This window comes from Ascaphus truei, chromosome 2, assembly GCF_040206685.1.
Source record: "Ascaphus truei isolate aAscTru1 chromosome 2, aAscTru1.hap1, whole genome shotgun sequence".
In the NCBI taxonomy this organism is placed as follows: domain Eukaryota; kingdom Metazoa; phylum Chordata; class Amphibia; order Anura; family Ascaphidae; genus Ascaphus; species Ascaphus truei.
In genome coordinates, this window is record NC_134484.1 from 478,749,963 (window position 1) to 478,821,099 (window position 71,137).

At 46.9% G+C, this 71,137-nt stretch overlaps 1 protein-coding gene across 5 annotated transcripts; it reads right to left on the reverse strand.

Annotated features, from left to right (window-relative positions):
* Nucleotides 1–1,500: 1,500 nt before the first annotated feature.
* Nucleotides 1,501–44,484, reverse strand: LOC142488387 (uncharacterized). Of its 5 annotated transcripts, XM_075588862.1 has the most exons (10): nt 44,303–44,484; nt 36,833–37,006; nt 33,192–33,436; nt 32,812–32,925; nt 31,298–31,411; nt 27,445–27,558; nt 26,955–27,068; nt 21,273–21,377; nt 12,683–12,790; nt 1,501–3,864 (listed from the first exon to the last, which is right to left on the reverse strand). In XM_075588862.1, the coding sequence occupies exons 2-10, from the start codon at nt 36,871–36,873 to the stop codon at nt 2,276–2,278; spliced, it is 2,544 nt and encodes an 847-aa protein (XP_075444977.1). In that variant the 5' UTR covers nt 36,874–37,006; nt 44,303–44,484; the 3' UTR covers nt 1,501–2,275. The 5 variants fall into 5 exon arrangements, with proteins under 5 accessions (XP_075444977.1, XP_075444978.1, XP_075444981.1 ...); XM_075588863.1 differs by lacking the exon at nt 36,833–37,006; XM_075588866.1 differs by lacking the exon at nt 27,445–27,558.
* Between the last annotated feature and the right edge of the window lie 26,653 nt (nt 44,485–71,137).

A 71,137-nucleotide genomic window follows, 5' to 3' on the forward strand; every position in this document is an offset into this window, starting at 1 on the left:
CCCCAGAGAACATTGGGTGCCAGGCACCAATCCCCCGATGGCCCTTTCCCAATGTCAAGGCCCAACCAAAATGTTAGAGATAGCGCTATCCCGTGGAGTGTTAGTGCACTTGGTTAGATACCTGCCCGGGGCTCCAGTACCCGGGTAATGCAGAATAACAAAGAGGATCCGTCTGATTCAACGTTGCCTTTCACGATGGCATCCGCCTCCGCGTTGGGTAAATTCCGGCGTGGATATTATCACTTGCCGTCTTTACATGTGTCTGGTCCCAGACCACAGGCCGCAGTCACCACGTGGCTTCTCACTGGTACTGTACCTGATATATGCAGCTACTGGGGAAAGGTCCCTGACCATGGGTTTTCCCTATAGCAGCCACAAGCTACAGTGAGTCGTGGCCTAACTGGGGCCTAAGGGGGAAGATCTGGCCTAATCCAGGGGAGCACTGCTCCCTGGACACTACCTGCTCCTCAGAGGTCCCTCGCGCGCTTCACCAAGGCATTTAAATTAATGCCGGGGGTGCTGCAGGGCCTCTGTAAACTTCTACTTACCTTGATTCAGACACTACCAGTGACGCGTGACCATGGCTACGCGGCGTGAAATGGCGCAGCGGGGTCATGTGAAGTCATGTTGCCATGACAATGTGACATCATGATGCCAGGACATCTGAATCAAGGTAAGAGGGGGGCACGAGGAGAGGGGGAAAGCCAGCAGGGGATTCAGGGGGGGGCGCAGGTGCTGTACACATTATTGGTCCAATGAAAATATCTTACTACAGTATTTTTTCAAAGGACCAATATGGCTCCAAATATAATTTTTTTTTCTACTCTGTACACACACGATGCTTCTTCCCTGTGTAAACACTCGGGTGAGGAGGTTTTCTTACTGAGAAACATTTTATACACTCTGCACGTGTGAAAGGTTTCTCCCCTGTGTAAATACTCTGGTGTCTGAGGAGTGTCCTCCTATTACAGAATTGATTACGATGTAATCCCCTTGTTTGAATTGTCTGGTGTGTGTTGAGGTGCCTCTCAGTACTAAAATGTTTACCAAAATCAGTGCAATTAAAAAGTTGCTCCCTTGTGTAAATCTGCTGGTGTAACAAGAGGTCCCACTTTGTATAAAATGGTTTACCACTCTGAACAAGCAAATTATTTCCCCTGTGTGAATCATGTGGTGTGTGAGGTCATTCATCCAAGAAACGTTTTTCCTATACTCTGTCCATGTGAAAGGCCTCTCCCTGCATGAATTTGTTGGGTCCGGAAGAGGTGACCCTAATACTGTATTGTTTCCCACACTGAACAAGCAAATGGTTTCTCCACTGTAAATACTTGGGTGTGACAGGAGGTCACACTTTGTACTGAATTGTTTCCAACACGCTGAACTAGGGTTAGACAATAACAAAAATACTTCCCACCATAAGAGTATTAAGTAATTTATTGTGATAACAATATTCATCAAGATATTATCACCCAATTGAAAACAAAAAGCAAAAGTCGTCAAAATGTTCCAGGTCATTTATTGTGAAACATATTTCTTATACAAATGCATTTCATTCTTAATAAAATGTGAAAAAGCAAATACATTTTCGAATATTTTAATTTTAAGAATGAAACATTTTTTAATAAAAATGTTACACTAAAACTACATCCACACTAAGGCTTTTTCTTCACCATTTACAACTACATCTCCACCCCCTTCTCCTGTACACATTAATAGGGCATGGGGAAGGAGGGGGTCAAGAGGCATGGGTGAGAGCTGAAAGAAGTACGGGAGAGGAAGGGGTTGAGTCATGGTGGAAGGGAACGCTTAATAAGGGAGGCGTGGGTTAATGGGCATGGGGAAGGAGGGGGTCAAGAGGCACGGGTGAGAGCCGAGAGAAATACGGGGCTTGAGTCATGGTGGAAGGGAAGGGTTAAGAGGCATGGCAGAGGGAAAAGTGGTTCATAGGGAGGGGTGAGATTACCAGCTGGAGGATTCCTTATAGCTGCAGCATGTGAAAGGCATGGAGCTTCCAGACCCGCTCCCACTACACTGTCTCCACCAGACCCATACTCAGTCCTCTCTCTGACACAGTCCCCACACCTCTCTGCCATACCCACCCCCACTCAGCAGCCGCTGAGGAATTACCAAGTAATAGTAAGTATTGCGTTACCAGCCATTTTTATTACTGCAGTATTACTATGCTACTGGTATATTGGCCAACCCTACTCTGAACAATCAAATGTTTTAACACATGTGTAAGGAGGCTGATTATCTGTGTAAAGCTTTCCCCTCACTATGTACATGTAAATGGTTTCTCCCCTGTATGAATCCTGTGGTGTGTGAGGAGGCGGCTCTTTAGAGAAAAGCTTTTCCCACACTCTGTACATGTGAATGGTTTCTCCGCTGTATGAATTATCTGGTGCATTCGGAGGCTGCTCTTAATACTGAATTGCTTCCCACACTCTGTACATGTAAATGGTTTTGCCCCTGTATGAATACTCTGGTGTTTGAGGAAGCTGCTCTTCTCACTGAATTGTTTCCCACACTCTGTACATGTGAATGGTGTGGCCTCTGCATGCATCCTCTGGTGTTTGAGGAAGCTGCTCTTCTCACTAAATTGTTTCCCACACTCTGTACATGTGAATGTATGAATCCTCTGGTGCATGAGGAGGCTGATCTCTCTACTGAATTGTTTCCCACACTCTGTACATGTGAATGGCTTCTCCCCTGTATGAATCTTCTGGTGCATGAGGAGGCTGATCTCTATTTTGAATTGTTTCCCACACTCTGTACATGTGAATGGTTTCTCCCGTGTATGAATCCTCTGGTGTGTGAGGAGCCTGCTCTTAATACTGAATTGTTCCCCACATTCTGCACATGTGCATGGGTTCTCCCCTGTATGAATCATCTGGTGTCTTAGGAGGCTGCTCTTAGTACTAAATTTTTTCCCACACTCTGAACATGTGAAAGGTTTCTCCCCTGTATGAATCCGTTCATGTTTGATGAGCTCCTTCTTCCAAGCAAAGCTTTTACTACACACTGCACATGTGAATGGTTTCTCCCCTGTATGAATCCGCTCATGTTTGATGAGATCCGTCTTCCAAGCAAAGCTTTTACTACACACTGCACATGTGAATGGTTTCTCCCCTGTGTGAATCATCTGGTGTGTGAGAAGGCTGCTCTTCCTAGTGAATTGTTTCCCACACTCTTCACATTTGCATGGTTTCTCCCCTGTATGAATAAACTCATGGTTGAGCAGCTCTGTCTTCCGAGAAAAGCTTTTACCACACTCTGTACATGTGAATGGTTTCTCCCCTGTATGAATCATGTGGTGTCTGAGGAAGTTTTTCTTAATACTGAATTGTTTCCCACACTCTGCACATGTGAATAGTTTCTCCCGTGTGTGAATCCTCTGGTGCATGATGAGGCTCCTCTTAGTACAGAATTGTTTCTCACATACTGTACAAGTAAAAGGATTCTCCCCTGTATGAATCTTTTCGTGTGAAAGAAGTTTCCCCTTCAGTGAGAAACCACTCCCACCATCTGTACATGTGAAGGTTTGCTCTCTAGTGGGGACACAAAGGTGTGTGAGCAGGTCCCTGTCCAGTGAGAAGCTTTTGCCACACTCACAACAAGCAAAAGGCTGAGCACCCCGGCTTCTTTTTAAATCTCTCTCATACAGTTTGCTGGACCCATATTTAGGGTCCGTCTCCACTGTGTGCTGTACAATGTCTGTAAATTCACCATCACGTGGCACTGGTTCCTTGTACATGTCCATAATGTGGCAGGAATCATTGTTTTTTGGCACTTCTGGGCTGCGAGGAGTCAGACAGCTTCTTGATGTATCAGAGCTCAAGTTCTGTTCCTCATTCAGTCCGTTCTCTAACAGAAATAAACAAAAAACACAGAACAAATATTTTCAATCTGTAAATCAAATTACTGAATGCAAATTGCAAATCCAAAACACTGAAGAATTTACTTTACTAATACTTAATTAACAAAATATTCTCTTCACCCAGGGTTTTAAAATTGTGGCCCATGGACATCCAGTGCCCACTAATGACTTTGGTGGTGGTCCCGAAGACCTGAAATGTATTTGTAGCAGCTCTTACAGTGAAATACATTTTGATACATATATAACTTGTATTTATTACTGAATTCATTATTTAAGGATACATGTACATCCTCCAAATGATTATTAACACTGAAAATGTCTGTCAATGAGTTATTCGTTATTTTGATCTGGTGCTTCAGGGGTAAATGTTGAATTTAAAAATACTAAATTAGAGATATTTTTTTTCTAGATTGGCTATCCCCCAAACCAGGCACAAAGTACAGTCCAGGCTGTCGAGATTGCACATTCATGCTCTAGATCTCCAGTTCCTCTCAGATTGGAGATTTAAAGAACCGGTCTCAAATAGTCCATCTAAATCTGTAATAACAGTCTGTTTCATGTTATTGTAGCCAGGTCACCTGATGGCTACTATACTGCCCTTATACTGGCAGCAAGCCCTGGTACAATCAGGTTGCCAGTAGTTGATATGGGGTTTTCCTCCTCCTTGGTGCTGCACTGAGTGATAGTGGGAGGCGGTGACATCAGGCCTGGGAATGACCAATCATGAGACAGACCTGGTGCCCTGCTCCTGGCTGTACTTAAGGGCAATGCCGTCCAAAATTCATTAGTGCCTCTACCCACTTGAGATGGGCAGGTCACACAGCCTGACTATTGGGCCTTCTCTGGTTCTCTTCCCTCCGGGGGAGAATGAGTGTGTACCATACCTGCCTCTGCTAGAGGGGCAGGGAAGAGCTGGGACTGCTGCGGGTGCCCTTAGCCTGTAGTGAAGGTCCAGGGACCATCCTTAAGTGGGTAGCTGAGAGACTGCATCGGGCAGAACCCTGCCTTGTTACTGTGCTGTACAGTGAGGACAATAAAGCGTTCCTGTTATACCTCCTGCCTGGTGTGTGACCTTACTGGGGGGAGAGGTAATAGTTCTACCGTGGGAGATCACCTTCAGTTCCCTGGAGCCTACGGCAGATGGAGGCACTACACTGCTAAAGAATATGTAGGGTATGAACCCCAGAAGCCTAGTCCTAGTCCTGTGTCCCCACAACCATCGGTGTATGGTGTATATACATATCATACATTTGCAATAAAGAACAGTTACAACCTGGTACTAGTTATCCATGCATAAATATTCTCAATGGGTGAAGACAAGACAAACAGGATAGACAGATAGACAAAACAAGAAATATTGCCGCTCTCCAAATGTGTAGACATGTATAGGTCAGGGGTGCATACGGGAACTAGGTACATATAGCAGAAAGGGAAAGGGTTAAAGAATAACCCAAAAGAGATCCTATTTGCACTCCCCGACACTAATAAATGGTTAGGAATAATTCAATCCTTGGGACAATCCCATGCACCATTTAATGAACATATACTTAAAAACACTTTAATCAATAATTATGCAAAGACCAAAATACATAATGTTTAAAAGAAACAGGGAGTAGGTACAGGAAGGTGAGTGAGTAATTGAGTAATGTATCACTCTCTATTGAGGTGTATACAACGACATATGTATAGATAGTTAATAACACGTCACAAAAGTTTTGTAAATATGTACCTCACCAGCCACTATGTATCTTGTGCTAGGTGAGGTATACAGATTTCTCAGCCATATACAGTACAAGGCTTTTAACACGCGCAATGTATGCTTGTAGGGCTATTATCACGTAATATTCCCCCTAAAAGGGTATCCCAAAACTTGTAAGCTCCTAAACATGCATATGCCACAGTCAGTAAGTACAAGACAGCATGATGTCAGCAATACAGATATAGCAGTCAAACACTCCTATCATTCTGGTTATTTGCTGCAGCCCTGTTAGGGAAGTATGTGATCAATCTATGCTTGTGAGTCAAGTACTACATAACACTTCCCCCAGAGGGTATCCCGACACATCAGTTCCTATGGTACAGTGTCAGCAGGACAGATGTAGCAGTGACGTGCTAAGCCAGCTCTGGTAAGATGCTACAGCCCTGCTGGGGAAGTATACGACCTGGCGTCCTTGGCGTGTGCAGTGCAGCTCACTCGCTATTCCATGTCCTGCACTCCCTGATGACGTCACAGAAGCGTCATAAAATCACCGACGATCGTTTCGCGCCCCCTGGCGCTTTGTCAAGGTAAAGGAGATATGAAAGAGAAACCACTTCCCTGGTGTTTTATGCAGAGTGGCCAGAGGAGTGTCTTGCAAGTGGGCCAATCAACACCAGCGGGGGTGGATGACGCAGATATAGCCTGGCTACGGTATGTGCCGTATTAACACTTTGTGTGCCAGTTGTAATCTGCATATAGAGTAAGTGTATCACACGTCCCTATTGCTATTTGCAATCAAATGGACTTTGATGAGTGTCTTAATAGCCTCATATGGTAATGGAAGTAGTATGCCATGGATCCGAAAGAGACCTAGCAAGGTGTGAACAAAGGTGGTCCCCTCTTATCAATAGTGGATGGAATATGTTTTTGTTCACCTTCCAGGTAAGTAGAATACCCTCTCACCATCAACATGGGGCAAACTGACAAGTAGATATGTGGGGAGATGGGTATATAGACATGTAGAAGTGTATGAACCTTTCATGGCCACCTCTATAAGTCAAAACGGTCCTAAGGAGTTTAAAACCCCAACTGTATACCCGGATCCCCTTATAATACTGCTTATAGTGGATATTCCTAGATCAAAAGGTCTAATACTCTCTCTTGGTAAAGCAGGGGGATGGTGGAGGGAACAGTAGTATCATAGCAATGGCACAATGATGGTCAGATGGGTGTATCACAGGAAAGGGGAATATATGTATCCCTCGTTGAGTCCTTTGGGATGAAGCGTCTGGAGCGTAAAGATCCATTTGCATTCGCGCTGCATCAGATGCTTATCCCAGTCCCCTTTACGTGGGCCCCACAGTAAGTGTTCGATCCCACAGAATGTGAGATATTGTGGATCACCATTATGTTGATCATGGATGTGGCGTGCGACTGGGGTATCCAAGTTGTTCCTTATGGATCCTAAGTGTTCGAGGACCCTCACCTTAAAAACTCGGTGTGTTTTACCCACATATCGCATGCCACATCTGCAGGTGATAAGGTAAATCACCCCTACTGTAAGACAATTAATGAAACTCTTAATGGTATGTATTGTAGTCTCCAATTGATCTGAGATATTCTTAGTGACCTTCATAAAGGGACACGCTCGGCAGCGGCCACATGGATACGACCCCATCGGTCGCCTATCACCTAACCATGTTCTTTGTGTTTGCATTGTGAAATGGCTATGGACTAACCTGTCTTTCAAATTTTTCGCCTTTCTACAGGTCATGGTGGGTCTCTCCTTTAACACCTGTCTCAGGTAGGGGTCATTCATCAAAATATGCCAGTGTTTATTAAAGATATCACATAATCCGTTCCACTGGTTATTGAAATTCCCAATAAATCTTATGGTTTTGTTTTCTTGTGACACTGCTGTGTGCGTGATGTGTCTCTTGCCCTTGAGTAGGCCTTTTGAATTGACTTTTTGGAGTAGCCACGCTCAGCAAATCTCAGGTTCATATCCACCGCCTGTTGCTTAAACTCCTGTATGGTTGAGCAGTTCCTGCGCAACCGTAGGTATTGGCCGGTGGGTATGTTTCTAATTATGTGCTGAGGGTGATGGCTATCTGCGCGTAAGAGACTGTTTGTAGCTGTGGTCTTTCTAAATATTGTTGTGGTCAGTCTCCCGTCTGCTTGTTTAGAGACGGTTAAATCCCAAAAATTCAAAGTCGTCTCATTCACTTCCATCGTGAGTTTCAGGTTGTGATCATGAGGCGGTCGGGTTCCCTCCAGATGCCTCGTCCGTATGGTTTTGTCTACCTGTATCTGCGGCTCCCTAACCTCTCCAGTCAATTCGTACAAGCGCAATGTCATCAAGGGAGAACGCACTTGCTTTTATTATTGCCATATCGTGGACCTTTCCACCCCCGGTATATCTGTCTGTGCCAACCATGGCGACCAGACTTTTAGGTAATTTGCGCCAGTGTCATTGACTAAGATTGTCAATTTCTGCATCTGGCAAACTGTCCAAATTCTATTCAGAATTTTAGCAATTAGGGGAATCTCATTCTGTTTCCAGCGTGCTGCGATCGTACCGCTGTGCGCCACTAACTTATTCTTCTTTTTGGAGAGGCCCGTGTGCGGCCTGTTGAGGAGAAACACCCATGGATCTAACGGGATGTGCGTGTCTAGGATTCTGTTTAGCCAATCTTGAATTGAATCCCAGACCGGGGCGATTTTGGGGCAAGACCACAGCATGTGCAACAGGTCTGCTTGCTATCCACATTGTCTTGGACACAATGGGGAGTAACTAGGCAGAAATTTGACCAATTTTATGGGGGTGTTGTACCACCGCATCATAACTTTATATGCGTTCTCCCTCAAGGTCATGCATATGGAGCGTTTGGAAACTGCCAAGACAATTTTTGTCCACTCCTCCAAGTCCAATTCTCCCCTAGGTCAGTCTCCCATTTAGTCATATACCCTGAATTTTCCATCACGGTTGAGCCAGAACCGGTCACCACCTTGTACATCTGCGATGTAAGTCCCTTTGTGGATGTCCCTGATCGACAGAGCTTTTCAAAGTTCGTTAATTGGGTTTGGGGCTGATATGTTTGATAAAATGCTCTGATCTGGAGGTATCTAAAGAACTCGGCATTGGGGATATTTTTGCTAGATTTAAGTAGATCAAAAGTTTGTATGCCTGTTCTGCCCTCCAGATCCACTAGTCTATTAATGTGTTTGTGTTTCCAGATAGCAAATTCCGCCCATGACAGACTTGGAGCAAATGATGGGTTTCCCCACAGTGGGGTCATACCTGATAATTTATGGGTCAATTTGCATTTGAGTCTGGTGGCCTCCCACACAGAGAGCGCATTGGTCATTGAGGATAGCGGCATTTTGGTGCCTAACCGCACCTTTTTGGGTAGCCAAATTAAATGTTCCAGCTCTACAGGGGCGCATAGTTCCCCTTCCAGAGCGACCCATCTTTTCGAGTCCGGATTAGTGTGCCATTGCACAATTTGGCATAATTGGGCCACCTTGTAATAGGACAACAAGCAAGGTACTGCTAGCCCACCTGCCCATGTCTGCCTGCGCATTACCTGTTTTCCACTCTCGCCTTCTTCCCTCCCCATGGTTGCTTTGAGCGATTAGACATTATATTTACAGACATTTTATGTACAGTTAGAGACAATAAGTGTTCTGGGCAAAAGTACTGTAACCATTACAGACAAGATCAAAATGTGAGACAGCTGGAGTCTGGGAAGAACTTAGACAGGAGGCAGCTTAGAGAGTCTCTGGTAGGTTGTTCCAGTAGTGAGGTGCACAGTAAGAGAAGGAGGAGAGGCCAGATTCATTGCTGAATCGTCGGATTGTGAGCAGTCTTTTGGAGTCAGATGATAAGTGCTGCATGTGGTGAGGGTGAGGAGCTTGTTCAGATAGCCAGTTAACTTGTACTTCAAAAGATCAGGGGAGCGTGTCTCGTAGTCATGAAAAAAAATTTCATGACTACGAGACACGCTCCCCTAATCTTTTGAAGAAATAGCTGATACAAGACAAGTGGAACAGTCTTTATTCGAGGGTTGCAGTGTGTTTTTCAGTCTCTTATTTCACAATATTTTAGTGCACTTTATTATTTAGGCACGAATATTTATGATTGTTTTCATATCACATTCACGTATTTACACATTAAGTGGTTATTTGATATTTTTGGGGTTTGTTATAGCGCTATCGAGCACCTTTTTAATTTTGAGCCAGTTAGCTTGCCCAGAAAATATTTCAAGGCAAGACAGGAAAAATGTAACTTGCACTTTGACTAAGGGAATAGCCAATCTAGTTCTTGTAGTATTTTGCAGTGATGTGTTTAGTAGTTAAATTGTTGGAGAAAACAACATATTGAGTTAGAGGGTGCCTAGTTTGCCAAGGTGAGTTTGGGGTGCTGTGCCATATACAGTACTATATCCCCATAGTCTAGAATTGGCTTTCGCACCAACTGTGCGATACGCTTTCTGACCAGCGGACTTATTGAGGATTTGTTCCTATAAAGTACATAGATAGTGGGTGAGACACGCACTCAGTCACAATGGTAATAGAGGTGGGGTACTTAGCTGCCGATGCGCTGGTCCTGGGGAGCTCCTGAAGTCCCAATATGGTACAGTATAATGAAGAAACAGGCACACAGTCTTAATCATGGAGGTTTAATATGCCATAAAGACCAACGTTTCGGCAGTCTAATACTGCCTTTCTCAAGGTGAAGGCTACCAAACACTAAGAAACAGCCAAAATATATACTACAGCCACACCTCTCCCCAGGTGTGGACATCCTGGGGAGAGGTGTGGCTGTAGTTTCCCAAGGCAGCTCTATGCTGTACTACCAGGGATACATACCAAGACGCCTGACGTCACCACGGAGCGCCACGCGGGTGCACGGACGTCATCACGTGGGCGTCAGCGACGTGGCTATGCAGCTGAACAGGGAGGGGTGAGTATTAGGGGGGTAGTATATATTGTGGCTGTTTCTTAGTGTTTGGTAGCCTTCACCTTGAGAAAGGCAGTATTAGACTGCCGAAATGTTGGTCTTTATGGCATATTAAACCTCCTCATGATTAAGACCGTGTGCTTGTTTCTTCATTATACTGTTCCTATAAAGTACACCCAGTTTGGCACAGGTTTAGGATGTCAAAATATCAAACTGTAGCCCAAATGTTAAATGAGAGTCAAGCAATATGCCCAGATAATTAAAGCTAATGACAGGAACTATAATGGCATTATAGTTGGTTCTGATCTGAAGCTCTGTTGGGAATTTCAGAAATTTAGCTTAAGTCTCAAATACCATCGTTACAGTTTTGTCAGTGTTTAAAAACACTTTGTTTTGAAAAATCCTGTAGTACAGTTACATTGTAAATGAGATTGAAAAAAAAAGACATGCGTCCATCAAGTTCAACCAATGCTAAATTTAGACAACAGATACTTTATCCTATATCTATACTTGCTTATTGATCCAGAGGAAGGGAAACAAAAAAAACCAGTGTCATATCATCCAATGATCTCTCATAAGGGGAAAAATAAATTCCTTCCTGATGCCAAGAATTGGCAATAGGATTATTCCCTGGATCAACATCCTTCCCATGTATACTTATTTGGTATATCCCTGTATACCTTTCCCTTCTAAAAAGATGTCCAACCTTTTTTTGAACAAATCTATTGTATCTGCCGTCACAGTCTCCATGGGTAATGAATTCCACATTTTAACTGCCCTTACTGTAAAGAACCCTTTCCTTTGTTGCTGGTGAAATCTCCTTTCCTCCAACTTTAAGGGATGGCCCCGAGTCCTTTGTACTGCCCGTGGGACGAATAGTTCTTTTGAAAGCTCTTTGTACTGTCCCCGAATATATTTGTGTATAGTTATCATATCCCCTCTTAGACACCTTTTTTTTCTAATGTAAATAAATCTAATTTAGCTAGCCTTTCCTCATAAGTTAGAATGTCCATCCCCTTTATTAATTTGGTGGCTCTTCTCTGCACTCTCTCTAGTTCCATAATGTATTTTCTAAGGAGTGGTGCCCAAAATTGTACTCCATATTCAAGGTGTGGTCTTACTAATGCTTTGTAAAGGGGCATAATTATGTTTACTTCCCTTCCATCCATTGTCAGTTTGATGCAAGATAAGATCTTGTTTGCCTTTGCAGCTACTGCATGACATTGGGCACTACTGCTAAGCCTGCTCTCTACAAGCACTCCTAAATCCTTCTCCATCAAAGATTCCCCCAATTTATCCCCATTTCATTTGTAATTCGCCTTTTTATTCTTGTTTCCCAAATGCATAACCTTATATTTATCTGTATTAAACCTCACCCGCCATTTACCTGACCACGTTTCCAGTCCCTCCAAGTCCTTCTGGAGAGAAATTACAGCCTGCTCTGATTCTATTACCTTACACAATTTACAGTAGTATCATCAGCAAAGATGGAGTCTTTGCTCTCGATACCAACCTCAAGGTCATTAATAAAGAAGTTAAAAAGCAGGGGTCCCAGTACCGATCCCTGAGGTACTCCACTCACGATCTTAGCCCAATCTGAAAAAGTTCAATTTATGAGAACCCTCTGTTGTCGGTCTTTCAACCAGTTTTCAATCCAGGTGCATATATTATTACTGAGTCTAATTTGCCTTATTTTGTACACCAACCGCTTGTGTGGAACTGTATCAAAAGCCTTTACAAAATCTAAGTAGGATACATCAACTGTATTACCCTGGTCTAAATTCCTTCTTACCTCCTCAAAAGAAACAAATAAGGTTAGTTTGGCATGATCTATCCTTCATAAATCCATGCTATTACTAATAATTTTGTTTTCATTAGGTATTCCTGAATATTATCCCGTATTAAACCTTCAAGTAGTTTCCCCACTATTGAAGTTAGGCTTACAGGTCTGTAATTCCCTGGTTGTGATCTAGTTCCCTTTTTAAATATAGTCACCACATCCGCTTTACACCAATCTTGTGGTACTGAGCCTGTGGAAATGGGGTCCTTGAAAATTAAATGTAATGGTTTGGCTATTACCAAACTTAACTCCTTGAGAACTCTTGAATGTATGCCATCGGGGCCAGGTGCCTTATTTACTTACTTTTTTTATCAAGCCGCCTATGAACTTCTTCATCATTTAACCAATTGTTCATTAATATGGAGGTTGTGGCTTCCTCCTGTGGCACTACTAATGAAATGTGATTCTTCCCTGGTAAACACAGAGGAAAATAATTTGTTTAATACCTCTGCTTTTTCCTTATCTCCAATAATCAAGTGTTGAAAAATAAGATTGAATTATGTGTCCAAAGTCAGAGGCGCACGGGCTGTATGTATATAAGATTCTGTCATTCGCATACATGTGCATTGAGGCTCCCTTACATACCACCTTACAAGCCATAGTAAGCTCATTTAAAAAGACTGAAAAGAGTATGTGCCCCAGAACAGAACCTTGCAGGACCCCACAGGTGACATCCAAGGGGTTAAAGTTAGATCCCGAGAGTCATATTGGGATCGACACGATAGATAGGAGTAAAACCAGTTTAAAGCATGTTCCCATATTTCAGAGCACTGAAGCTTAACATAACATGATCAACAGTATCAAAAGCCTTTGCAAAATCTAGGAATATTGTACCAGTAAATCACCCACGTTGCATTTCACACCCTCTCGTTTCAAACTTTTAAGAGAGTAGTTACTGTGGAGTGTTTTGAGTAAAAGCTGGGTTGGAGTTGGCCAAGGAAATTTGTCTGTTTAGAATAATCGTTTAATTTGAAGTAGTTACATTGTCCGAAGTCTTTGGATAGTATTGGACAGAGAGTTTGGTCTGTAGTTTGAGACAATGTTTTTGTCCTCACTTTTGAAGACTGGGACAACTCTGGCAGTTTGGGATATGGCCTGAAGACAAAATAAAGTTGATTAGGAAGACAAACGATATGGCAATGACTGGGGCACCAAGTCATAAGAACTTTTATTGCACTAGGTCAGGCCCACAATGGCTGCTTAGTTTTAATATTAGGTGTGTCTGTGTTATCTCCTCAGATACTGGGACACATTGGTAAGCGCTGTTTGGAGGGGGCAGGGCTATAGGGTGCCAACAGATTGAGCTTCATGATTGTAGTTAGAGTTGTGCCTTGATAGTAGGGAATGTAGCACAGCCCACAAAGGACTCATTCAATGCGTTTGCAATGTCAGTATGATCTGTCAGAGTAGTATCATCCTTCTTAATATTAGATGGTTGTTGATGGCTAGAAGGCTGGAATATATTGTTGATAAGCTTCCAGATGTTTGCTGGATTTTATGTTTTCTTATAGATTGTCAGAGTAATATTGGGCATTTGCTAGATTTCAGTGTGTATCTGTAGTTATTAAGATCCTTGGTAGTGTCAGTTACTTTGTATCTTTTCAACAAGTCATCCCTAAAGTGGTTGATATGCGATTTAAAAAATAATGCACTGTTGTGTGTCTTTTCCGCATCTCTAAGTGCTAAAGCGCCATAAGGTTGATTGTAACCCACGGAAGATGGGCCCCCATACTCTCTGTACATACATACGTCTCTGTACATACATTCTGTGTAGTGAAGTATGATTTTTAAGAGTTTTAAGAACTCTGTTTGTAAATAATGAAGCGCAGATTTGGGTCTGATATCAGGTAGATTCTGTAACAAGGGCACTTGGTTAGAAACACCAGAAAATGTTATGGGTTAAAGTCTCTAAATGTTCCAGTGAGTAAAACTTTGATTTGAGTACAGTAGCGACATTGTTTATTGAAGCAAAAGCAGCCGGCTCCATGCGGCTGGGAAGCGGGTAGCCGCGGCGCGTGGCGGCGCACTGTGACGTCACAGTAACATGCGCGCCCGTCTTCCCCGGCTTCCACAGGCTTCCCCGACACCCCTGGAGATCAAATGAATGTAAGCGGGGGTGCGGGGAAGCAGAGGGGCAGAGCAGGAGCCGGGTACGGGGTCGGGAAGGGAGGTAAATTGCGCGCGAAGTGGAGGGGGGGGTGCGTGGGGGAAACGCGGCGGCGCGCGGTTGTTACTGGCGGCAGCTGGGGTAGATCTCGGCGTGCCGTCGTGATTTAGTTCAATAAACAATGTCGGTGCTGTACCTTGATTTTTCTTACACGATACATTATTGCATGGTCACTGAAAATGTGAGGTTGGATATCAGAGAATTGGATTCTGTTGGGACAAGAAAATATCCAATCTAAAAAGTAATTGTTGCAAGATTTTAGGTTTGTCCATGTGGGTTGGGAAATTAGTTGGGTTAAATTAAGTGACTTGAATTGATCCATATTTTGTTATTTTTAGGGTCAAGCCAATTGAGGTTAAAATCAGCAAGAGCCACCAGCTCAAATCTTCACATTCAGAGAGGAAACTGTACCAGGAAAGTGAGTGATATCAATAAGGGATTGTAGTTGGGCTTTAGGGGGGCGGTAGATGCCATTAGTAAGAATAAGCTTAAAAAAGGGGAAGGGACATTTTTCCAACAAGGATTTCAAAAGAGGGTGGGCTTCGGGGGCAATTTAGTAGCATAAATTGTAAGGGGTCTTACAAAATAACACCCATTCCTCCTCTCTTTGACCTATCTTTCCTAAACATGGACAATTCCTGAATGGAGATAGATGCATCAAAGGTTTTAGGAGTTAGCCATGTTTCGGTAAGAACTAGGGCTTTATGATTATGCAAAAGGCACCATGCCTTAGTTCATCCAGTTTAGGCAGCAGGCAACAAATACTTTATATGGACGACAGATATCCCTTTTTGTATTTGAAAGAAGCACTTTCATGTGTATGGGACAGAGCTAAAAAGGGAGGACCTGGGTAGAGTTTAATACCCCCTGCTAAAGTGAGTAACAATATACATTTGAATAACTGTTTGCAGGCTGTAAGGTTGCAATGTTTGCCATAGGTGTTAGAATGAGTGGTGCTAGGCGTGCTGGTTTTCAGAGCTCTCCACTCACATTCAGAAAACACACAAATTGTTATTTTCTTATTATTACCCCGCTCTTTTCAACAAAATGGATAGGATGACAAAAAGTATTTTTTTTAATTGATGCCCCACTTTGACAAAAATGGGTCTGGGATGCCTGGGTTTCGAAAACCAGGATTCTGGGGGACACTGGAGAGCCACAGTGCAATTCCTGGGTTACAGTTACCGACCATTTGGTGCAGTATTGCCTGCAGCAGTAAGACGTTAAGTAGACATGCAACTTTGTGTAGCCAGAGCTTGGAAGGAAAAGCACATACAGCTTCTGATGTGTTGTCACGGGAGTGACTGTGGGACTCGAGCCCAGCAGCTAGGATAGGTTTGCAGGCAGGTAGGGGTAGTCAGTTGACAGGCAGTGGTCAGAGGCTGGCAGCAAGTAGGTAGCTGTGGTCAGTGGATATGCAGGTCCGAGGCAGGTGGTCAGTGTGATGGTAGTTTTGTAGCCAGCGTTCATAATAAAGGTTAAGCCCGACTGGTTACCCCTGAAAACCGTGGGTCCCTGACAGCTAAGTAGCACACAAGCCAGGGACAATGTAATGTATCATGCAATGTATAATAAAAACATGACCTGTGTTGGGCTTAACTTGTTCCCCTTACCCCCAAAGACATAAAACTTTGGGAGTGTAAGTTTTAGGTGGGATATTTGGGTCAAAATGCAGTTATCTTGTTTGGGGGACAAAGTTACCGGAGGTCCAGTAATTCTCCATGACGTGCAGGCATGATTTGCGGGTACATGAGGTGAATTACACCGGTGCTCTCCAGTGTCCCCCAGAATCCTGGTTTTCGAACCCAGGTATCCCAGATCCATTTCCCTCACAGGTATAGGGTCCCCCAAGTCATTTTCTTTATTAAAAACATGTTTGATAGTGTTTTGTACAAATGTCTATGCACTAAGCCCGGGCATCCACATAGGTGCCGGTATGTCTGCATAGACATCGGCGTTCAAAGGAGGATGTCTAGAGGTGACAAAACCGTTTGGTGGGTGAGGAGGGTCGATTTGCCAGCTCCGAGAACAAAGGGCACCCTGTGGGAACCCCGTTTGAGTCTGCCAGACCTGGTGGAGCCTGCGCAGCATGTGGCAATGAGTTAGCTGGGGGAAGATGGAGCTCGTAGGCGCATTTCCCATTGGCTAATCCATATTTCTCGCCCACCCGGATTTTCGAGCCGGCTTGGCATGCCTCCTCCTCTGACGTCAGCCAAGAGACAAGCCCCTGTTTCTATTGGATAGTGGGAGGGAATTCGCACGCTGAGCAGTTTCCACCGGTGGTTCCAAACTATCGCGAGAACAGGAGGCAGGTGTGATGTCATAGCATCGACCAACGCGATGGAGCACAACCGACGGAGCACAGCCCAACAGCGGGGGTGGTGAGAAATACTGTGGAGCAGTGATCCTGCGGACACATGTATGTGTGATATGCTCTGCTTTTATTGCACTATTGTAAGTGTGTTATTTATATTTTATGCGAAGTGAAGGTGAAGGAAACGGCGCTAGCTCTATTAGTGTGCACTTGTGTTATACAGTGAGTTAATAATAAAATCAAATGATTATAAAACTTTGTGACGTGATTCAATAACGTGTAAAACAATATAAATGAGTTCAAACCCCCTGCTCAAAACCCAGCTGGTGGGGACTGGTTTCACTAGTCCCACAAATCTTCACTCTCCAACTGCAATCCAGGGGGAGCATAAAGGGAAATAGAACAGAAAACAGAAAACAATCTAAGTGCAGACAGTTTATAAAAGGGTGTATATATGTGTTCTGTCTTGGCTCCTATGTGTTGCCTACTTACAAGATGTAAGTCAAAAACGAGCGGTTTTGACACACAATGGTCTCTGCTATGAGGATTTCTTAACCAGGTAGTGGGATCTCCAACTCTCAGCTCAGCAGCAGTGTATATGTAAAAGAAATGATACCATAGTGCAGACCAGTAACAATAAAAAACTCGACTTTATAGGGTTAAAATAAACACTTACAATAAAAACAAGTGGTTAAGGCATGTATCACACTGATAGTGATTTGAGGAGAGAAAATGGTTAGCTCCAGGCTCACCCGCCTCCTCCGGTGTGACTGCGTGTGGACCACCGCTCTCTGTGACCTTTCACCTCCGCTGGTGATCGCTGTCTCGCCGGTCTAGTCCCCTCGTAGATACCCTCTTGTGTGGGCTATTCGGCTCCCTTAGCTGGGTGTATACAGGTGCTGCAGAGGACTTAGACTCCAGCTCTCTCACCGGTCGATGGTCCCGCCTTGCTTGCTCCGATGCGTCACTTCCGCTCAGTCCCGATGCGTCACTTCCGGTCGCGGCTGTGTGAGTGTCAGCTCCCAGATCTCTCCTCTCTCCTCTCAGGGCGGCTACCACTCTACGCGTTTCGCCAGGTGTGTGGCTTCCTCAGGAGTGTACCGCCCCCTCCTCTCAACTATCTCTATATACCTTCCATAATTGGTTTTTAATTAATTAATCAATAAAACACTTGTAAAATCAATTGGTCTGCACTGTTTTTGTATCCATATATATAAGGGAGCTCGTTTTTAACAGGAGTGGGATCCTAAATATCTTTATGTGGTTTGGCATGGTTTAACCTGTCATACCATGTGGGGTAAAAGGAACAGATAATTCTCTATGTTTAGAGGGAATGAGTGGTCCAATTAGATAATTGGTGCTCGAATGATGTTTTATTTCTTTGCACTAAGAATTTAGGCTCATAGTAGTGTAGTTAGAATAGTTTCCAAGTGGGACAGGTTTAAGGCAGACTTAATTTCTGTAATGTGATCTATATTTTAATATAGCCCACCAGGGAAGAGTTTAAAGGGCATAAGTATGTTTTTTAGGGGGAGGAACTGTTCTGATGGACAGGGATAACTACAACAAGGAATCTTTAAGACTACTGGGGGATGAAGAAACTTACACTAAATTAAAGAAAAATCCAATAAATGATTTTACAGAGGAGCTGAGGGTCCTGTTGGAAAGGGGGAGGCTCCTGGAGGTGCTAGATGAGGGGGAGTATAAGTTTCTATACAGTGACAAGTCAAAGGTACCGGTATTTTACCAACTGCCAAAAATTCACAAAAGTGAAGTCAATCCCCCAGGCAGACCTATTGATTTTACAAGTGTTTTATTGATTAATTAATTAAAAACCAATTATGGAAGGTATATAGAGATAGTTGAGAGGAGGGGGCGGTACACTCCTGAGGAAGCCACACACCTGGCGAAACGCGTAGAGTGGTAGCCGCCCTAAGAGGAGAGAGGAGAGATCTGGGAGCTGACACTCACACAGCCGCGACCGGAAGTGACGCATCGGGACTAAGCGGAAGTGACGCATCGGAGCAAGCAAGGCGGGACCATCGACCGGTGAGAGAGCTGGAGTCTAAGTCCTCTGCAGCACCTGTATACACCCAGCTAAGGGAGCCGAATAGCCCACACAAGAGGGTATCTACGAGGGGACTAGACCGGCGAGACAGCGATCACCAGCGGAGGTGAAAGGTCACAGAGAGCGGTGGTCCACACGCAGTCACACCGGAGGAGGCGGGTGAGCCTGGAGCTAACCATTTTCTCTCCTCAAATCACTATCAGTGTGATACATGCCTTAACCACTTGTTTTTATTGTAAGTGTTTATTTTAACCCTATAAAGTCGAGTTTTTTATTGTTACTGGTCTGCACTATGGTATCATTTCTTTTACATATACACTGCTGCTGAGCTGAGAGTTGGAGATCCCACTACCTGGTTAAGAAATCCTCATAGCAGAGACCATTGTGTGTCAAAACCGCTCGTTTTTGACTTACATCTTGTAAGTAGGCAACACATAGGAGCCAAGACAGAACACATATATACACCCTTTTATTTATATTTTATACATAAACAGTTTCTTTATACAACTGATCTGTGCTATGTAGCTTTCTTATATTTTCCTATATTGGATTGGTGTGTCCCCCCCGCTCCATTTGAGGGAATCCTCGATTACCACATATTTCCAGAGAATCTCCAGCCACAGCAATATTTGTGTTTTCTGCCTTATTTCATCTAACATCTTGCGTGTAGGCTGTGTGTGTATCTAGAGCCAAGTCTACAGCACTTTTTCCAGCATTTTCAATACTTCTGCACTCACATCTTCTGCATTTGCTGTCTTTTATTCCCCTTATATGCTCCCCCTGGATTGTATGAAAAACATATTCGCACTTTGCAATCAGTGAAGACGGGTCCCACCAGAGGGTTTGAGCGGGGAGTATAGACACAGTTATTTTTACTTCACTTATTCACTTTGTGTGGTATTTATGCAGGTACACATTTGTGTTATTATATATTCACCTTAGATTTCTAGTGAGCACTTAATTTTGTTCACGCCCCTCTGTCACCTTCACTTGTGCACTTGCCTTGTAGCATGATTACCTTTTCACCTTTGTCTACACAAAGGGGTGTTATGTGAGGCTCGAACGCAGGCTCCGCCCCCATCAAGCTCCAGTAACCCGATTAGTAACCCTAGCTTCTCTCCTGCCTTCTAGGAGTATTCCTGCATGTGATTCGCCAACCCTGCTATTTAGGCTCAGCCTCTTCCACCAGGAAGTTGGCTGAGCATAATTTATTTATAAAAATGTTTTACCAGGACGTAATACATTGAGAGTTACCTCTCGTTTTCAAGTATGTACTGGGCACAGAGTTATGATGACAAATAATAGATGTTACAAATACATAGTTACATTAAGTGAGCAGGTTATACATTATATACAAGACATTGCATGCACAGTTAAAGATAATATATATTATGGGGTTATGTGACAGTTACAGACCAGTTTAAAACGTGAGACAGCCTTAGTTTTGAAAGAACTTAAACTGGTGGTGGATGTGAGTCTCCGGTAAGTTGTTCCAGTTTTGGGGTGCACGGTAAGAGAAGGAGCAGCTGGATACTTCGCTGAACCTTGGGACCATGAACAATCTTTTGGAGTCAGATCTCAGATGATAAATGATGCATGTGGTAGGGGTGAGGAGCTTGTTCAGATAGATGGGTAGCTTGCCCAGAAAGTATTTGAAGGCAAGACAGGAAAGGTGAACTTTGCGCCTAGACTCAAGTGATGACCAACCTAGTTCTTTGAGCATTTTGCAGTGATGTATGTTGTAGCTGCATTGGAAAACCTAACGGCATATTGAATTTGTAGAGGGTATCAAGTTTGCCAAGGTGGGTTTAGGGTGCCGAGCCGTATACTATGTCCCCATAGTCGATAATTGGCATTAGCATCTACTGTGCGATATGCTTTCTGACCAGCAGACTTAGGGAGGATTTGTTTCAATTAAGTACACCTAGATTGGCATAGGTTTAGGGTATCAATGTGCATCCCAAATGTTAAATGGGAGTCAAAAACATATGCCCAAGTATTTCAAACTATTAATAGGAGTTAGGGTGGTATTAACGTTGGTTCTGATCTGGACCTTGTGACGTCGTGCTGGTCACAAGCACTCTGCTTTGTCTTGCCTTGCTTTACCTTGTTCTGTTCGACTCTGCCGACTTCTCCGACTCTAGGCCCGGCTAGTGATCCCTATGCTCCGCACCTCTCCAATACCCCAACCTCGGCTAAAATGATCCCTATGATCTGTACCTCTCCAACCCGACTACTCACTACATCCGCAATCCGGACCCGGCTTCAGGTCGGTGTATCCTATCTCCATCTCGGCCTTGCGGTACCATCCTGTTTGCGGCAAGCACTCATTACAGGTACTCACCAGAGACAGGAAAGGGAACAATTTCACTCTTTATTATGATCAGATGTTCCTCACTGTCCAGCTCTTCTTTCTCCAACTTAATTTCTAAACTCCCCGGTACAACCACTGGAAAACATGGAAACAAGAAAAAGGAAAATCAAATCATGTAAAGCTGAAAATGGAGGCTCTTCATGTATATCAGAATACAAAAATATACTCTATACTGATTCCTATGGTCAGCCCCGCAAACACGGACCCGGCTGAGGTAGATCGAGGCCTGACTCTGCACGCAAGTCTGTTCCATCAACTGGAACCAGAAACGGATGGATCATCTCCGGACCATCGCACAGTCTGCTTCGGACCAGGCACAGTGTGAAGCAACACCACCTGCCTCCACAGCAGTAGTACCAGAACCGGCAGTCACCCACGACTCCTCGGAAACCATGACTTCCTACTCCTAACCACTATGGCGGGGACCCACTCGGATGTTGCGGCTTCCTGAATCAGTGCTCTATCCAATTTGAACTATCACCCTCCTGGTTTCTCTCGCAACATTGTTGTGTGGCGTATATTGTCACCCTCCTGACGGACAAGGCTTTGGCATCACCTATTTGGGAGAAGAGACAATTTCTCCCAATAACCTCTCTCTCTATTTACCCAGGAACTCTGGTAGGTTTTTGGCACACAAAGTGACGGCCTCCTCATTCCTCCTTCACATCTTCCAAGGTGCCTGGTCAGTCGCTACGGACACTTTTTGCAGAGACCGGTTGAAACAACGAGGCACTCGTCGCAATCTTCTGGCAGGGGCTTTCAGAGAACCTCAAGAACCAGCTTGCCACGTTTGAACGACCATCTGAGTTGGAGGACCTTCTGGCTCTGCACATCCGCATGGACCAACGTCTTCAGGTACAGAGAGCCGAGAGAGCCAAGCGCAGAGACGGTAGATCTTTGCAACCACGTTCTCCACCTTCTGTTTCCGACTACTTCCCCGAGCCGGAGGAACCTATGTAATTTGGTGGAAGTAAGCTATCAGCCAGCGAGAAGCGTCACAGAATGGAGTACCAGACTGTGTATGTACGGAGACCTTGCTGGACATCAGGCACTCTTTTGTCAAAACAAGTCTGTAAACACCAATTCCCAGTGAGAGTCACACTGGGAACACTGATCTTCTCCCTCGCGCCTACCTACCAAGCTCTTACTGCCTTTCACCTTAACCGGGGAATCCTTTGTCGTCAAGATGCGGGCCTTCCTAGACTCAGGGTCAGGTGACAACTTCATTGACCAGTAAAACACAATAGGTAGCACTAATAAAGAATAGGTTATGTATATATATATATAGAACAAGGAAATTACATATAATATAAGCAGCCTAGATACACCTCTGACCCCCAGTCAGATAAGAGCAATAGAACTGTAATGGTATCAATGGCGCTATCAAAAATATATAAATATAAAAGAATATACAACCAGATGGCGATTGGAAAATTCAATGATGATCTCAGCAGACGGTGATCAACCATGAAATATAAGAAAAAGAAAACATAGTATAATACTGTAACACACTCAAGACAAACACACAAACAATGACTAACATATAAGACAAATATGACAAAGTTATAGGTCCCAACAATATTGTTACAGGATATTGTTGGGACCTATAACTGTCATATTTGTCTTATATGTCTTATATGGTTTTATGATACATTCAATGTTTTTTATTAGTCATCTGTGTGATCAGCAACATTGTTAGTCATTGTTTGTGTGTTTGTCTTGAGTGTGTTACAGTATTATACTATGTTTTCTTTTTCTTATATTTCATGGTTGATCACTGTCTGCTGAGATCATCATTGAATTTTCCAATCGCCATCTGGTTGTATATTCTTTTATATTTATATATTTTTGATAGCGCCATTGATACCATTACAGTTCCAACTTCATTGACCAGACCGTAGTCCAGAATCACAGTATCCCTTTGAGCAAAAAGCAGTTTCCGATAGGCATAGAGGAGATCGATGGGCAGTCACTACAGCTGGCTTTGATCTCCTTGGAGACGGCACATATAAAATTAAAGACGAGCAAGGATCATACGGAGGACATCCGATTTGACGTGATCCACTCTGTTATCATTCTGGGGTTACCTTGGCTACATCATCATAATCCTCACATTTATTGGACAGAGTCCCAACTCATTCGCTGGAGCCATCGCTGCCTGGAGACTTGCTCTGTACTGATCCAAATTCTTTAAGGGATTACCCTACCGTACGAGGCAATGTTGCCCGACCTGACCACGATCTATGCAGTCTTCCGGGATGTGTCGGACAAGGCCAAGTCCGAGGAACTACTGCTGCATCGGTCCTTTGACGGTCCCATTAACCTGCTATCGGGTGCTAACCCTCCCCCTCCCTCCAGGGGTTGCTCCTATTCGCTGTCCCTTCCAGAGACCCACACAATGAAGGAGTACATTCAGGTGAACCTTCATCCGGACGTCGTCTTCTCCTGTTGGGGCCCTTTTTTTCTTTGTAAAGAAAAAGAACGGGTCATTAAGGCCGTGTAGACTACCGGGGTTTAAACAAGATCACGGGTTTAAAAAACAAAAACAAAACAAAAAAAAAACATGATACCTGTTACCCCTTATCTCTGAACTGTTTGATTGGTTGCACGGAGCATCCATTTTTCACAAAACTGGATTTACGAGGAGCCTACAACTTGGTTCGGATTCACCAGTGCAACAAGTGGAAAATGGCATTTAATACGCATGGACACCGAGTACCGGGTCATGCCATTCTGATTGTGTAATGCTCTGGCACTAATCAATAGCTTCGTTAATGAAATCTTCTGGACAAATAAGTTATCGTGTATCTGGATGACATCCTGATTTTCTCCAAATCAGCGCAGGAACATCCAGGTCTTATGAAGCAAGTCCTGAAACGCCTTAGGCTACACTTATAGTGCCGGTGACATTCAGGCTACGGTCACTGGAAAATCAAATAGAGGTGACTTCCAGTGATCGCGACCAATCAGTCGCTCCATCGCGCTGCGCTTAGTATAAGCACACGCGACGGCAGCAATGCATTTGTTTTGCTGTCGCCGGCACTATAAGTGCAGCCTAAGAGAGAGAATCACCTATAGGCGAAACTTGAAAAATGCCAGTTTGAGCAGTCCAGCACTTCCTTCTTGGGTTACATAATTTTGGCTACTGGTTTGGCTATGGACCCAGCTAAAGTAAAGGCCATTCTAGAGTGACCACGTCCTATCGGCCTGAAGGCTATTATGCGCTTCCTGGGTTTTGCAAACTACTATCATCAGTTCATATAGAACTTTTCCCCTGTCCTGGCTCCTATCACAGCCTTTACCGGCAATGATGTGGATGGATCCTTTGCAGTGGTCTATTGAGGCCTTAATGTCCTTCGAGAAACTAAAAGAGGTATTTGCATCAGCCCCAGTATTGCTGCACCTGGATCCCGCTCTACCCCTCACCCTAGAAATGGATGCATCTGATGTCGGGGCGGGGGATGTGCTTTCCCAACGGAAGGATGAGAAGGTGAAAGCACATCCTTGTGCGTACTTTTCAAAGAAGTTCTCATCTGCGGAACACAACTACGACGTAGGCAACCGGAAGCTCTTGGTGAAAACAAATGGTGCTACAAGACTGGAGACACCTTCTGGAGTGTACTGAAAACCTGGTTCTATTCTAACTGACCATAAGAATCTTATGTACATTGAGGGCGCACGTCGTATGGGTTCTCGGCAAGCAAGGTGGCCATTGGTTTTTTCACGTTTTAATTTCGTTGTCTCTTACATTTCCGGCTCTAAAAATACCAAAAGCAGGTGCTCTCCCGTCAATTCCTAGTGGGCAATATAGCGGAGCATCATAACGCCGATTTTGTCCACCTCACGCTTCATTTTGGTCGCCACCTTTGATGCCATGGAGGACATCGCTCAAGGACAGCCCCAGATCCCAGAGGGTCTCGACATCCCTGAGGTTCCTCTCTTTGTACCCACGTCTTTTTAACGTAAGGTCCTTGAATGGGGTCATAGCTCCAAGAGAGCCGATCATCCTAGAGGAGGACAGCAGATTTGTTGTAAAGGACATTTTGGTGGCCCGGGATCCGGAAAGACGCGAGAACGTTCGTGGCCGCTTTTCCTGTCTGCACTAAGACGAAAACGCCTAGTCACCCTACAGGCCAGTTACAGCCTCTCTCGACTCCGTACCCACACATCTAGGGTTTTCATTGTGGAGCTACCATTATCCACGATTCTAGTGGTGGTGGATAATTTCTCAAAACAGGCCCATTTCATCCCCTTTACACATCCACGTTGTAAGAGGTGTTCATCAGGGAGCTCTTCCTTACTTCACAGGGCACCGTGTCAAATCGCGGATCAGTTTATAGAGTTTCTGGCAGGCCTTTTGCCAGCAACTCCGGATTTCGTTGTATTTCTCGTCCACCTATCACCCCATTGAACAGACGAAACAATCCCTCTAACAGTATATCCGCGGTTTCGCATCAGAGACTCAGTACGACTGGGCAGAGCTATTGCCATGGACGGAATTCTCCAACAACCATTTATGGAGTGAGGCCGTTGCAGGAATCTCCGTTCTTCTCCAACAATGAGTTTCACCCCTCAGCACTTCCTTCTGCCGAGGTTGCATCCGGGGTTCCAGCAGCAGATAATAGTATCAAGCAGCTACAGGGGTTATGGGGGGGGGGGAAATCTTCAGAAGGCTGTGACCACCCAGAAAAGGCAAGCAAATATGCATTGTCATACTGCCCTGGTATACAACCCAGGAGACATGGTGTGGCTCAATAAAAATCATCAAGTTGAAGGCTCACACAGTGAAACTGTCTCCAAGTTTCAGCTGCCCTTTTACGATCATCGAAAGGGTCAACCTGGTGGCTTCCCAGCTTTGCCTACTACCCACCATGAAAATTCCGGCAGTCTTTCATGTCTCCCTGCTTAAGCCATTTGTATAGAATCAGTCTGGATCTGCTCCCGTGGCTCCTCCCCTGCCTCGCCTAGTAAATGGACAAGAGGCATGCGAGGTCCAGTCTATCCGAGTCCAGTACATCCCGAGGGGGTATTCAGTATCTCGTACATTGGAAGGGATTCGGTCCAGAGGAACGGTCCTGGATTCACTGGGATTAACTCCATGCTCCGTCTGGTCCGGGCCTTCCACCAGAAATATCAGGCCAAACCATCCCGGGAGTGCCCGGAGGTCGCACCAGAAGTGGGGGGGGAGGGGTACTGTGAGGATTGGACGCAGGCTCCACTCCAGTCAAGCTTCAGTAGCCCGATTGGTTATAGCTTCTCTCCTGCCTGCTAGAGTATTCATGCGTCTGAGTCGCTGACCCTGCTATTTAGGGTCAGCCTCTTCCACCAGGATGTTGGCTGAGCATAAACCTCTTGTGACAGCGTGCTGGTCGCAAGCACTCTGCCTTGTCTCGCCTTGCTTTACCTTGTTCCGTTTGACTTTAATGACTACTTCGACCCAGGACCTGGCTAGTGTCCCCTATGATCCACACCTCTGCAATCCCTCGACCTCGGATAAGTGACCCCTACCTCTCCAACCGTGAAACGACTACCCACGACAACGATATCTGCAATCTCGACACGACTTCGCGGTTCCAGGTCTGTGTATCCTATCCCCACCTCGGCCTCGCAGTATTGTCCTGTTTGTGGCGAGCTCTCGCTACAGGTACTCACCAGAGACAGGAAATGTAACAATTTCACTCTTTGTTGTGATTAGATGTTCCTCAGTGTTCGCCTCTTCTTTCTCCAACTTAATTTCTAAACTCCCCGGTACAACCACTGGAAAACCTGGTAATAAGAAAAGGAAAATCCATCATGTAAAGCTGGGAGTGGGGGCGCTTCTTGTGATATTAGTATACAAAAATACTCTATACTGATTCCTATGGGAGAGGGGTGAAGTGATTGATTTTACTTTGTTATTAACCCTTTGAGTGCTGAGGGAGTTTTTACCCGAGTGCTGAAAACATTTTGAAGCTACTAATGTTCAAACCACAATAACAATAATATTCTCAATATAATCTTAGATAAATCATTTTTTTTAATTAGCACAGGTATCATATCGTATGCATGCTTTAATATTATTTCCCAAAATATTGTACACATCAGTACACGTATTTTTTTAAACATACTGAATAAAGACAAGTGAGGATGTAAGGGTACTTACCACAAACAGGAAATGCATCTATTTCTTCCTTTATTGGGGCCAGATGTTCCTCAGTGTCTGCCTCTTCTTTCTCTGACTTAATCTCTAAACTCTCCAGCACAACCACTGGGAAAACTGGAAAAAAGAAAAGGAAAATCCATCACGTAAAGCTGGGAAACATATACAGAACTACACAAATATTAAACAGTAACCAATTAGATAACAAACAGTGTCCTATGATAACAAATCTCTCCCTGCAGCTGGTTGAATCTCTCACCCGAAGAGAAAAGACATAAGGAATAAAACCAGAACTAAAGCGCATAGGAGAGATAAAAACAGAACATAGTGTACTCTGTATAATAAGGAGAAAGTCCTGCACTTATAGTGTAGATGTTAAATACAGGCAGAGTGAGGATCCAATCTGGCAGAAGAGGGTCTTTACCCACTTGGAGGAGAGTGGGTCCAAACTTCTGGGCTCAGCTTAAAATAACATTCTCAATATAACCTTAGACAAATCATTTTTTTCATTAGAACAGGTAGCTTATAATTTTATACATGCTTTAATAGTATTTCCTGTTGGAATAAGGTGAAATTATTCCTTATTCAGAAAGATTCCAATACTTCAGAAGATTGTTGTTCAGCAGACAGCATTATAGTTTTATTCTTACAGTGTTATTTACAGATGGAAATTCAAGCAATCAATGATAATAACATGTGATTTCTCAGATAGTGATGATAGAATAAAGAAACCCTTGTCTCTCACATGCTGCTGATGTTATATGCAGAGTGGTTACATAGTAGATGAGGATGAAAAAAGACGAACGTCCATCAAGTTCAAAATATGCTATATTTAATCATATCTACACTTATTTATTGATCCAGAGGAAGGCAAACAAAACCCCAGAGTCACATCATCCAATGATATCTCATAAGGGGAAAAATAAATTCCTTCTTGACTCCAAGAATTGGCAATCAGATTAATCCCTGGATCAACATCCTTCCCACGTATACTTATTTGGTAAATCCCTGTATACCTTTCCTATCTAAAAAGCTGTCCAACCTTTTTTTGAACAAATCTATTGTATCTGCCATCACAGTCTCCATGGGTAATGAATTCCACATTTTAACTGTCCTTACTGTAAAGAACCCTTTCCTTTGTTGCTGGGGAAGTCTCCTTTCCTCCAACCTTAAGGGATGGCCCGAGTCCTTTATACTGCACGTGGGATGAATAGTTCTTTTGAAAGCTCCTTGTATTGTCCCTGAATATATTTGTATATAGTTATCATATACCCTCTAGACGCCTCTTTTCTAATGTAAATAAATCTAATTTAGCTAGTCTGTCCTCAAAAGTTAGATTGTCCATCCCCTTTTATTAATTTGGTGGCTCTTCTCTGCACTCTCTCTAGTTCCATAATGTATTTTCTTAGGATTGGTGCCCAAAATTGTACTCCATTTTCAAGGTGTGGTCTTACTAATGCTTTGTAAAGGGGCATAATTATGTCTACTTCCCTTCCATCCATTGCCTGTTTGATGCAAGATAAGATCTTGTTTGCCTTTGCAGCTACTGCATGACATTGGGCACTACTGCTAAGCTTGCTCTCTACAAGCACTCCTAAATCTTTCTCCATCAAGGATTCCCCCAATTTATCCCCATTTCATTTGTAATTCGCCTTTTTATTCTTGCATCCCAAATGCATAACCTTACATTTATCTGTATTAAACCTCATCTGCCATTTACCTGCCCACGTTTCCAGTCTCTCCAAGTCCTTCTGAAGAGAAATTACATCCTGCTCTGATTCTACTACCTCACACAATTTAGAATCAACAAAGATGGAGACTTTGCTCTCGATGCCAACCTCAAGGTCATTAATAAACAAGTTAAAAAGCAGGGGTCCCAGTACCGATCCCTGAGGTACTCCACTCACGACCTTAGCCCAACCTGAAAAAGTTCAATTTATGACAACCCTCTGTTGACTGTCCTTTAACCAGTTTTCAATCCAGGTGCATACACTGTATTATTACGGAGTCCAATTTTCTTTATTTTGTACACCAACCTCCTGTGTGAAACCACTTGTGTGGTCTTGTGAAGCGAGATCTTGGAGAGAGAGAGGGAGTGATTAGAGTACAACTGTATTTATTGATCACTAACTCTGGCCCTTTTCTCCTCGTGGGTTCCTAACGCACAAAGAACTTTAGCCATGTCCGACTTCAGACTCAGCCTTGAAACCCTATACCTAAACCAGCCTCCAGCATCTGTTATGCATTAAACCAGGCCTGCCCAACATACGGCCTGCGGGCCGCATGCGGCCCGCCCGGCCTCTTTGTGCGGCCCGCGATGAGATTTAAAAAAAAAAAAAAATGGCGGCGATTCCCCGCGGTCCCGGGGGTGATGTGAGGTGCATTGAGGTGAGGTGCAGGGAAGGTGAGGTGCAGGAGGGGTGATGTGAGGTGCAGGGGGTGAGGTGCAGGGGTGATTGGAGGTGTGATTGAGGTGCAGGGGGTGAGGGTGATGTGAGGTGCAGGGGGGGAGAGTGATGTGAGGTGCAGGGGGGGAGAGTGATGTGAGGTGCAGGGGGGGAGAGTGATGTGAGGTGCAGGGGGGGAGAGTGATGTGAGGTGCAGGGGGGGAGAGTGATGTGAGGTGCAGGGGGGGAGAGTGATGTGAGGTGCAGGGGGGGAGAGTGATGTGAGGTGCAGGGGGGGAGAGTGATGTGAGGTGCAGGGGGGGAGAGTGATGTGAGGTGCAGGGGGGGAGAGTGATGTGAGGTGCAGGGGGGGGAGAGTGATGTGAGGTGCAGGGGGGGAGAGTGATGTGAGGTGCAGGGGGGGAGAGTGATGTGAGGTGCAGGGGGGGAGAGTGATGTGAGGTGCAGGGGGGGAGAGTGATGTGAGGTGCAGGGGGGGAGAGTGATGTGAGGTGCAGGGGGGGAGAGTGATGTGAGGTGCAGGGGGGGAGAGTGATGTGAGGTGCAGGGGGGGAGAGTGATGTGAGGTGCAGGGGGGGAGAGTGATGTGAGGTGCAGGGGGGGAGAGTGATGTGAGGTGCAGGGGGGGAGAGTGATGTGAGGTGCAGGGGGGGAGAGTGATGTGAGGTGCAGGGGGGGGGAGTGATGTGAGGTGCAGGGGGGGGGAGAGTGATGTGAGGTGCAGGGGGGGGAGAGTGATGTGAGGTGCAGGGGGGGGAGAGTGATGTGAGGTGCAGGGGGGGGAGAGTGATGTGAGGTGCAGGGGGGGGAGAGTGATGTGAGGTGCAGGGGGGGGAGAGTGATGTGAGGTGCAGGGGGGGGGAGAGTGATGTGAGGTGCAGGGGGGGTGAGAGTGATGTGAGGTGCAGGGGGGGGAGGGTGATGTGAGGTGCAGGGGGGAGAAGGATGTGAGGTGCAGGGGGGGTGGGATGTGTGTGGTGTGCAGGGGGGTATTGTGTGTTTGATGTGGAGAGAGAGTATTATGTGTGTGGGTGAGGGGGAGAGATGGGGATGAGAGATAGATGGGAAGTATCGCAAAGGTTGATAGTGAGGGGTTCTGGGGGAGATATGAGGATGATGATGAGAGTTGCTGGAGGCGAGATGATGATGATGATGATGATGAATGATTTTACCCGTGCGGTCCAAATTTTTTGTCCTTGGAGCAGTTCGGCCCTTCTCGCTTTACGAGTTGTGCAGGCCTGCATTAAACCTTCACTGGAATTCATCTCTTTTAGCTTACATATGAATTGCAAACCTCAAAAACACTCATTTAATGGTCTTGATATACGTTCTCATTCATACATTTTAATAAAATAAACGGATTTCTAACATTTCCCAAAATATTGCAGACATTTCAGCCCATTTTTTTTTAAACATACTGAATAAAGACAAGTGAGGCTGTAACTTACCACAAACAGGAAATGCATCTATTTCTTCCTTTATTGTGGTCAGATGTTCCTCAGTGTTCGCCTCTTCCTTCTCTGACTTAATCTCTAAACTCTCTGGTACAACCACTGGGAAACCTGGCAACAAGAAAAGGGAAATCCATCATGTAAAGCTGGGAGTGGGGGCGCTTCTTGTGAGATCAGTATACAGAAATACTCTATGCTGATTCCTATGGGGGAGGGGTGAAGTGATTGATTTTACTTTATTATTAACCCTTCGAGTGCTGAGGGAACTTTTACCCCCGTGTGCTGAAAACATTTTGGAGGTACCAATGTTCAAACCTTAGACAAATTTTTTTCATTAGAACAGGTATCTTATAAATAATTGTATGCACGCTTTAATATTTCCCAAAATATTGCAGACATTTTAGTTCATTTTGTAAACATACTGATGTAGCAGGGTCCCCCTTACCTGCCCACAGGAGGGAGAGCTGCCTCTGCATTACCGCATCGGATCGGGAGAAGTTGCGGCGGCCATTTTGGGAATCAGGAACTACAATTCCCAGAAGTTTCTTGGAATGGCTCTGCATGTAATGTAGAGGAACTACAAGTCCCAGAATCCTCAGGGGGGGAGGGAAATAGAATACATGGGCTGTCCCAGCCAATGGGATGAGATGCAGCCCTTGTGAAGCAGGATATTTTCTGCTCGGATCAAGGTGACTTTGGCAGTCGCGTGGGAGCCAGGACAGAAGTAGGTTGTGTCCAGGGAGCAAGTGGCTTCCTGGGCTAGGCCTAGATAATGCCCCTTAGGCCGCAGATTGGCTCAGGGCCTACCATAGCTCCGTACTGTAGGGACGGCCCAAACTAGGTACCCTTCTCACCTTATCAGTACCGCTACACTTCTGCGCCGGTGGACTGCGGCCTGGGACCAGGCTGCAAGTGTTCAGAGACATTGTGTGAGACGCTCCAGCTGGAGGTTGCTTGCACCGCGTGGAGGCCAGGATCTTTAGGTGAGAGGGGATTGCCGTCGCAGGCCCCGCTGCGTGGGACCTGTCTCAGCAAGTCTGCAAGCTGCCCCTGGTGTACTGGAGTACCCAGGCAGGTATCACATGTGCACCAACGGTTCACACGGGGGAAGCACTACCTCACATTGGGTGGGACTTGTTCTGCGGACACCGGGTGTTTAGGTGCCCAGGGCACCCTCAGTACTATGGGGAAAACACACCGGGGTGTTGCATCAGTGTTATTTTGTTGTTGCACACTGTGGGGTTACAGTAAAGCCATGTTATACATGGAGTGGTATTGTTATTTCTGTTTGTATTGGTTTCTATGGAGGAGTCATCCCACCCATGCTGGGATCCCTCATGGGTGGAGGCGCTGCACAGAGAGAGCTCACCCCAGGCTCCCAGAAGCGGAGGCTCAGGCCTCCTGTGAGCGTACAGGTATTAGCAGCACGCGAAATCGCCCGCGGTTTCCCTTAGGTATAGTGATAGGGGGCTACACTGAATAAAGACAAATGAGGATGTAAGGGTACTTACTACAAACAGGAAATGCATCTATTTCTTCCTTTATTGGGTTCAGATGTTCCTCAGTGTTCGCCTCTTCCTTCTCTGACTTAATCTCTAAACTCTCCGGGACATCCACTGGGAAACCTGGCAACAAGAAAAGGAAAATCCATCATATAAAGCTGGGAGTGGGGGCGCTTCTTGTGATATCACTTCCTCTGATATTGGTAAAATATATATTACAGCCCTTCTGGCTGACAATGACAAAGAGTTGAATATATATTAATCATCTTACCTGCTGATGGTTTTAGAAGAAATAAAATTAGTTTGGGTGTCTGACTCACTAACTGCAAAATAATCAGATATTCCCTCCTTGCAGATTTCAAAGAAACCAAAATATCTCTTTTACTCACTTAATACGTGTGGATCCATGCTGGCAGTGGGCAGTGCTGCTCTGGAGGTGCTGGCAGTGGGCAGTGCTGCTCTGGAGGTGCTGGCAGTGGGCAGTGCTGCCCTGGAGGTGCTGGCAGTGGGCAGTGCTGCTCTGGAGGTGCTGGCAGTGGGCAGTGCTGCCCTGGAGGTGCTGGCAGTGGGCAGCGCTGCTCTGGAGGTGCTGCAGGAAGATCTTTGATCTGTATTTGTTGGATGACAGCTGTGCCTGTATAAAAGAGAAAACAGAATTGGAATGTTCTGTTTTATTGGACAAATATACAGCATTTAGTATGAGCTTCCACACCTAAGATTATCCCCAAAGGAGTCAGAGAAGACAGGGGCACAAAAAAACACATATGGTCCATCCTCAAACAGGAACTTCATTTCAAAACACTGCAAAATACATCAATGGATCAGGATTGTGTCACAACATAACCATCTAGTAAAACAAACCGCATAAAGAGTTGGAGATTAACAACCAAAAGACCAGCAATGTCCTCTCAGTGTAACATAGTAACATACTGTACCGTTCTATAGAATGAATAAAAGCAGATACATCAGAGAGACTTTGATAAACGCTCCCAATACTCTCTCAGGTCCAGGATGTAATGGGTGCTCACCACAAACAGGACAGAACCACGAGGCTGAGGTGGGGATTTCAGTATACACCAACCTTCTCCCCTTGATTCTGCACACCGAACGCCGTTTCGTAGTAGTGTGGCCGGCCGTTTCGTAGTAGTGTGGCCAGGTCAGGGTAGGAGAAAGTAGAATAGTATAAAAACTCGCCGTGGTCTAGGGTTGGAGAAGGTAGAATGGTCGTTGTGCGCAGTCGAGGTCCAGGAGTAGAATTAAATTAACCCAATACCAACAGGGATTATACAGAGCAGTATTTATATGATGGGCTCTATGAGAAGGGATACACGGTTTATTATATTTAACACTTGTATATTTATTGTGTCAAATTATTAACTGCCGATTAGAGTATTTCTCTGTGGTATCACATTATTATTTACTCACCTTAGGGAATATCCCCTTTCCCCTCCTCCTGTCACACCAATATTACCGTTTATCTGCGCTCTACACTAGCCACGAATAAATAACCAAGTTACCTTTCATTATGATTACACATATCACTGGATGCATGTGTTGGCTATCTACTTGGGATGAAGTGTGGCAAATTTAATATCAATTAGTTCATATACAAGACTTTTTGATACGCTAATTGTTGAAATAGGTTTTAAATTGAAATTTTCTTTGCTACCTTAATAAAATAATTGTATTGGTGGAGATGGATTTCCATGTCTTCCCAATGAAAAATATAGAGTTCTATACAAGAGGCTGAGTGCACACATCATATGGGTATACTATTTCGTGTTTTGCCATCATACTCTATCCGTGTATGCACCCCTCATACATTGAAAACATTACACCCTAGCTGAGCAGAAGCTGTTCTTTTTGTATAACAATCTAGGTATACAATGACATCAAGAAAATCTCTAAAGACCATCAACAAAGTCCTGAAACACAGCGAGAACATTACAAAGTACGAATAGCATAACGAGATATTCAGAGTGCCCATCCCGGGTGTTAGAAGCTGTTTTCCACTCATCCCCCTGTCGAATTCTGACTAAATTGGAAGCTCCTCGTAAATCCAATTTAGTAAAAATGGAGGCCCCTGCAGTCTGTCAAAGAGTTCAGAAATGAAAGGTAAAGGATACCGGTTCTTTATTATGACCTTGTTAAGTCCTCGGTAATCGATGCAGGGTCTAAGAGAACCATCCTTTTTCACGAAGAAAAAACCTGCACCTGCAGGAGAGGAGGATTTCCGGATAAATCCCCCTTTCAAGTTATCTTGAATGTATTCTTTCATGGCCCTTGTCTCTGGAGGTGAAAGCAGGTAGGAACATCCTTGCGGAGGCACCAAGCTGGGCAGTAGGTCGAAGGGGCAGTCAAATGACCGATAGGGTGGTAGCTCCTCAGATTGGGCCCTGTCGAATACATCCTGAAATAGTAGATTTTAGGCATTTTTAAGTAATATTCATCTGTTCCGGTAATGAAACCCTGCATAGTTTTTTTGGAAGGAATAGAACAGTTCTTTAAACAGTAAGCACTCCATTGGAACGATCGAGATCCTGTCCAATCTATATGAGGATTATGCAACTGGAGCCATGGCAGTCCAAGAATTACGTCGACTGTCGGAGTGTGAATGACGTCCAGTTGCATCCTTTCGGTGTGATCCTTCCCTGTCTGCGACTGTAAGAGAACTGTTTGGACAGATATAAAGGCAGGTTGTAAGGGTCACCCGTCAAAAACTTCTAACCCTGCTGGGAAATTTACGTACCAGGGAAATTGTATTTCTTTCTGCGAATCCCTGGTCAATGAAATTCCCACCTGTCCCGGAGTCCAGAAAGGCCTGTGTTGTGGTTTTTAAGTTTTCACCGATTAAGGTAATAGGTATTAAGAGCCTGGTTGGCATTTTAAGGGGAGAAGAAGATAAAGTTCCCAGTGTGATTCTACCGGTTCTCCGTGAGATTTTGCGTTTCCAAACAAGTACTTGGTGCTCAACGTTACCGCAATACAGTCCGAAATTGCATCTGCGTTGTTTTTCGCCGACCGATAGCTTGTTGCCTCTGAGCTGCATGGCTTCTTCAGAATCCGGAGGAGGGACGGCATCGACACCTGTGTAGTGATTATGAAGAGACTGTATACCTTGCTTGCACGGAGATATTTCGGCTTTAATCTCCTGTAATCTCTGATCCATCCGGATGCATAGGGCGATGAGCTCCTCTAATTCCGTGGGGCGTACCCGCGAGGCAAGTTCGTCTTTAAGGTTCTCGGACAGGCCTTGCAAGAATACTGCTACCAATGCCGTGTCATTCCATCTGGTTTCAGTGGCTATCATCTGAAATTCGACCACGTACCGGGCCACTGAACGGCTACCTTGGGATATGTGTACAAGCGAGGGAGCAGCAGTTACCTTGCGTCCGGGTGTGTCGAACACTCTGGAGAACTCCTTGGTGAAGCGTGCCATGTCGCTAGCGAGGGCCGGTCTTTGTTCCCAGATGGGTCAAGCCCACGCCAACGCGTCATCAAAATCAACAAAGATACAATATATGCCACCTTAGATCGCTGGGATACAAAACGGGACGGAGACATTTCAAACTGTATAAAGCATTGGTTGAGGAACCCGCGACAGCCAAGAGGATCACCTCCACAGCGATTGGGTGCGGGAAGTCACGGATCGGAAGCTGCGGTTATAGGAATAGGTTCTGGGGCTGCCGCGGGAACAGAATTAAATGATGTATGCGGTGCCTGATCTGTGATGGATTGAACTGTCACTTGGAGCAGCTCCATACGTTTGTTATTTTGGTCCAGATATTTTTCTAATTTCTCAAACATGTCGGCATGCATATTCAAAACTCGACCCACCTCAGCGGGGTCCATGTGTGTGGGGAGGGGCATACTATAACGGGTGCTCAGCACAAACAGGACAGAATGGCGAGGCTGAGGTGGGGATTTCAGTATACACCAACCTGCAGCTGCGAGACTGTGTCCGGTGTGCAGATTCGTAGTCGTGTGGCCGGGTCAGGGTAGAAGACGGTAGAATAGTATAGATACTCACCATGGTCTAGGGTTGGAGAAGGTAGAATGGTCGTTGTGCATAGCCGAGGTCCAGGAGTAGAGATGGTGGGGTCCAGGTACAAGCTGAGGTCGTGGATAGCAGAAGGCGGGAGTCCAGGTACAAGCTAAGATTATGGATAGGAGAAGGCGGGAATCCAGGTACAAGCCGAGGTCACTAAGAGACAAGACAGGTGAAGCAGGATTTGCACAAGACAGAACAGGACAAGGCAAGCTGGGTGCTTGTGGTTAGCACTTCGTCGCAGGGAAGAGTAACTATGCTCAACAGATTTGGAGCAGGGATCGGTGAGCATATAAAGAGCTGTAAGCCAATCAGAAGACAGCCACAAGGCTGTATGTGATAATCGTTATCCGCCCACTCGCTCGTCAGGAGGCAGATTAAGCACCACAGGTGTGGAAGATGAGATGTTATCCTGCTGTCAGTGTTAACTCTGAGTTCTTTTGCCTGAAAATGGTAGCATGGCGCCTACGCATACTCCTGTCCACGTCAGGGGCATCACGAGACAGGGGGCAGGGCCTGTAACGGTGAAGGGGTTAACCAGGCTCACTAATAAAGGTTAAGTCCACTTCGTTACCCCTGACCCGTGTGTGGGGGTCCTAGAGTGTCAGCTCTTGGACCCAGATGTCTGAAATGCAATACTGGGACGGTGTGCAAATTATAAGACATTAAAGATTTGTTTGTCTTTTGCCTTTACTGGGGTGCTGGGACCCGGAGATTTCTAGGCTGTAAGTTTCAGGGTGGGTTTGTCTGAGAAAGTCTTTACAGAATGTGTCTATGAGTGAGATTCTCAGATACAGCTAAGTACATTGCGCCGCCAAACTCTGACTCTGAAAACGTTCTTACGACTCGCTGCCAGGATTCCTGCTGCAGCATCATCCAGACCAAGTAAATGGGTATGAAGGGGTTAACCTATACCTGAACCAGACATGGGATTCCCTAGTATAACAGAGGGTCCCTAGTATGAGGAGAGGTACCCAGATACATGCCTGAACCTGGTATATGGGTTCAGGGGGTACTCCAGCTATGTGATAAAGCTGAGCATGACGACTTGTGTGTAAAAGTTGAAAAGAATGAGGCGACTGAGTGTAGGTAAATTATACTCTCACTTCCTCCCGACACCAGAATAGGAACTTACATCTTATCACACACACAAAAGGCAGGACACAGTATATTTTATTAAAGAGTTATATTTAATAGGTATATATATTGATAATCTGTAAATGAACTGTGGGATTTCCAAGTCATGGATTCCAATGTTCCAGATAGCTACCAAGCTTGGTGCCTATGGGTCTGTGCGGAGTCCGGACTTGAAAGCCTCAGGGATGCCAAGGTGTTAGAACAGGAGAGGTACTGCAGTTCTGCTTGAGTACCCGCATCCTGGGCAAACACAGGGCTATCCGGCCACCATTTGCCAGAACCCAGACTCTGTGGAGCCTGGACAGCGGGTGGGCTCAGTATGCAGAGAGGCAGAGGCGCCAGGTTGGTGCATGCCCCTTTACAGACTGAAAAAATGTGCCCTCTTGGCTTTACAATACCAGCAAATCGGAGATTGGCTGGCAGGAGAATTCCCACACTCTGATAGGCTGTAGAGGTTGGTGAATGAGAGCCTTAAAACCTTAAAAGGGCTTGCAGCCAATCAGGAGGGCAAATTCCAAGCGCCAAACAATCAGCGGGAAATTCAAAGATGCTCTGTACTGAATAGACGCGAGTCGGCTTCAAAGATTTTGACTCAAGAAGTCTTCTAAGTCCCACTTCTGAAGAACGCAGCGGTTGCGCCTGGCATTGCATGTCGAAATCAGTTCTAGGACTTTTGTGAGTACCTACCGGTCAAGGAAAAGGGCTCCTACAGAGGTCATTCTTGTGAATTTCGTTCTAAGGATAGGTTTATTCGTTAGCCCCGTTCCCAGTAAGTGTGTTAACCCTGTAAATTGTGTTACATTGTGTGTATGTCTTTTCTTGAAATAAATTACCATTTATTTTACCTCCTTGCTTTGCTCAATCAATGATCCCGGTATATAAAAAAAAAAGGTGTTGATAACCCTGGTCTCCCGTGACGGGGCCTAAGGCCAATCCTCACACAGCAGTTCTGCTCCACACTGACACAGTTTCCGCTTACTATTTCATACGGTGAGAAGTGGGTTAGCAGAGGAAACAGTGCAGTAACTTCCCCTCACCTGTCCCCGCCTCTGTCTCCGGGAGACTGTCGGGACCCGGCCATAGGAGAAACAATGATAAAATGCTGCATTCCAAGTAATGAAATAAAGTAGATGCAGCTTCTGTGATATATGCCAGTGGTTCCCAAATCCAGTCCCCAATGAACACTAACCGTGCAGGGTTATGTATACCGCTGCTTCAGCACAGGGGGTTCAGTCACAAATGATGGGGCCGCCTGTGCTAATGAGGATAGCGGTAAGATCCGCACGGTCAGTGTTCCTTGGGGACTGGATTTGGGAACCACTGATGTAAGCAATAGTAGTAAATCAACTGATAACCGCGAGACCCACAGGGGTCTGCTAAATAGTATGTATATACGGGGTATGGCATACACACGCGTGGGCTCAGAACAGGAGCCGCGATCTCCAAATTCCTCTCCCGCGTAGCTGCAGTAACCCTTCAAACCCACAACATTATCCTGTAAATGCAGCGCTTCTTCTGCGGCTAATAAATAAAGCCGTGAAAAAGGCGAAGCGCTGAAGATACTCCTCAGAGAAATTCCCTTGTGCACACCACTTGCATACAACCGAGCATTTCATTATATCAACTGAAACATATATCACCAAAACAAAGAGCTAAAAATCCCCCCGGACATGTGGGTATGGGGGGGGCAGTATACAGTGAGAATGATCCCTCAATAGGGATAGGGTTAATGTGGCTCGGGCTGCAAACACCATGGAAGGTATAGTCACTGCGGCTGTCCTAGTGCATAAGGGTGCTGTCAAGGGGTTAATGGCAGCTAGTAACTGCTGTCTGCAGTAAGTGCTAGTCTGCTGTGACTCTCACTGACATCCCCTAGGCCTAGAGAATATATGATACCACCTATAAATCAGAAACAACCGTATCAATGTTAAAATAAAGGAGAATTAAATACAATAAATAATATATAAACCCATCTATAAATCTATATGTAACCCCTCTGTTATTTACCTCAGATTAACCCCTACTGCAGAGGCGGGGCCTGAGCGCTCCTCCCCATTATACGTGTGCGTTCTCACTAGCTGAGCACGTGGCCAGAGGTCAGACAATAGGACCCGACCCCAGGCTATCAATAACCAAAACAGTATTTATATCCAACCCCTATACCCCCAGCTATATATACACCCTGTGCCCCTCTGTGCGAGGCCCATATACATACAGTCACAATACTGGTAATAACCCCTATACCCCCAGCTATATATACACCCTGTGCGAGGCCCATATACATACAATCACAATACTGATATAATAACCCCTATACCCCCAGCTATATATACACCCTGTGCCCCTCTGTGCGAGACCCATATACATACACTCACAATACTGGTAATAACCCATATACCCCCAGCTATATATACACCCTGTGCCCCTCTGTGCGAGACCCATATACATACACTCACAATACTGGTAATAACCCCTATACCCCCAGCTATATATACACCCTGTGCCCCTCTGTGCGAGACCCATATACATACACTCACAATACTGGTAATAACCCCTATACCCCCAGCTATATATACACCCTGTGCCCCTCTGTGCGAGACCCATATACATACACTCACAATACTGGTAATAACCCCTATACCCCCAGCTATATATACACCCTGTGCCCCTCTGTGCGAGGCCCATATACATACAGTCACAATACTGGTAATAACCCCTATACCCCCAGCTATATATACATCCTGTGCCCCTCCGTGCGAGGCCCATATACATACAATCACAATCCTGGTAATAACCCCTATACCCCCAGCTATATATACACCCTGTGCCCCTCTGTGCGAGGCCCATATACATACAGTCACAATACTGGTAATAACCCCTATACCCCCAGCTATATATACACACTATGCCCCTCTGTGCGAGGCCCATATACATACAGTCACAATCCTGGTAATAACCCCTATACCCCCAGCTATATATACACACTCTGCCCCTCTGTGCGAGGCCCATATACATACAATACTGGTAATAACCCCTATACCCCCAGCTATATATACACACTGTGCCCCTCTGTGCGAGGCCATATACATACAGTCACAATACTGGTAATAACCCCTATACCCCCAGCTATATATACACCCTGTGCCCCTCTGTGCGAGGCTCATATACATACAGTCACAATACTGGTAATAACCCCTATACCCCCAGCTATATATACACACGGTGCCCCTCTATGAAAGGCCCATATACATAGTCACAATACTGGTAATAAGCCCTATACCCCCAGCTATATATACACCCTGTGCCCCTCTGTGCGAGGCCCATATACATACAGTCACAATACTGGTAATAACCCCTATACCCCCAGCTATATATACACACACACCCTGTGCGAGGCCCATATACATACAGTCACAATACTGGTAATAACCCCTATACCCCCAGCTATATATACACACTGTGCCCCTCTGTGCGAGGCCCATATACATACATACAGTCACAATACTGGTAATAACCCCTATACCTCCAGCTATACACCCTGTGCCCCTCTGTGCGAGCCCATATACATAGTCACAAGACTGGTAATAACCCCTATACCCCCAGCTATATATACACCATGTGCCCCTCTGTGCGATGCCCATATACATACAGTCACAATACCGGTAATGCGCTGCACAGCTGTGTGCCAATGTGTCTCATAGTCCCCCCCCCCCGTGTTATAAGGGGCCCGTGTGTACAGGAGGGGCCCACACACACCCTGCAGCTCTTATACTCAGCGTTATACTGCAGCAGCCTGTCTCTGTGGCACACACGCTGCAGCTCTTATACTCAGCGTTATACTGCAGCAGCCTGTCTCTGTGGCACACACGCTGCAGCCCTTATACTCAGCGTTATACTGCAGCAGCCTGTCTCTGTGGCACACACGCTGCAGCTCTTATACTCAGCGTTATACTGCAGCAGCCTGTCTCTGTGGCACACACGCTGCAGCCCTTATACTCAGCGTTATACTGCAGCAGCCTGTCTCTGTGGCACACACGCTGCAGCCCTTATACTCAGCGTTATACTGCAGCAGCCTGTCTCTGTGGCACACACGCTGCAGCTCTTATACTCAGCGTTATACTGCAGCAGCCTGTCTCTGTGGCACACACGCTGCAGCCCTTATACTCAGCGTTATACTGCAGCAGCCTGTCTCTGTGGCACACACGCTGCAGCCCTTATACTCAGCGTTATACTGCAGCAGCCTGTCTCTGTGACACACACGCTGCAGCCCTTATACTCAGCCTTATACTGCAGCAGCCTGTCTCTGTGGCACACACGCTGCAGCCCTTATACTCAGCGTTATACTGCAGCAGCCTGTCTCTGTGGCACACACGCTGCAGCTCTTATACTTAGCGTTATACTGCAGCAGCCCGTCTCTGTGGCACACGCGCTGCAGCCCGTCTCTGTGGCACACGCGCTGCAGCCCTTATACTCAGCGTTATACTGCAGCAGCCTGTCTCTGTGGCACACACGCTGCAGCCCTTATACTCAGCGTTATACTGCAGCAGCCTGTCTCTGTGGCACACACGCTGCAGCCCTTATACTCAGCGTTATACTGCAGCAGCCTGTCTCTGTGGCACACACGCTGCAGCTCTTAGGCTAAGGCCCCGCTCCCAGAGTCAGCGCACCTGCGCTGCTGACAGGCGGTGCGCTGAGATACACAGACCGCAATCTGCGGTCTGTAGGGAGCGGGAGGTGGGCGGGAGGTGGGAGGTTTGATCGGGAGGTGGGCGGGAGGTGGGCGGTTTGATCGGGAGGTGGGCGGTTTGACAGGGAGGGGGGGCGTGGCTTGAGCGGAGGGACCCGCTACTCTCCCCCCCCTCCCTCCACGGACTCGGGCTGGATCTGGAAGGTAAGTTTAAACACACACACGCAGGCACTCATTCATACACGCGCACACACACACACACACACACACACACACAGGCAGGCACTCACGCACTCATACACACACACACGCGCGCACACACAGGCAGGCACTCACGCACTCATACACACACACACGCGCGCACACACAGGCAGGCACTCACGCACTCATACACACACACACGCGCGCACACACAGGCAGGCACTCACGCACTCATACACACACACACACACAGACAGAGGCAGGCACTCGGGCACACACACACACAGACAGGCACTCACGCACTCAGACACACACACACACAGACAGGCACGCACTCAGACACACACACAGACAGAGGCAGGCACTCAGACACATACACACACAGACAGGCACGCACTCAGACACACACACAGACAGGCACTCACGCTGCTTTCACTCCACACTCCTCCCCGCTCCCCGAAGCCTCTCCTCCTCCCGAAGCCTCCCCTCCCCATTGGCTCACAGCCACACACGTCACGCGTCAACGCTAGGAAACACCATTCTCTGGTGTCTCCAGCGGCTGACGCGCTACAGCGTGTAGTGCTCTGTGCAGCCAGGGGGGACCGGGACCGGCTCGCGAGGATTCCCCTGCTGGTGGGGAACTCGCGACCCGCCGCCCGCGCCAACGAGCGCACCGGGACCGAGGCCTTATACTCCGCGTTATACTGCAGCAGCCTGTCTCTGTGGCACACACGCTGCAGCCCTTATACTCAGCGTTATACTGCAGCAGCCTGTCTCTGTGGCACACACGCTGCAGCCCTTATACTCAGCGTTATACTGCAGCAGCCTGTCTCTGTGGCACACACGCTGCAGCCCTTATACTCAGCGTTATACTGCAGCAGCCTGTCTCTGTGGCACACACGCTGCAGCCCTTATACTCAGCGTTATACTGCAGCAGCCTGTCTCTGTGACACACACGCTGCAGCCCTTATACTCAGCGTTATACTGCAGCAGCCTGTCTCTGTGGCACACACGCTGCAGCCCTTATACTCAGCGTTATACTGCAGCAGCCTGTCTCTGTGGCACTCACGCTGCAGCCCTTATACTCAGCGTTATACTGCAGCAGCCTGTCTCTGTGGCACACACGCTGCAGCTCTTATACTTAGCGTTATACTGCAGCAGCCCGTCTCTGTGGCACACGCGCTGCAGCCCGTCTCTGTGGCACACGCGCTGCAGCCCTTATACTCAGCGTTATACTGCAGCAGCCTGTCTCTGTGGCACACACGCTGCAGCCCTTATACTCAGCGTTATACTGCAGCAGCCTGTCTCTGTGGCACACACGCTGCAGCCCTTATACTCAGCGTTATACTGCAGCAGCCTGTCTCTGTGGCACACACACTTGGGTTCCCCCCCGGGCCTGTAATGAAGATCCCTCTCTGGTTACTCACATCTCCTTTAGTCTGGCAGACTGCTGCTCCGCTCCCAGTGCTGCCACTCGGGGGGGAGCCTGTTACCTAGTCACACCCCCTGAGTTATACCCCTCAGCAGCAGGACCTGGGGATCAGGGAGCAGCAGCAGCAGCTCTCACACACAGGGCTGCTCTCTCCTCATGCTCCTCTCTCTCTCTTCCCCTCCCTGCCTCACTCACCTCAAGCTTTGCTCTCCTGTCCCCTCATTGGCTGTCCTGTCATGTCTTCCTGTGTCAGCAGCAGGGGCTTCTGGGAGTTGTAGTCCATCTGCTGCTGCTGCTGCTGCTGCTGCTGCTGCTGCTGCTGCTGCTGCTGCTGCTGCTGCTGCTGCTGCTGCTGCTGCTGCTGCTGCTGCTGCTGCTGCTGCTGCTGCTGCTGCTGCTGCTGCTGCTGCTGCTATTAGCTCCTTCCCCAGCAGCAGCACACAGCAGAGAGGATCACAGCCAGGGGGCAGCACGTATAGATCGCTGTATCCTCACACATATCATGTGTTTAACACTTTGTGGGTCTGTTTCATACAATAATTCCCCCCCCCCCCATGCTGCTGCTGCTGCTGCTGCTTCCTATCAAGGGGTTACACATATATAGATTATTTAGGGGACAAGCAAACATTAATGAAAGATAGAATGTGGCACAGAAACATCTGTAACACCTCCTCCTTCCCCCCCCCCCCCCCCCCTTCCCAAGGGATATTTGCTGGTATCATGGTGGTGGTGCTGTGGTGCTGACCTGTTGGTTCTCAGGAGGCCGAGTCTCCGCGATGTTGTAGGGACTGGGGCACAGGATAGTCTTTAGTGATGGTGCAGCTCCTCCATCCTGCAGGGCTCCTGCCACAGACACGGTTTTATCCCCACAGGAACTTCCATGGTGTAGAGAAATAACTGGCGTGCCAAAGGTCCATGCAACAGATGTATTGCAACTGAACAGTGTGAAACCCAGTGATTCAGTGTGGCGCTAAAACACAGTGATAGTGATATTTAAATAATATTAAATAATATATTGTGTAACTGAAAGAAACTCTCAACCTTCCAGGGAATATACACTGATTCCCTCACAAAACGTATGAATCCAGGACAGGAAGGGAGCAGGATCATCAGGAACACCCAGAAAAAAACATACAATAACAAATCATAGTGTAGTACTTATGGACAATTATGGGTCAGAATTCAGGAAGAAACTTGGCTCTTACGGATCGCCTACTTACAAGAAGCAGGATAAAAAACAGCGTTTTTGTATGTAACGTTGAATAATATATTCCTCCGCCTAAGATAGCAGCATACAGCAGTCACTGATGATTGTAAGCTGGATAGTGTGATCGCCGGGGCTTTCGCTCTCACAAACCAGCAACCACATTCATACAGAGAGAAGAGGGAAACATAGTGTGTACCAGGTAACACTAAAAAATTTATAGAAGAAGCATAGAAATGTGTACTCACAATGCAACGTGTGAGCACATTCACATAAAGGTTTCTTTGAATATCAGGCAGCTACACAGACGGCTTGGCAGTTGGAAATGTCCTCCACTCCACTCAGAAATCCCCTCCTCGAGGGTGCCCCCTCGTCCGGATAGATGGCGTCTGACGTCACTTCCTGGCCTCGGAGTGACGCCTTCCGGTAAGGACGGCCAGGAAGTGACGTCAGACGCCATCTATGATGATCCTGCTCCCTTCCTGTCCTGGATTGCAACTGAACAGAACATGAGCCGGACAGAACTCCCTCTTCTTCCAGTACCCCAGCCCAGGGGTACCATCCCTTCCCTGGGCAGGACATGACTAGTCACCCCAGGAGCTTGAGGCCCTTAGGCTAGTCTGAGCTTTCCTCACCCCCTTAGGGGCAAGGCAGGACCCAGCACTCTCTGTGCCCAGAGATAATCCCTAGCCCAGCATTTCCCAGATGGTGGATCGCGACCCGGCACCGGGCCACAAAAGCAAAATGTCGGGTCACCTAAAAAAAAAACACCTCTCGAAAACCTAGGTGTTTCGTTTTTGGGTTTTCGTTTTTTCACGAAACTCTACAATACGAGTAAATAACGTTGAATCGGGACTATTGAATACATAATTCAATTAATCGAGACGAACTACGCGCTCCGTCCGCTCAAGACCAGCAAACTGCTAAAACTTCGGCTTTTATAGAGGTGGTCACTGTCACGATAGCTTACAGGGTTATAATATACACCAAATTACTGGGTTGAATTGAATACGACTGTGATATGATAAAGAGATTTTATTCCTTCAAATAAGGTGGACACACAATGTTGGACAAATAACAAACAGAATATTTACACTTACTTGGGAAGGGGACCATGAAGTAGCCAGGATTCAGGCTAGCAATTCATTCAGCAATACAGGATACAAACGAAGAACCCTGGTTAGAGGGCTTACAGTCACTTAAATAGATTTTAGCCTCGACTCCTTAACATTGGGACCCAGGTATTGGAGAACAATTATCTGGACCCAATTAACTTTTGCCAGCTCACGTGGGAAGCAAGCTGGTACATGCCCCCTGGTAGGTGGGACATGCGCACACACTGTCAGTCAGAGTCCCATTTAGTGCACCCCACTCTTAAGCCTGGTGCCTCTGAGTCTGCCATCTGTATTTCTTCACAGAGGAAACGCTGACTGGAGGTGTGATTTGTGGCCCTTGAACATAAACAACCAGATCCTGCTGTCTCTCCCCCCTGCATAGGGAGAGAATAGAAACAAGTTCTAAGTGACAGTGCTCAGTGTCCACAGGAACCATGTATTGCAATATAATCTTGAGTCATGAGTATAGGTGTATATAGGAAAAAGCTCTGAATTAAGCCCAGTATCTGCATCTCATATGAGGAGTTAATAGCAATAACAACTGTCCATATAGTGGAGGTACATAACTCAGTAAGAGAACTCCACTGGACAAACCTCTAGAGCAGGCCTGCACTCACTGTGCGGCCCGCGGCGGCTTTCTGCTCTCCCCCTCCCTCCCGAGTCCACTCTCCCGCGCCCCCCCGCTGTCACCCTCCCCCGCGAGCCCGCTCTCCCCCTCGCAGGGTAGCAGCGCGCTCTAGCATTGAGGCACTTCCTGCCTGCTGCTTGCTAGAGCGTGCGTGCGTGCAGTCCTGCCTGCTCTGCCGCCGCCTCCTTGATGTGAGGTGCTGGGGGGTTAATGTGAGGTGCTGGGGGCGTGATGCAAGTCCTGTGTAAAAGATTTACTCAGCGGCCTTAAGCATTGATAAGTTTGGTATGTTTGAATATCAAAAGGTGTTTTTTTTTTTTTTTTTTTGCCCTCTTAACTCTGTGCTGTTAATTGACCAACTGGAACAAGCTGATTTATTGGGGAGGGGGAGGGTCATGTGACTGCTTTAGCTGTATAAAACCAATACCCCTCCTGCATTTGCAGGCACTGCATTGGCATAAGATAGTGAGGCATTTAAAGTGAGCTTTTAAGTGAGAAATATAGTTAGACTATAGTTAAGTGAGCAATATAGTTAGACTATAGTTAAGTGAGCAATATAGTTAGACTATAGTTAAGTGAGCAATATAGTTAGACTATAGTTAAGTGAGCAATATAGTTAGACTATAGTTAAGTGAGCAATATAGTTAGACTATAGTTAAGTGAGCTTTTAAGTGAGAAATATAGTTAGACTATAGTTAAGTGAGCAATATAGTTAGACTATAGTTAAGTGAGGTTTTAAGTGAGAAATATAGTTAGACTATAGTTAAGTGAGCTTTTAAGTGAGAAATATAGTTAGACTATAGTTTGACTAGAGGTGACTGGGCACTGGATCTACTGGAAACTCTTCTACACATGGCAACAAACGGTGAGCTATTCTGATCACACTATGATCCCTGCTATTTAGTCTACGCACACACACTTGGCTCACAACAGCTCCATGCAGCATTACCTACCTCTGGCATAATGAACCTGCTTTTTACCTCCACTCTGTTCTTTATCATGGCCTCATTGAAATGTTATTCTCTCTATCCACTACACACTCCCCCCTCCTGGCCCACACCCAACATCACCATACACCCCGGATTACTCAAAAGCCTGGCACTATCTACTGAATGTTGGTGGAGAACCCTGAAAACCAGCACACCAACCACTGCACACTCAAATGGCAAACATCATAAAGTAACACATTGCAAACAACTACTCAAATTTCTACTCATACTATTACTCTCTTTAGCAGGTGATATTGAACCTAACCCAGGTCCTCCCACTTCAACTCTGTCCCATACCCCTGAGAATACCCCCTTCAAATTCCAAAAAGGGCTATCTCTCGCCCATATAAATATCCGGAGTCTGCTGCCCAAACTGGATGAACTAAGGGCATGGTGCCTTATTCATAAACCAAAAGCCATCGTTCTTACAGAAACATGGCTAACCCCTAAAACCCCTGATGCATATATTGCCATTCAGGGATGTTATGGGTAAGTTATGGGTGTTATTTTATATTGCAGAAACCTTACAATTTACACTGTTAAATTGCCCCCCAAGACCAACCTCCTTTGAAATCCTAGTTGGCAGAATCTGCCTCCCCTTTTCTAAGCCCGTCCTGATTGCTGGCATCTACTGCCCCCTAAAGCCCCTCTACAATCTCTGACTGATATCACCCAGTTTCTTGGCTCCATTTCCTCTCTGAATGAGAAGAGTGAGCTGCTAGTTCTTGGGGATTTCAACTTCAATTGGCTTGACCATAAACCACAACATCCACACACAAATCAAGTTGCTTAACCTATCGCAACTCATTTCCCAACCCACATGAACAAACCTGAAATCTCACAACCATTCCTTGCTTGACTGGATTCTCTCCTCAAATCCCAGCAGAATCCAATCCTCTGGCATCCTTCCTGACATTGTCAGTGACCATGCAATAGTGTACTGTGTAAGGAAAATTAAACCGCCCCAATCAAGCCCTAAAGTTCCCCTCACTAGAACATTTAGAAACTTTAACCCACAACAGTTTCTGGCTGACCTTACCAACTGCCCTTGGCACAGTATCGATTTAATTCCTGACCCTGATTCTGCGCTCAACTATTTCCAATCCGAGTTCTTAAAACTCTGTGATACCCATGCTCCACTACGCAGAATAAGGGTACGGGGTGCCCACCTTCCATGGGTTACAACTGACCTTATAGCACTCTACCAGTTCAGGGATGCCTTGTGGAAAAGCCACAAAATAACTGGCACTACCAAGGATCTCAATCACTACAGATGCCTGCGGAACATGTGCACAAGGCAAACAAGGCTTGCAAAAGCACAATATTACTCTGACAATCTCCTCCAGAACACATCAAACCCAGCTAACTTCTGGAAGGTTATCAACAACATATTCCAGCCTTCTAACCATCAACACCCAAGTAATATCACTAAGGGCGATATTACTCTGACAAACCCCACTGACATTGCAAATGCATTCAATGATTACTTTGTGGGGTGTGCTACTAATTTATTAGCAAAACGCAACCCAAACCACAAACCTGAATCTCATCCTGGGAGTACCCCTATAGCCCCACCCCCTCCCAACATTGCCCACAATTTTCAATTTGGCCCAGTATCCGAAAAGGAGATTACACAAGCGCTGCTCAAATTAAAACTAAGCAGCCAATGTGGACCTCACTTACTACAATCTAGGTTCCTAAGACTTGGTGCCCCAGCAATTGCCAAACCAATTGCTTCCATAGTCAACTCTATCCTGTCTGCTGGCCATATCCCTAAGACCTGGAAAGCTGCCAGAGTTGTCCCAATCTTCAAAAGTGGGGACAAAAACACTGTCTCAAACTACAGACCAATCTCCCTTCTCCCAATCCTATCCAAAGTCATGGAAAAATGTGTCCACTCCCAATTAAGCGATTACTATAACAAGACAAATTTCCCTAGCCAATTCCAATCTGGCTTTCGCCCCAAACACTCCACCGTAACTACCCTGCTAAAAGTTTGCAATGAAATCCAGTGTGGAATGGAACGGGGACAACTCACTGGTGCAATATTCCTAGATTTTGCAAAGGCTTTTGATACTGTTGATCATGCTATCCTGTTTAACAAACTCCAGAGCTCAGGAATAGGAAAGCATGCTTTAAACTGGTTTCAGTCCTACCAATCAGGAAGATCCCAACATGTGTCCATCTCGGGCTCTAACTCCAACCCCCTGGATATCACCTATGGCGTCCCGCAAGGCTCTGTTCTGGGGCCCCTACTCTTCTCAGTGTTCATCAATGATCTTCCCACAGCTTGCTTGTCAGGAAGCCTCAATACACATGTATGCAGATGACACAATCCTACTGTATATGCACACAGCCATAGCCTCTCTGACCTTCAACACATACTTCAGTCTGACTTTTTCAGACTCGAAAACTGGATTTCCCAAAACAAACTGTTTTTAAACACTGACAAGACTGTAACAATGGTGTTTGGGACCAAGACTAAATTTTTAAAGCTTCCAGCGACTGAGCTCCAGATTAGAACCAACACTAACATCACCCTAACTCCTGTTACTAGTTTTAAATACCTGGGCATATGGTTTCACTCCCACTTAACATTCGGGATGCACATTGATACCCTGACAACCAAGACCTATGCCAAACTAGGGGTACTTTACAGGAACAAATCCTCCCTAAGTCTCCTGGTCAGAAAGCGTATCGCACAGCAGATGCTAACGCCAATTTTTGACTATGGAGACACAGTATATGGCTCGGCACCTCAAACCCACCTTGGCAAACTTAACACCCTCTACAACTCAATTTGTCATTTTGTTCTCCAATGCAACTATAACACACATCACTGCGAAATGCTCAAAGAACTAGATTGGTCATCACTCGCGTCTAGGCGCAAAGTTCACCTTTCCTGTCTTGCCTTCAAATTCTTTATGGGCAAGCTACCTAGCTACTTGAACAAGCTCCTCACCCCTACCACATGCAGCACCTATCACCTGAGATCAGACTCCAAAAGACTGTTCATGGTCCCAAGGCTCAACAAAGTATCCGGCTGCTCCTCCTTCTCTTACCATGCACCCCAAAACTGGAACAACCTACCAGAGTCTCTTACATCCACCACCAGTCTAAGTTCTTTCAAATCTAAGGCTGTCACACATTTTAATCATGTCTGTAACTGTTTCATACGCCCATAATACAAATTATCCTTAACTGTGCATGCAATGTCTTGTATATAATGTACTAGCTGATATACCCGGCGTTGCCCGGCATTGAATTTTCCCGCTCCCCCCCTCTCTCCCCTCCCTCTCTTTTTTTCTTCGCTCCCCCTCTCTCTCTCCCCCCATTGGCCTCTCTCCCCCCCTTCCCCTTTCTCCCCTGTTAACAGCAATCGGGGCCCCCCTGCACATGAATGTGGCCCCCGTGTTAATAGCTGGGTTGCCCCCTCCCCCCCGTTTACAGCTCCGGCCCTTGCCCCCTTCACACCTCCGTCCCCCCCCCCTCTCACATGTCCAATTCCCCCCCCTTCAGAGCTCAGTGGGTGGGTGAGTGACTGGGTGGGTTGACTGAGGGACTGAGTGAGAGGGTGGGTGACTGAGTGACTGGGTGGGTGACTGAGTGACTGGGTGGGTGACTGAGTGACTGGGTGGGTGACTGAGTGACTGGGTGAGTGACTGTGTGGGTGACTAGGTGGGTGGGTGACTGGGTGGGTGGGTGACTGGGTGACTGAGTGACTTTGGGTGACTGAGTGACTGGGTGAGTGGGTGAGTGGGTGGGTGTGTATCTTTCCCCCCCCTGCATCTCTTCCCCCACCCCTGCATCTCTTCTTTCCCCCCCCCCCTGCATGCCTCCCCCCCCTGCATGCCTCCCCCCCTTCATGCTATCCCGGAGGCAGCAGGTGTGAGGCGCGGTGAGGCGGCCGTGGCAGCCGCAGCTGTAGGGAGGGGGAAGGACAACAGCGCGGGGCCTGTGAGGCACGGTGAGGCGGCCGTGGCAGCTGTAGGGAGGGGGAAGGACAGCAGCGCGGGGCCTGTGAGGCACGGTGAGGCGGCCGTGGCAGCTGTAGGGAGGGGGAAGGACAGCAGCGCGGGGCCTGTGAGGCACGGTGAGGCGGCCGTGGCAGCTGTAGGGAGGGGGAAGGACAGCAGCGCGGGGCCTGTGAGGCACGGTGAGGCGGCCGTGGCAGCTGTAGGGAGGGGGAAGGACAGCAGCGCGGGGCCTGTGAGGCACGGTGAGGCGGCCGTGGCAGCTGTAGGGAGGGGGAAGGACAGCAGCGTGTTGTGGAGAGACAGAGACAGAGACAGAGACAGAGACAGAGACAGAGACAGAGACAGAGACAGAGACAGAGACAGAGACAGAGACAGAGACAGAGACAGAGACAGAGACAGAGACAGAGACAGAGACAGAGACAGAGACAGAGACAGAGACAGAGACAGAGACAGAGACAGAGACAGAGACAGAGACAGATCACATAACTGGTATGACAGTTCATAAAGCTAACAATACGATGATTACCCTCACACGTAGAGATGTTTTAAAGGGGCTTAGCATATTTGCAAACTGAACATGTATGTATCGAGACGGCAGTATAGAGTTTGGTTTTAAACTTTTTTTGTGTCTTTTAAATGTCATGTTCTACTGCATTAGATGTCCTCAGTGATCCCTTATAAGTGAGTACTGTTATGGGGTTAACATGGGTCTTGTATTTAGTGTCTAATAGGCTTATTATTCACCTGCTGGGCTAGTGATTCAAGTAATTTGTTATACCCAATAGCTTTCTGTGTCTCACTATATAAGCATCACTGGGGGCAGTACCAGATACTCTTTGACAAAGTCCCTACCTGCGGACGAAACGCGTCAGAGTTTTCTCTGTAGCAGAACATTTTTTGTGCTTATGCACTCAATAAACAACCTTTTTAATTGATTGCGTGAGGATTTCTATTTTTATGCCCCTACGACAGCAGTGAACCGCCTGAAAACCCTATTTCGGCTTGATGTGAGGTGCAGGGGGGGTTGATGTGAGGTGCAGGGGGGGTTGATGTGAGGTGCAGGGGGGGTTGATGTGAGGTGCAGGGGGGGTTGATGTGAGGTGCAGGGGGGGTTGATGTGAGGTGCAGGGGGGGTTGGTGTGAGGTGCTGGGGGGGTTAATGTGTGGTGCTGGGGGGGTTAATGTGTGGTGCTGGGGGGGTTAATGTGTGGTGCTGGGGGGGTTAATGTGTGGTGCTGGGGGGTTAATGTGTGGTGCTGTGGGGTTAATGTGAGGTGCTGGGGGCTTGATGTGAGGTGCTGGGGGCTTGATGTGAGGTGCTGGGGGCTTGATGTGAGGTGCTGGGGGCTTGATGTGAGGTGCTGGGGGCTTGATGTGAGGTGCTGGGGGCTTGATGTGAGGTGCTGGGGGGTTGATGTGAGGTGCTGGGGGGTTGATGTGAGGTGCTGGGGAGTTGATGGGAGGTGCAGGGGGGAGAGTGATGGGAGGTGCAGGGGGGAGAGTGATGTGAGGTGCAGGGTGGAGAATTGTGGGAGGTGCAGGGGGGGTGGGATGTGTGTGGTGTGCAGGGGGTTATTGTGTGTTTGATGTGGAGGGGGAGTATTATGTGTGTTGGTGAGAGGGAGAGATGGGGGTATGAGAGATAGATAGGGAGTATCGCAAAGGTTGATAGTGTGGGGTTCTGGGGGAGATATGAGGATGATGATGAAGGGTGCTGGGAGAGATAGATGATAATGATGATGATGATTTTACCCGTGCGGCCCAAATTTTTTTTCCTTGGAGCAGTTCGGCCCTTCTCACGTTACGAGTTGTGCAGGCCTGCTCTAGAGTAACACCAGTAGGGGTAATTCCTTCATAATACATAAGTGTAGGAAAAACAGTACTCACATGGGGCAGCTTGTCCTGGTGCGTGCATCACGCCAAACAGAAAGTAGATACGAACATCCAGAGAAGGGGACGGAGCACAGCTGTGAAAAAATGCAGGGGCTGACACCAATGAAGGGTTAAAAACCCTTCATTGGTGTCAGCCCTGCATTTTTTCACAGCTGTGCTCCGTCCCCTTCTGGATGTTCGTATCTCCCCCCTGCATACTTAATCTGGGAGGTGACGCCTTGATCCAGACAAAGCACGCAGACACACCGGCGACTGATGGCTCATTACAATTCCACAGGGCCAGGAACTTTCGTGGGCTAATTGGGTTGCCCTGACTATACAGAAATATATCACAATTTATATATATCAAAAATACTCCGTTCGGTTAATCTGAGAGGGCTGAAACCTGCCATGCAATCCTGACTCGGGGGTTTCTGCCAAATTTCAGCCCTCCAGGTATTACCAACTCAGAGATAATGTTTTTAGGTCCGAAACCTCTTTTCAAAAACAGCAGTAATTGCAATAGCCCTGTAACCTCTGCATAGGAATACATGGCATTCTGTATGTCACTGCAAATGGTGGCCAAAAAGGTGGGAAGGGGAACAAAGGGCCATAAAAACATTCAAACACAGTTAACCCCTTCCCTCCCAGCCTGATCCCAGTGTAGATGTTTGGTGCAATCACGTCACAGGGCGGGAACACAAAACAAAGGGGAATACATTTTGTGCTGGAGCAGGGGACTGCAGAAATTCATGTATATGATTCCATTAACCACTCGCATCCTGCACGATTGTAGGGGCTGCCAACTGGGGGTTGACCCCTTTATTACACGCCTGGCAAGCCTATCATAACAGTCACACTTGCTGATGATCAATTAATCAAGGGAATTTGATTAGCAGCACCTGTCTGCTACTTAGCATCTTAATTCCTATGGAAGCAGTAAGGTTGTACTTTGTTTTTCACACATAGCTTCTCCATTTTGGCTTCATTTTTGTTAAATAAATCATGACACGGTGTAATATGTCATGTGTTCTTGTTCATCTGAGGTTGTATTTACCTCATTTTAAGACCTGCTAAGGAACAGATGATTGTTATTATGTCCTGATATGTAAAACCATAGAATTCAAAGAGGGTGTACTTTCTTTTTCACACAAATGTATGTATGTGTAACCGGGTCCCCCCTGGTCCCCCTTACCCTCGTTGCTGCGGGGCCTCCCGGCGGCGTCGGAGGCAGGGCGCCGCCATCTTGGTTGTGTCGCGGAGGTTCGCGCATGCGCAGTAGCGATGCGGCGGCCATGTTGATAAAGGAGAAGTGGCAGCAGAGGCGCTCCGTAACGCAGGGATGGCCCACAGGCGCGCATGTGCAGTTAGGGCAATGCAGCGGCCATTACAATGTTGCGCAGGCTCAGCGTAGAGTAGCAGCGGCCATTACAGATCGCGCACGCGGCCCCTATAGGAAAGAGGGCCATGGAGGACTACAGCCCCCAGAGTGCTTAGAAGCGGACAGGCCACCTGACACCAGGGAGCCAATAAGGCTTACAGATTTCCCTGAGAGGAAAGATACATTGCTGTGTGCTGCAGTGAGGAAGCAGAAGAAGCTGGGATACAGACTGGGGAGGTTGGGTAACTGTAGAGAGCAAGTGGCTCATACACTAGGTCAGACATCCCCCTTAGGCCCCAGCTAGGCCCCAATCACCTCAGCTTGTGGTTACTACAGGGACTCCCCTTAGATAGGGACAGGGTCCAGTAGAACCCAGACAAGTGAGGGTACAGCCAGGAAGTGTGGATCTCCTGGTATTGCTGTGAATATGAATCACTCTCTGCGGCTGCAGAGATAAGAGACTTACTAAAGGTGGATCACTCCATGCGGGAGCCACCCACTGCCACGCAGAGTTACAGGACATCGCTGAGGAGATCGCAGAGCGGCGGATCCTTTGTGAAGTGTCTGCAGCCCCAGGTGCTGGAGCACTGGGGCAGGTATCGTATTTTAAGTGGACCAACCTACCGGTACATCAGGCGCTGATCCCGCCTAGAGGTTTTGGGTTTCTTAGAGGACTCGTGGGACTCTGGGTACACGGTGTTGGGGGAGGAGTAAGGTGTAAGGGTCTAGCCCAGTTAGGGCCAAGGTTATAGCTGCCAGCTAGTGGCAGAAGGTTACACGGCTGTGTTGCTATTATGTGAAGTGATGTGATGTTATTGTTTTGCTCATATAGTAAACCGTTATATATATATGTAACCCAATCGACCCCGGGCCAATCGCAGATCGGGCCCCCTACTCTGTACTAGGGTCTGGCTACATGACTTAGTGTGGTGCATACCTGCTGGCAACAGGAGGGCCTGAGTCTCCCGCGATGGTATGGGGGATAGCAGGAACAGGTTTCTGGGCTGGATGCCTTCGTACTCATTCAGTGGTGCAGCGCCTCCATCTCTAGTAAGCCCCAGGAATGCTGGGTGGAATCCTTATAGAGAGTTCCCACACAGGGATGAGAGATTCCAGTCTCACACGGTTGTCTTTCTTTAAAAGCAGCAGGTCTTTATTCACAGCAGCAGTAATAGCAGCAACAACAGCAGCAGTAACAGCAGACAGGTACAGGGTGTCCACTCCACTCTGATCACTCTCCTTCAGGATGGTCTCTTCCCCTGCCACCACCCTGTGTCAAGGGCACCAAGGGTGGGGCTAACTCTTCCCTCACCCCCTAAGCAGGGTGAGAGGCATTGATCCATCTCACTAACTATAATTCCAGCAGCTCTACTCAGAGGCTGCTCCTCTTCTCCAACTGTAAACTAACTAACTCAGTCACACTGGACCAGCCAGTGTCACACACAGACTCTCCAACATACAGACTAAATAGGAAGTGCACTGCTCTTTATGATATCAGCAGGCACCACCCCTGTGTCTCTTGCTTTGACACAGGGTCAGGTGACCTACCTCCACCACTCAGGGCAGTGCTTGAAGTGGGGGAAACCCATGATAACTCCTGGCAGCCTGCCCTTACCAGGGCTTATACCAGGAGGAAAAAAGAACTATAGCCCTTTTTCTTACCAGGGCTACACTCTCCCTCAGGTGGAATCCAATGGTCCCCACTTGGACCTAATTTGCTGTACCATCCTGCAGGTGAACAATCTGTGGATTACAAACACAATTGATTAGTAAGTACACTTCAGACTGTCACACCCATGATGGCAAATACATAACATTGGGTAACTCCCAACATGGAGAACCCTAACTTCAATAATAATGACGGGGATCAGGCTTTCTCACTTCCCGCCCGTTGTGATCCACTGTCTTAACATAAAAGGGTTGTACAGGCCCATTCTCCGGTCTGTACAGGACATTGTGCATGTAGATATTCCTGCCTGTACTCCAAGCTCTGATCACATCACAAATCTTATCCTCCCTCAAATAAGCGGCTCTACCAAACTTGATTCTAAGATACTCGAGCACTGCTTCTCGAAGCCATGTATCTCTCTGGTCCACAATTTCCTGCATAATTGGCTCTGGCACATACGGGAACTCATAGCCATGAGACTGCCGGTACCTTGCCACTATGGCTCTGTCTGCCCTATTTAACTTCGTCAGCTTCCGGTTCCCAGCCTTGCCTGGCAGTACCCAGGACTGTGGCTCCTCAGGAGCAACATCGTCATAAAGAATAGATGAGCCTTTGGGGGTAATTATTTTCTGCTCAATATCTCTGTACCGGTTGTCTAGCTCGTCGGCAACCTCATGTGGAGAAAAGGTGCCTAAATCCCACCAATAATCTACTATGTCTTTCTTGATTAGCACAAATCAGTTGCGGTCCATACCCTCATGGTACCCCGTGAACAACGGTGCCCACCACTTATCTTGGTGCTCGTATGATGAGGCTATACTCATACCTGCCTCAGACTCTGTTCTGGAGGACACATCTGACGTCTCTACCTCGGTAGAGTGCGAGCTTTTGCGCCTACCTCTGATGACATTACTAATAATCGTGGGGTTCATCTTATGTATTACGAAACTCAAGGGACCCGCTTTTGCGGTGCTCTGGGACCCTCGGGCCCTGCCTCTAGGAACAGAATTGAACACAGTGGGGTTAGGTACACGTACAACACTGGATAACGGTATCTCCCCATCAGACCCTTCATCACTTAATTCCCAATCCCTCCAATCAGTGGAATATTTGGGCGTCTTTCCCAGCTTACTCCCACTAGGACCCGGTGGCATGCACGTGACGGGGCAGGGGCAGTGGCAAGAGTCGGGAGATACCACGACCTGTAGGCAACTTCTTACTTGCCCTTTCTGCCGCACTTCGGGCTCCTCTCTTGGCTACTTGAGCCTTGAACTCCTCAAACTCAGCCTCCAATCCCGCTCTCCTCAGGGAAGAAAGCAAAGCTTCCAGGCCTCTGCGCAAGTCAGACCTGGAAGTGATGTCATCGCTGGTCGCCGCGGAATCTCCATCCGCTCCGTGGTCTCGCACCAGAAGTGCGTCGAAGACCGGAAGGGGCGATGGTGGACCATCAGGATCGCGTACGGGCAGGTAGGCCTCAAGCCCTTCTCTCTCCTCAGGTTCCGTCTTCGCCTGGCGGGAGTAAGGGGGTGGTGGTGTCTCCTTACCGCTCCGCTGTCGGCCGATGCTCGTTGGTTCCTCCGTCTCGGATCCCATCTCCGCCGCACTGGAAGTCGCCACGGCTGTGGGACTTCTAAGCGGCTCAGGCCGCACCAGCGCTCGCCGTCAGGGGGATCTCCGGACTCGTCTGCTCCATCTCCGAGGTAAGTGTGTAAGACCACCACCCACGGCGCCCGCTTCGGCTCTTACCGCCGCCGCAGAGGCGTGCGCGTCCGGTCCCATGGCCTCTCCTCTCTCCCTGCATCTGCTTCTGCACATGCACGCCGCCGGGGCAGACCCCCGCGCGCGTCGACGGCTTCTGCTTTCCTTCCTGGCGTACTCCCTCCTCCCCTTCCGTCGCGCGAACGCCACTATGTCCATCTCCACTGCCGCCAATGTACTTTTTCCTCCCACACCTGCCCTGCATCCTGCCTCAGCCTATCAGCGCTCTACCTTCATCTGACATCACCGCTGGTGGTTCTCATTGGCTCCTATCAGTATATAGTGCTACCAGCCCAGAGCTGATTGCTGAGCATAGTCAGTCTCTGGTTGTGCTTGCTACAAGCTTCTTCGCAGTCTGCTCTTGCATTCCGTTACAGACCCTTGCTTGAATCTGGACTCCCGACCTCTGGCACCCTCGAACCCCGGCTCGCCCTATGGACTTCTACCTTCTCCTCTCCTCGACCTTTGCTTTGGACTTCGACTACTCTTGATCTCTCCGACCCCCGACTCTGCAAGTACCTCTACGATTCTACACTCTCCTGCCCCGACCCAGGCTATCCACACTACTCTTCTTACCGGACCCGCTCACGCGGCTGTAGGGCGGTGGTTTTCCTGTATCCCCACCTCGGCCACGCTGTCCAGTCCGGTTTGTGATGTGCACTCCTATAGTCCCATGACATTATGCTCTGCCCAACAGACCTGGACTCCGCCGAGGTGTGTCGACGTTTAAGCGAACAACTCAAATCCCTTCTGTCCTCTCCCGATACCACTGCCGCTCCTCCTGCTCCTATCTTCTCCCCGCCGGTACCTCAAACTCACCCTTCTGAACCTCGCCTACCCACTCCCAATCGCTACGCGGGAGAGCCTTCAGCATGTCGTGGCTTCCTGGGGCAGTGTTCCATCCAATTTGAGCTTCTACCCTCTCATTTTTATTCTCCCCGTTCCAAGGTCGCGTACATTATCTCGCAGTTGACCGATGATGCCCTGGCCTGGGCTACACCCATATGGGAGCAACGGCCGGATCTGACTTCCAACCTGGACCGATTCTGTGCTGTATTCCGGAGGGTGTTTGATACACCAGGTAGGAGGGTAACAGCCGCATCTTCTCTCCTCAATGTAATGCAGGGAAATCGCTCTGTGGCTCGCTACACACTTAAATTTTGCACTATTGTGGCAGAAACAAGGTGGAATGACGAAACGCTCGCCGCAGTGTTCTGGCAGGGCTTAAATGGCTCCCTCAAAGAAGAACTGGAGCGACCTACATCATTGGAGGAACTCATCGCGCTCTGTATCCGTATGGACCAGCGACTCCAGGAGCGAAGAGCAGAGAATGGGAAGCGTCAAAAAGGTATCCAACCCACTTCCTTCCCACATACTGCTCCAGGGGAGTCCGCCACTGTATCTACCAAAGAACCCATGCAGCTGGGTGGGACTCGCCTTTCGCTGACAGACTACGCCGGCGTCGGGCGGGCCTCTGCCTTTACTGCGGGAATAGTGGACACCTGGTGAGTATCTGTCCATCCAAGTTGGAAAACGCCAGCCCCCAGTGAGTACTGGGAGAACTACACTGGGTATGGTAACCTCTTCTTCCTCTCCCAAACTACCATCCAAGATAATCCTTCCTATAACCCTATCAGGAGGTTTTGGGGACATCACCACACAGGCCTTCCTGGACTCCGGTTCTGGTGGGAACTTTGTCGATCAGGCTTTTGCTGAGAAGAACCAGATACCTCTGGTAGCCAAGGATTGGCCCGTGGGCCTTGAAGCCATTGACGGTAGGCCTTTGCAGCCCGCATTCATTTCACAGCAGACCATTCCCCTCCGTCTCAAGATGACTGGTCACCATTCCGAACATATTCAGTTGGATGCCATCCACACGCCGGCTGTAGACGTGATATTGGGCCTTCCCTGGCTCCAGCACCATAACTCCCAGATCGACTGGCTCCGGTCACAACATATCACCTGGAGAGACCGGTGTCAAAACATTTGTCTGGATTCGCCAAAGGCTCTAGTAGGTGCCACACATCTGGAATCTAAGAATCCCCTCCTTCCGGACGCCTACTGAGAGTTCAGAGACGTCTTTGACAAAATTCAGGCGGAGTAATTACCACCCCATCGCGCGTACGATTGCCCGATCGATCTTCTTCCTGGCGCGATTCCCCCCAGAGGTTGTACCTACCCACCCACTTCCCCCCCCCCCCCCCCGAGACCAAGGCGATGAAACTTTACATACAGGAGAACCTCCAGAGAGGCTTCATTCGTAAGTCTTCTTCTCCGGCAGGAGCAGGCTTCTTTTTTGTAAAGAAAAAGGATGGCACACTTTGCCCTTGCATTGATTATCATGGCCTCAACAAGGTGACTGTCAAGAATCGGTATCCACTTCCCTTGATTGCCGAACTTTCGACAGGTTACAAGGCGCCACTATCTTCTCCAAGCTGGATCTCCGGGGAGCCTACAACTTGGTTCGGATACGTAAGGGAGATGAGTGGAAGACGGCCTTCAACACGCGAGATGGGGAAGACAGCCTTCAACACGCGAGATGGGCAGTATGAGTACCTCGTGATGCCCTTCGGTCTCTGCAACGCGCCAGCCGTATTCCAGGATTTCGTTAACGACGTCTTCAGAGATCTTCTGGATCAACACGTGGTGGTCTACCTAGACGACATCCTTATATTCTCCCAGAATCCCCTGGAACATACTCGGCACGTCAAACAAGTACTTCAGAGGTTGCAGGAGAACCGTCTGTTCGCCAAACTTGAAAAATGCCAGTTCCACCAGTCATCCATGTAATTTTTGGGTTACATAATCTCAGACACTGGACTCGCGATGGACCCTACCAAGGTGAAAGCTGTCTTGGATTGGTCCAGACCCCTCTCCCTGAAAGCGGTACAGAGGTTCTTAGGCTTTGCCAATTATTACCGCAGGTTCATAAAGAATTTTTCCACTTTGGTCGCACCCATCACAGCCCACACTCAGAAGAGCACCAATCCCGCACTGTGGTCCCCCGAGGCCACCATGGCTTTTCAGGTTCTCAAAGAAGCCTTTGTCACAGCACCTATCTTGGTGCATCCTGATCCGGCACAACCCTTCACTCTCGAGGTGGATGCTTCGGACATAGGGGCAGGGGCGATCTTATCCCAAAGGAAGAACCCACAGGCCAGATTGCATCTCTGTGCATTCTTTTCTAAGAAATTCTCCGCAGCAGAACGGAATTATGATGTGGGTAACCGTGAGCTCCTCGCGATCAAGATAGCCTTGGAGGAGTGGCGTCACCTGCTGGAGGGCGCCGAGTACCCCGTCACCATCCTTACGGACCATAAAAACCTCTTATATATTGAGACTGCCCGCTGTCTGAGTGCCCGGCAGGCACGTTGGTCCCTCTTCTTCACCCGGTTCAACTTCCTTATTTCATACCTCCCTGGTTCTAAAAATGTTAAAGTGGACGCACTGTCTCGTCAATTCTCTGTAGAAGATAAAACCGAGGACCTTCAAGAGACTATCCTTCCTCCTAAATGTGTCCTGTCGGCCAATACCTTTGACGCACTGACGGAGATCACCAAGGTTCAAGATCAGATTCCTCAGGGTCTCAGGGTGCCAGTTGGACGACTCTTCACACCCCCTACCTTCCGCCAGAAGGTGATGCAATGGGGGCACGCGGCCAAGACGGCATGTCACCCAGGGATCAAAAGGACTATCGACCTCTTGCAAAGAACCTTCTGGTGGCCAGGCATGCGCAAGGACATTCAACATTTCGTCTCAGCATGTCCCACCTGCGCACAAAACAAGATACCACGGAATAAACCCCCAGAACTCCTGCAACCCCTTCCCATTCCCGATCGACCATGGGAACATCTCTCGATGGACGTTATTGTCGACCACCCCAAATCTAAGGGTATGGACACGATAATAGTAGTGGTCGATCGCTTTTCTAAACAAGCGCACTTTATCCCACTCAAAAGCCAACCCAGCGCCCCTAAACTTGCCGAGGTATTTTGAGGGAAGTCTTCAGGCTCCATGGGTCACCCCAAACCACTAAAAACTTAACGTGGCGCTTCACTTCTCCTCTGGATCCCACCCACAGACCAATGGTCAAACTGAACGAACCAATCAGTCCCTGGAGCAGTTCCTTTGTTGTTTCATATCTGACTCCCCTGGGCAGAATTCGCTCATAATAATCTCAGGAATGAGTCCACACTACAGTCTCCATTCTTTTCTAATTTTGGCTTTCATCCCTCCACCCTTCCTCAGTCTGGACCTAGTACAGGAGTTCCGGCCGCAGAAGAGAGGATTCGGGATCTTCAAGCTTCCTGGTCTAGGATTCAGGAGAATCTCAGACGGGCCACGGCTATGCAGAAGAGAGAGGCTGATCGCCATCGTCAGAAACCACCCAATTATGCCCCGGGTCAGAAGGTATGGCTATCCACAAAGAACATACGGTTAAAAGTCACATCCCCGAAGCTGGCACCCCGATTTATCGGTCCATTCTCTATATTGGAGAGGATTAATCCGGTTACCTACCGACTGAAACTACCTGCAACTATGAAGATTCCCTCTAGCTTTCATTGTTCTCTATTAAAACCATTCATAACCAATTGTCAGATCCGACACAGCGCACCTTGTCCCAGACTGGTCAATGGACAAGAAGTGTTTGAAGTACCGTCCATCCTGGATTCTCGTATTTCAAGAGGAGGTCTCCAATATTTGGTACATTGGAGGGGTTTTGGACCCGAAGAGAGGGCATGGATTCCGCAAGTCCAGGTACACGCTCCCGGGCTTTTCATCTCAAATTTCCGCTTAAGCCTGGTATGGATCGTCCAGAGTCCGACCCTGAAGGGGGGGTACTGTAAGGCCGCCACCCACGGCGCCCGATTCGTCTCTTACCTCCGCCGCCGGGGCGCGCGGCGTCCGGTCCCCTGGCCTCTCCTCTCTCCCTGCATCTGCTTCTGCACATGCGCGCCGCCGGGGCAGACCCCCCCCGCGCGCGTCGACAGCTTCTGCTTTCCTTCCTGGCGTACTCCCTCCTCCCCTTCCATCATGCGCACGCGCGAACGCCACTATGTCCATCTCCACTGCCGCTAATGTACTTGTTCCTCCCACACCTGCCCTGCATCCTGTCTCAGCCTATCAGCGCTCTTTCATCTGACATCACCGCTGGTGGTTCTCATTGGCTCCTATCAGTATATAGTGCTACCAGCCGAGAGCTGATTGCTGAGCATAGTCAGTCTCTGGTTGTGCTTGCTACAAGCTACTTCGCAGTCTGCTCTTGTATTCCGTTACAGACCCTTGCTTGAATCTGGACTCCCGACCTCTGGCACCCTCAAACCCCGGCTCGCCCTATAGACTTCTACCTTCTCCTCTCCTCGACCTTTGCTTTGGACTTCGACTACTCTTGATCTCTCCGACCCCGACTCTGGCAAGTACCTCTACGATTCTACACTCTCCTGCCCCGACCCAGGCTATCCACACTACTCTGCTTACCGGACCCACTCACGCGGCTGTAGAGCGGTGGTTTTCCTGTATCCCCACCTCGGCCTCGCGGTCCAGTCCGGTTTGTGGTGAGTACGCCTATAGTCCCATGACAAAGTGGAACTGCTTCTTTTTTACAGCTGAGGTGGTTTGCCGGCCGGCGCATCGCCACCGATGACAGGCTGTCTCCTTCATCCGACAGGACTGCAACGGCTCCTTCGCATGGGAATCACCTTGAGTCCTTGCAGCACTGCCAGTGGGTAGTGGTACGAAACGAGCCCGGTACCTCCACTGCGGTCGTGCTCTCCGCCGCCGGGGCATCTCTTGTTGGCTGGGCCTGGGTCCCTACCTCAGGGGTGATATATGGGACCAGGGCAGCCTTCGCCTCCTCTACCTGAATCAGGGTTGCTGGAGAGGCACCTCGCGGGGTCTTTATCATAGGCCATGGCTCGACAGGGCATAAGTAGAACGTGCCACACTGGGGGCATCGTGCCGTCGTGCTTGGGGCCGGTCCGGGTGTCCTGCATTGTACGCATAGGCACCGCAGATACTCTCAGCCATCAACCTCCACAACCAGGAAGCCTCCTGGAAACTGATACATGGTCACACTGAGATCAGCCATCTTTTGCGTGGGGGTTGAGTAGTTCAGCTTGCTCTTAGCTCCTTCTCCGTCAACTGTCAAGCAGAAATGAAGCTCCTCGGCATCACTTCCTGTCCCTCCTTTCGCTGGAGCGGACTGCTCTGATTGGTTCTCTGTGTGCCCCTCCCTCTGGTGGAAACAAGAGGAGGGGCACTCTCTCGCTCTGCGAGACGTGGCTTCGTTTCTTGGCCAGTCACTGCACAGGTGGGTGTGGCTTCGGCTTTCGCGCCGCTCCTCTCTCTTGGCTGGGGATCTGGGTTTGGCACCAAACCCCTGCACATCTCTCGCCACATTTCTTGCACAGCCTGCTTGCACGCAGCACGTGCGCGATCTACAGTAGGCTCGGCGGGAATCGCCATTTTGGATCAGCTGCAACCCGCGTTGCAGTGAATGACGCTGCTATCGCAATTTTAACCTCCTCCATGCCCCGCAGAGCACATGTATCTCTTGTCGCCATCTTTAATGAGCCCTCTAAGCCCACGATAGCGCTACTCTCAGTGTCTACTGTGCAACACGTTCCTAGACACTCACTATACTCTCTGGTGCTCTAACCCACGAATATAACGTATGGCGTACCCCAGGCTAGGCAGAACTCTCTCTTAGTATACCGCACTCGCTGACGGTTCATCACAAGCACTCTGTGGTGTGTTTTCTAGGTACTGGCTAGGGTACTTGGCATCTCTTAAGTACGGGCGTCTCCTACTTTTGGCCACTCATAGTGCAGACCCTGTGCTATGGTCCCTGGACAAGTTAACAGGCTAACCCCCACAGTCATCTTACACTATCTGCCTCAAGGGACTAGGACAGCTATAGCCATGTTACCCAAATTTACATCACCCTCTTTGGGCACCCAGGGCATCCTGTGTGAGAGGACATTCTCTCCTGACTACCCCTAGTCTGCAAACATGCCCTTCTTTCTGTAGCACTTGCTCTGAAGGTGTACCTAACACTTTTAATAATTTAATAAAAAATTATTAAAATTATTAAAAAGGAACAAACTGGAATGACAATAGAGTAATATCTAATCAAGGAATTATAGTATAGTATAAATGATTCCTCTCAAAAAACACACAGAACCCTATCCTAGAAAAGGGAGAGAGGAACCAAAAAATAGGAACCAGAGCAGCAAGGCAGAGAACAGCAAAGGCAGGACACTAAACCAGTGTACTTGTATCCAAACACTCGTGGGGTCAAGTTTATTACAAAATTCAATGGGTACTCTCTCAAAATCAGACAGATCATCAATCGCCATTGGAAAGTGTTGCTTTCAGATCCGCATCTCGGCAGTCAGCTGTCCACTGTGGCACCACTGGTCTTCCATAAGGGTTTAAATATTAAAAACATCTTGGCCCCAAGTAGACTCAGTGACAAAACAGTTGAGAATAGTTGTTCACAGCTAGTATCTGGAAATACAAGGTGTGGCAGATCTAGGTGTTTAATGTGTGGACATCTTCATCTGTCAGACACTTTTTCTTCATTTAGCAATAAATCTGAATACACAATAAAAGGTCCAATCAACTGTCTCTCTACATATATAGTGTTTGTTCTATCTTGTCCATGTAAATTGCAATATGTGGGTCGCACTAAAAGAGAGCACTGTGTGTCAGATTCCTGGAGCATAGACGTTCCATCATTAGGGGAATGTTGGCATACAGTGTTCCTCTACATTTTTCCCAAGTGCATTCTAAGGACCCGAAGGGACTTGTCATTATGGGTATTGAAAGTATTCCAAGTACTCTACTAGATGGAGATAGATTCAAAACACTTTGTATGAGAGAGTCTTTTTGGATATACTCACTTGGTACACTTTCTCCCAGGGGTCTTAACGAGTGTTTGGATACAAGTACACTGGTTTAGTGTCCTGCCTTTGCTGTTCGCTGCCTTGCTGCTCTGGTTCCTATTTTTTGGTTCCTCTCTCCCTTTCCTAGGATAGGGTTCTGTGTGTTTTTTGAGAGGAATCATTTATACTATACTATAATTCCTTGATTAGATATTACTCTATTGTCATTCCAGTTTGTTCCTTTTTAATAATTTTTTATGTAATATTGTTGATATTATGTATGATTACACTATATGAGTTTTTTATGAATATGAATTTATTATTTTTCTTTTTCTTATTGTTAGTATTTAGTATTTATAGTTTATTTGTGAATGCTGTTCTCATCACACAAATATTAAATATATATTTATTTAATTCTATTTTTATTTTTTATATGGTATAGTGGTATATAATTGTTATTTTGTTATTATATTATATCATTGGATGGAGTTAATTTTTGGAATTAGAATTAAAATTATTATAGGTTTAGGTTTAAAAATTAATATTTAAATTTGATATATATATATACACATATTCATCCATATTTGATGAAACTTAGATTGGTATGAGTAGGATAGGTTTTTTTTACACACAATAGTGTTAAGTTAGATAATAAATAATTGATTAGCTATTTTCATTGTTTGGTGAGAACAACATTATTATTGTTTTTTTATTGTCATTTTTTGTAATATTGTGATGTATATTAACTCTGTAATGATACGATCTGTGGTAAAACTTAGAACCAATGTGAAAATGGGTTTACTCTATTCAGCCTATTTTATTGGCTATCCTCGACCAATCACATATCCCCTGACAAAGTCGCCGCAGTGTGACGAAACGCGTAGGGCTGGTGACGTCATCGCGTATGTGTTCGTGTTACTGGGAGTTCCTGGCGTCCTTGCGCTCTGGCTGGCGGCATTTTCAAGAGCTAGCAACTGCTGCATGAGGGAGCAAAGGGCGTGAAGGCAATTAAAGCCTTTTTCAACTTGCCGCAATCTCGGTATAGGAGTTCGTGGTGGCTTTGAGCTCTCTACAACTACTCTGCCTATGGGGACTCCACCTACCATCGCAGATGACCATAATTAGAGATTTCTCTCCCACGAATGGTTCTGTTTAAAATCCTGTAAGTGCACATTCTTATGGGTTGCTGTTTTTTTCAATAAATGTACCAAATTTGTATTCAGTTACGTGCTATGGAGCTTGCGCTTTTGTTTGTTTTTTGTGCATAGATTGCATAAGTGGTTGGCTGTACCACTTTCCCAAAGCTGCAAAGACGCTCCCTGGATCTTCAATTGGGACTATACATCTCTCTGGATTCTTTTTTGTTTGAGTGGAACATTTTATTTGGACTTTTTTCCTTTTTTTCACTATCACGTTATGGTTTGTAGAGTTTTTTTTAGGTTTAATTGTGGTAATTTTAATATTAATATGTTATAATTTCATTATTAATTTATTTACATCCTCCTTAGCGCTACTAAAAATCTTTGTGTTGTCCTTGACACACACCCCTCCCCCCCCCAACTAAAAAAGGGGATTTATAATCCTAGAGGATTCACTTGTCCCCTAAAAATACAACTAGGTCAAAATCTATATTAAGACGATCATGGACTAATGTTTTGAGATTATAAATCCAGTAGCTCTCCCTTCTAGATATCTGATTAATTCCATATCCCCCTCTCTAATTAGGTTTAAGGCAGCTGATTCCTTTACATATAAATCCTGTAAGATTGTCATTTCTGGATTTATAAGGAACAATAGACATTCAGAACAAGGATTATATTTTCTCTACAAAGAATTTGGCGCCAAGGAGAACTTCACTCTTGTTAAGTACAAAAGTGAATTTTAAAAATACAACACTTAGGCCGCGAGCAGGATTAAGGCTCGCACGCAACGCGGTGAGACCCATGAAGATAATGTGGGCGGCCATGGTGAGTGCGCGTGTGCCTGTGAGCGTTACCCGGCGCGCAGCTTGAGCAAATAAAGTATTTTTTATTTGCTGCTCGCTTGCGCGTCACGTGAGTGGTTCACCCAATGAGGGCGAACCAGCTCTGTGACGTCACGGGAACGCCCCCCTTACGTGCAAAACTGCAATTTTTAGCAGGTATCGCCAGAGCACCTCGAGTGTGTGACATCACAGTGCTCTAGAGCGGGCCTTCACCCTGGCCTCGGCCTTAAGGTGCTGCTCCAAAAAAGACCATTCCACATGGTCAGGAAATACACATTTTGAACAGAACAGGAGCGCAGCTCTGAAGTGATATGTAAAGAAAAATAACACAAAATAGTGCAACACAGCTATTGATCCCGAGGAAGCCAGACACAGGTGAAACACATAGGGCTAGGAGTATCCTCGTTGAGCTGACGAAAGGAGTTCTCCAGCCAATGCTTTTGTCCTCTGAATGCGACTGAAGACTGATATTGAGATCAACGAGCGGGAGAACGGTTTGTATCTGTGCTGCTGGAATCTGTGAGCTCAGAACGCCTTTCATCTCTGCACAATTTGTGAGTGCATTGATTTTATTTTTCTCTCTTACATAAAGTATTTGATGGCATTATTCTATGATGTTACTGTGTCTCATCTCTTGCATGTTTAAATACCTTGGACAAATATCCTGATCCTCCATATGAACAACTACCATCTATTCTGAATTAAGTACAGTATGCTGAAAAGGGCAACACATTTGTGAGTGCATCTGACACTAGTTACAGGTCTCTGAAAATTGTGAATATCTGTGTTGCACTATTGTGTTATTTCTTTTACAGATCGAGACCTGCGCTCCTGTTCTGTTCAAAATTTCTATTATAAAAGCATAACTCTAGTTTAGCTGTAACGCTAATTCTATCCCTAACCACATTTCCAATTCTAACTTCGTTTCTAACACTTAATGTGTGACTCTAAACCCAATTCTAACATAAATTATTTTTTTTTACCCGTTATAACATTAGTTCTGACCAAAACCTAACTGTAGCTCCTCCTCCTAGGGTACTCGCATCTTTTGATATTGGAGGATGCCACCCCCCTCTGAGCCCCACAAGACACAGGAGGGCTTTTACCCTTTGTGACATAGGTGCTATGTGTATCCTCATTCAATGGGTCTGCAGCCTCATGTACAGTAGATCTTGCATGGGTCCACACTCAGGGGGGTTAAATATTGAAAATATAATTGTTAAGTTTTTTTTTTTTTTCTGTGGTCCAGTACTGAGACAGTATATGCCGTTATCTATCATGTTTTATTCAAGTAAGAAGAAATGCAACATTTGCTGTGTTACGTTGATGCATGTGTTCCATGGTCTCTTAGAAGTTATCCATACACTTTGTCCAGAGAGACAAATGGCTTCTACCCTTTGTGAGTTCTCTGATGTAGGAGGAGTCTTACCTTCTGGCTAAATTGATTTCCACAGTCTACTGAAGACAAAGGCTTCTACTCTGTATGGGCCAATGGGTGTGTAGATGCTCCCATTATAGATGAGGCTGTATGGTCGGTTGCTGTTTTCATGCATAGTCCTTCCGTCGCCATATCCCGACTGTGCGCATTGATGGTTTCATATATACGCCCTGTGTGACCATAACCCTAATATTTTTCACACTCTGAATAAACTATCTAGGGGATACACAATATTAGCGGGTGACTTCAACAATGCCCTAGACCCAGACATAGATTAATTCACTCAGCCTAGGAGTAGCAGAAAAGAGGGTATAGCCACGCTTATTAAAGGTTTGAAAGATAAGCAATTGATGGACATTTGGAGAGAACTTCATCCCAGGGAAAAGGTATACACATTTTTCTCTCATGCGCATGCAAGTTCCAGCAGAATAGAATACTTCTTTGTATCAAACAGACTGGTCCAAAAAGATCTACTATACCTGGATTCATGATATTTCATGGTCCGATCATGCACCACTAGAATTAAGGTGCTTTCAAATTAGTCTAGACAGACCAGGAGCAAACTGAAACTAAACGAATCAATTATATAAATTCCAGAGGTAATTCAGACTGTCAACACAGAAATAGACCAATTTTTTTTTTAAACAAAGAGCGTGTGAAGTCGCAAACAACTTTATGGGAAGCCCATAAGGCAACTCTCAGAGGCACTCTAATTAATTTTGCAGCAGGACGGAAAAGAGAGAGGGAGACAAAAATACTTAAGCTACAAACAAAATTACAAGAGCTCTCTGCCCTACATAAACACAATGGTAGAGCTGACACTCTTAAGGAACTAAAAGATGTCAGAATAGAGTTAAATATGCCCCTAACCTCCTAGGCTGAAAACTCTGAGTTGGTGAAAGAGGATGTTTTTTTGAAAGAGCGAACAA

Excerpts from the sequence above, each read along its gene's own strand:
- LOC142488387 (XM_075588862.1), bottom strand. The coding sequence starts at position 36,873 with ATGCACAACGACCATTCTACCTTCTCCAACCCTAGACCATG. Across the intron at positions 33,437-36,832 it reads TTCTCCAACCCTAGACCATG|GCACAGCTGTCATCCAACAA; the intron begins GTGAGTATCTAT and ends TCTTTTATACAG. Across the intron at positions 12,791-21,272 it reads TGTTCCCTTTCCTGTCTCTG|GGAAGAATCACATTTCATTA; the intron begins GTGAGTACCTGT and ends TGTGTTTACCAG.